Source organism: Balaenoptera musculus, chromosome 15 (genome assembly GCF_009873245.2).
Source record: "Balaenoptera musculus isolate JJ_BM4_2016_0621 chromosome 15, mBalMus1.pri.v3, whole genome shotgun sequence".
NCBI lineage: Eukaryota > Metazoa > Chordata > Mammalia > Artiodactyla > Balaenopteridae > Balaenoptera > Balaenoptera musculus.
This window is the reverse complement of record NC_045799.1, coordinates 25,351,134-25,412,081: the sequence shown is the minus strand read 5'-3', so window position 1 is coordinate 25,412,081 and position 60,948 is coordinate 25,351,134. Positions and strand designations below refer to the sequence as shown.

The 60,948-nt window shown below is 47.2% G+C and overlaps 1 protein-coding gene across 1 annotated transcript; it reads left to right on the top strand.

Annotated features, from left to right (window-relative positions):
* Positions 1 to 1,273: 1,273 nt before the first annotated feature.
* Positions 1,274 to 47,661, top strand: CHMP4B (charged multivesicular body protein 4B). Its single transcript, XM_036825925.1, has 5 exons — positions 1,274 to 1,624; positions 42,388 to 42,565; positions 44,287 to 44,401; positions 45,451 to 45,577; positions 46,808 to 47,661. The coding sequence occupies exons 1-5, from the start codon at positions 1,435 to 1,437 to the stop codon at positions 46,870 to 46,872; spliced, it is 675 nt and encodes a 224-aa protein (XP_036681820.1). The 5' UTR covers positions 1,274 to 1,434; the 3' UTR covers positions 46,873 to 47,661.
* Positions 47,662 to 60,948: the final 13,287 nt, after the last annotated feature.

The following is a 60,948-nucleotide window of genomic DNA, read 5'->3' as shown; positions in this document are numbered from 1 at the left end:
TAGAGGAAAAGTTCCATTAAGCTCTCATTTATTTGAAACTCTGTTCCTAAGCAACAGAGTCCAGGAAGGGATAAAAAAGAAGCCAAGTTTTTCTTCATTGGAGAGCACTTCAGAACTGGTTTACTCAGAACTGCTTTACTCTTTGTTTTCATGCAAGGCTAACAAATGCAAAAGATTGGAAGCAGCAAATTAGATTGGTGGGCTTGGGCGAAGTATTGGCTACTAGACACAGCCTCAGTGCTAATAGATGGAGAAGTGATTCCTTTTTTTTTTTTGGCCACACCGCGCAGCATGTGGGATCTTACTTGCCTGACCAGGGATCTAACCCACGCCCCCTGCATTGGAAGCGCGGAGTCTTAACCATTTGACCACCAAGGAAATCCGGAGAAGTGATTCTTGACAGCAAAAGACAAGGAAAAACAATGAAATGTGATCCCACAACCAGTTGGCCCTTTGTAATGCAGGGGCAAAAAAATCCTCAATTCTGCTACTTTTGAAAGTTTTGAGTCTTCTCCTGGTTTAATTGCTATTGTGCATAATGATGACCCAGAATAAAATATACATTTCTGAGCACTTACTGTGCTAGGCCTATGCTAAGTAAGCATCTTACATTCCCTATCTCACACAAGGTTGGAGGTGGTCCTATTGCTATCTCCAGTTTACAGTTTTGGAAAGGGAAGCTCAGAGTAGAGGAAGTAACTGCCCAAGTAAGTATTCAAAGTGGGTTTTGAACCTTTGCAGTCTAGCTTTGCTGTTAGCCTCTACTAGGTTTCGAAGAACGTGTTAGGTGAATACGGAGTAGACAGGCATTGCAGGTAGAGAAACAGCATATGCGAAGGCTATTAAGTTAAGCTAGCCAGTCACTCAATTTCTCTGAGTCTTGCTTACTCACCTACAAAAATAGTAACAGTATTATCTCTCATAGGCTTGTGAGAATTAAATGTGATAATGCATGTAAAGCATTTTCCACAATGCCTGGATCATAGAATGTGCATAACGTTAATTACTGTTTTATAAAATATTCTTACTTCTCTTCCTGTTCTTCTACCGCTACAGAACTGGTTCCAAGGAGACTACATTTCCCAGCATGCGACCTCGCCCTTTGACCCTAGCTAGACCTAAAAAGCGCGCCGCCGAGAGCTTTAAGCAGGAAGACTATAGCCTCCCGGCATGCAGCGCGCCACCCTCCGTTAGATTTGAGGGACGGACGGCGCGTTGCCCACCGGGAGTTGTAGTCAGTGGCGTGTTTCCTTGACGCCGGCCGGGCCGGGCGTGGGGGCCTGTGGTAGGTGGCGCGGCCGGGCGCAGCTGCGGGGCGGAGGTGGCGGAGAGGCCTGCGGCGGCAGGGAGCGGCGGAGCGGGGAGCGGGGAGAAGGCGCCGGAGCCGAGCCGAGCCGGAGCGGGCGGCGCAGGCCGGCACGGCGAGCAGCAACCATGTCGGTGTTCGGGAAGCTGTTCGGGGCTGGAGGGGGTAAGGCCGGCAAGGGCGGCCCGACTCCCCAGGAGGCCATCCAGAGGCTTCGGGACACGGAGGAGATGCTAAGTAAGAAGCAGGAATTCCTGGAGAAGAAGATCGAGCAGGAGCTGACAGCCGCCAAGAAGCACGGCACCAAAAACAAGCGCGGTGAGTCGGCCCGGCCCCCTCAGACTCCTCTGGCCCGGACTCCACCTTCGTGAGACTTGCCCCAGTGTTTGCTCAGGTTCTGGAACTCTTATCCCGTCAGACTCCCTTCCTTGCCTTTCCCGGTCCGGGACCCCTCCCCGTCTGACTCCCTTCAGTGTCTCCCGGAGCCCTGGACTCCTCCATCGTCAGACTGCTATTTCAGCCGTCTCGTCTCAGGCTCTCCCCATTCTGCCAGGCCCTTTCGACTCTAATTTCACAGCACTTCTTCCTCCGCCCTCACTCTATTCGTTTCTCTTCCGCCTTTTCCTCCTCCTTCTGGCCTGCCCTCACCCACCTTCCCAGATACTGCCGCCGCCTCCTTGGCTCATTTCTGCCCTCCATCCTGACACTTGTGTCCTTCCTGGTCCCACCCCTACCCTCTCCCGACCCCTCTATGGAGTCCATGAGCAGTCCTTGGTCCCTCCCCATCCCCCTGACTCAGAATTCTTCTTAAGAAGCCGCCTGGATGGAGAGAAAAAGGGACTGGGGGAGAGGAGACCCCCTGGTTCGGGCTCTATTCACTTGCTGAGTGAGCTTGAGCAAGTTCCTTTTCTTCTTGAGCCTCATTTTCCCCATCCGTCAGCCGGGCTTTGGCCTCCATGAGGCCTAAGGTGCCTTCCAGCCCTGTGATTCACTTCTTGTTGCCTTATCAGAGTTTCACGTAGCGCAAGCCTTTACCCGGTGACTCACCGCTTCCCAGTCCCTGTGTACCAGAAATAAGGATTCCATTCCTCCTTTGGCCCCGACTCCTCCCCCAGTCCCCACTGTGGTTCAGGGCAGGGATATTGAACTCTGAGGCACTTTACTTCCTGTTGTATGGCTTTCTGGGCAAGTGCTTTGTATTCTTCTTAAGTGAGGTGAATGTGAAAACGCTTTAGTAACTGTAAAGCAATTCAGGAATATTTGATTTTTCTCGTTGTTATGGCAATATGAGAGTGAGCCATAGTGTAACAACCCTCCCCCTGAGAAGGAGGAAAGGTGAGAGGGGTTTAGGAGCTTTACAAACAAGTATTTAACTCAGAAGTCCGCAAGTCACTAGCTGTGTGACCTTGAGCTAGTGAATTTACCTCTGAAAGGAAGACATGGATTTACAGTGCCCAGTATACAGTAGGGGTTAAATAGATGTTTTCTTCATTTTAACAAAAGCACAAAATAACCCATCCTGAGGATGCTCCTTTGCTGATAGTCAGTGGATACTCTGGACATTCTTTTTGGGGGCTTACTGCATGCACTGTATTCACAGGGTGAACAAAACACAGCTTCCACCCTAATGAGGGAGAAGACAGAGAAATAAATGAAGAAAATTTTGTCTAGTGATGAAAAGTGCTAAAAAAAAAATTGGATGGGGAGTGATGGGGTGGGAAGGGGTGTCACTTTAGATAGGGTGGTCAGGGAAGTCCTCTTCAAAAAGGTCAAGTTTGAACTGAACCTTGAGAACTTACCAGCTCTGTAGAAATCTAGGGGAGAAGCCTTCCAGGCAAGCAGACAGCATAGAAAAACGCCCGGAGGTTGGCCTCTTTTAAGAAACAGAAGACCTCTGTTTCTGGAATGTAGTGATTGAAGAGGAGAGTGGTATAAAATAAGTGGGTGTGGGGTGGACTTTGAACTTCCTGGTAAAGAGTTTAGATTTTATTCCAAGTGGATGGAAAGCTGTTGGAGGGTGTTACGCGTGTCCTTATCATTCACATAGTTTTAAAAACACCATCTGGCCTCTCTTTGGAAAGTAGACCTGTGGGGGGTGAGAATGGGAGCTGGGAGACCAGTGAGGACACAGGCAGCCATGCATTTGTGGCCTGGAGTCCAGTTGTAGCTCTGGAGATGGAGAGCAGGGTTAGATTTTGCTGTCTCTGGCATTTTTCTGTGATGACTCTCCCTCAGTCAGGATCCTCTGTTGTTCACAGAGGTAATTTAGAGTCAGTGTTTTGACCAGGCTGCATTTGGGGAATGCTTTGCCCATTGCCGGGTGGAGGAGGGCATCAGTTTACATCATCTCCGAACTGAGAGAGCAATTCTCCTGTGGTCTTTTGGTCTGGAGCAGTTTTGTTTCTACCGTTTTAGAGGTGATTAATTGGCTTTCAAGAGGCTTGGAGAGAGGCTGCCAGCAGACTGTGGAGGACCAATCTCAGCTAGTTGTAATAACTTTTTGGAAAGCAGTCTGTCTTCTTGAGTTTGCTTGAGAGGACAGGAGCTACTGCCCTTCTTTTTAGTGTCCTCTCGGGGAAGGTCTTATTTGCTTATAGGAATAGTGCTCAGAGGTGTTAACACCACAACATACCATTCATTTAGTTACTTACTGACTTGAGCTGTGCTGGGACTTGGAGGATCAGAGATGAAAATACACTGTGCCTGCCCTCCAGGGACTCAGGATTGGAAGTGTGTGTATGGTGGGTTTTTTTGTTTGTTTTGTTTTGTTTGTTTTTTGAGTTTGTGTGAGAGAGAGAGAGAGAAAGAGAGAGGGAGGACAAGGAGGAGAAGGAGGAGGAGGGAGGAGGAAGAGAGGGAAGGAAACATACCAGTCAGTGCTGAAACATGAGTGTGTACATGGGGCTCAGGCTGCAGAGGAGAATATTCTTGTCTGGAGGGGAAAGGGCAAAGGTGGCTTGGCTGAGGAAGGAGATGTGAAGTGGGTCAGCAAGGAGTTTGGGGAGCCCTGAGTGAGAGCATCTCCTGGTGGGAGTCTGTGGGGCAGGACAGCAGATGGTTAACACTGGGGAGTGACCTGTAGCCTTTAGACTTTGACCTGGAGATGGTGAGGAGCATAGGCTGTCTTAAAGCAGAAGAGACAGACCAGCTTGGATTTCTGAAAGAGCACTGCAGCAGTAGCAATAAAGGAAGGAGTGTCAGCTGACCAAGAAGGGACTGGAGGCAGGAATCCAGTAAGGGATATGGGTAGAATCTCATGGACAGTGCACTTGAGCTGTAGCTTTGTCACTAGCTGTGTGTCTTGGGCAGGTTACTCTGTACCTCAGATTCCTCCTCTGGAAATAGGGGTACTAGTATCTACCTTATTAGATTAAATTATGTTATGCATGCAAAGCTCTTAGTAGAATGCCTGCCATATGGTAAGTGTTCAATAAATGGTTGCCATTATCATTATTACAAGGAGACTCTTCAGGTGGGAACAAAGGGCCTAGAGTAGAAGCATGGAAAACTAGATGAGAAGTAATACATATCAGAGACTTTTCTGAAGGAGAATCAGAAGAAGGTTGGTGATTGGTCAGAATTGTGGGCAAGATGAAGGAGAGGGAGGAGTTGAAGACAATTCCCAAGTTTACAGCTTGGACAATGGGTGGATGGTGATGCCATTAACCAACTTCAGAAACTCAGAGGAGGAGCAATTCTTCATAACTGTGAGTCCTTTGAAGTTTGTAAAACTCCTTTTTTCTTAGGAGTCTCATGATATCCACCGAGACTTTGAGCTCCATGAAGCAGGATGTGATAGTCATGTTCATTGCTGTGTCCCCTGTATCTAGCACGGTGCTGGCATGTAGCTAATGCTCAGTAAGTATTTATTAAATGATTGCAAACAGTCTTGGGGGTATGTTCTGTTATTCACATTGTCCGGAGAGGAAAATGAGGCTGGAGAGAGGATGTAACTTGACTCAGAGACCAGTTCTTCTGGTGGCTGTGGGCATCTTGTGTTTTGTTTACTCCCATGATGGCTGAAGGCATCATCATGACCTTTGTCATCACTCAGATCATTAAACACCCACCTGTGCAAGGTGTGGTGCTGAGTCGGGGGGAAAAAGAAGTGAGACGGGACTAGGTCCTGCCCTGTGAAGTGTGTAGCCAAATGTGGATGCTATTTTTGTGACGTAGATGTTGGAAAGATGATAAATTGTCCTTTGAAACAAACCTCTGCTGCTCAAGTAGATTATTTGCATCAGGCAGGTGTGTTCCAGGCAGTGGTTTCAGGTAGGGGCCTAGAGCAAAATTTGGACTGCATATTTTTTCCAAATTTCTTTTTGTTTCCTTTAGCGATGTATTCATTCTTAAGCATGTGGCAGGCTCTTAAACTGTGTCCTAGGTCCCATGCTCAGTGCCTGGAGCTTAGTGCTGGGAATATAGAGAAACCAGACACAGGCCCTGACATCCAAGGCACTTAAATTTTGTCATTTTTCCTTTACTATCAAGTGGAAATAATATTCATCTCACATGACTGTGGTGAGGATTAACTAAGATAATATTCAATATATGAAAGAGTGTGGCACATTGTGGATATTGAGTAAGTATACTTTTTTCCTTTTCTGATAAAGTTATTGTTGATCAAACCTCTTTGGTCAAGTGGAAAAGTTCTTTCACTGAGAAATAGATGGGAACCAGGAATGCAGTATAGGTGAACTGACGAAAATCTCCCCAGCTTAGGTCTTTTTTGGTACCTTTCCAAACAGTGCCCAGTTGGTGTTCTCCTTAAGAAAGGTGATCATATATCAAAGATTATTTTCTTCTTAAGGCATTGTAACTAGTTATGAAATATCTACCCTAGGTGGTTCAGATTTCCCTGTTTTCCCATTTTAATAAAGATGAAACCAGGTTGTAGAAAGGATCATATTTTAGTTTAACAAGAGAATTGTGTGAGATTGGAAAATGGAGATTGGATATCTCACCCTAAACTGGTGTATTTCTGTTGGGTTTATGAATGCAAATCAGTTCATTTACAGGTTAATTTAGGTTCAGTTGAAAATGTCTGATGGATGCAGAGAGGCCAGACGCTCATGGGAAATATATCTTCATTAAGTCCTGCTTATTGCTGGAGCCGGGGTGGCTCTCTCATGTTTAATAAAGTTGCTCTAAAATGTTAACACATGGGAAGACATCTTAATAAGTTAAATTTATAGTGAATGTGGCTTTTTGGTTCTCTGCAATCAAGGTGTCAGGTTGAAAAGCACAGCATCTTAATGGTGCGTGTACCAGCAGTATCTCCTATCCCAGAGGCCTGGGGATGGAAAACCCAAAACCCACCCAGGGAACTGAGCAATGAGGATTTCCCTTGGTGATGCTTAAGTTTCTTGTTTAAAGAGATGGTTGGCCAGATTGGCTTTGGTTTACTTCTGAAGACAGATGGAGTGTCAGAGAAGCCTATGCGTTGGCTGTCCAAACATGCTGGCGCCTCTGATTCAAATTACAAAATCTTTTTTTGCCCCATTTGGCAGGAAGATTAAATATTTTTAAGTGCCTGCCAGTAGGTTTCTAATGTGATTTGAAATTCAGGATAGGTTTTGTTTGCAAGTTTAGCTAAATGTGAGGACCTGTGAGCTAGACTGTTTTGCTCAGGGAAGTTCTGAGTTGCCCTGCGTTGAGTTTGAGTGTGGAGAATGAGGTTCTGGAGAAGAGCCTGTGAAGATGTGTGTGAGCCATATACCTCTGGGGCAGAAAGCCAGGACCTGATTTGTTTACAGTGGTCCAGAGCCCTGAGATGGAGCTAGGGTCTACTGGGAGGAGGGGCTGGAGTTCTTGGGGCCTTGAGGGATTCCTTTGGGTAGGAAAGGTTTGTGAAAACTTGGTCCTCTTGCTCTGTCACTGTCTTTGAAAAAGTAAGAGAGAGGATATCCAAAAACAACAACTTTATATTGGTCACTTTGAGAATGGATGGTTATAATTAGAAGGAAAATTTGAGCATAGCAGCAGAAAACGACAACAGACCTAGCTGGATATAGTACTGGCCTGTTTTTTAAGGTGTTTGGCTTAAGTCAGCAGATGTTTGTTTAGTTCCTTCTAGGAGGAGGGCAGCATGATGGTGTAAGTAGAAGATTCCCAGTTTGAGTGGCAGCTTCACCACTCACCAGCAATACCTTGGCAGTTATCCTCTGAGTTTGTTTCCCCATCTATAAAAAGGCAGTAATAACAATACTTCTTAGGGTTCTTGTGAGGATACGGAATAAGGTGATATGTACAGAATGCATACCAGAGTGCCCGGCACAGAGGAGGCACGTAAATGTTTCCTTGGTTTCCCAGGTATAGTCTTAGGCACAATAAGGGATATAAAGATGGATAAGACACTACAAGGGCTTACAGTTCAGTGAAGATGACACACACGTGTACAAGTAACTGATGAAAGGCAAACTATGTACAAATGAAGTGTTAGAGGAAAATACAGCAGGAAGAGATTAATTCGTCTCTGAGGGGTGGCAGGTTCATCTCACCCAGTCACCCATCCAGTGCCCAAATTCCCTTTGCAGTATTCCTGCCAAGTGATTAACCTCTGATTGAACCTCTATGCTGATAGGATTTGTATTAGGTGCTCTATCCTCCCACGCTACAGCATAGTCTGTCTTTGGACAGCTCTGACTATGAAATCACCTTTCGTATTTGGAACTGAGATCTGTCTTCCTGTAGTGCCCACCTCTGGTACAGGTTGGGGTGGTAGCTCTGTAGGGAAGCAGTTTGGGCTGGAGGAAAGAATGTGGGATCTGGAGTTAGAAGGTTTACGGGCAGATCCCAGCTCTGACACTAGACAGTCGTGAACTGTTTTCTCTTCAACTGGGAAAAACAGGTTGCTAATTCTGCCTCTTGGGGCCACAGAGAAACAGGTCTAATCCCCCTTTGGGAAGACAGATCAAGGAAAATGGGGCTTACGTCTCAACAGGTCTTCTCTGTTCCATTGACGGTTCCTTGCCTGGTGTTTCTGTTCTTTCCTTGTTACCCTCCTCTGGGTGGGCTCCTGTTCATCAGTTTTGCTCTTAAGGTGTGGAGTGGGCAGAGCTGACCATTCTGAATATGCCGGCTGAGGTCTGGGCAGCACAGCCCAGCACACACAGGACTAGCCGTTTGTTAGGAATTAATTTGGTTCTGTGTGCTGTAAGGCCCTGATAATTCCCATATCACTGACACAGTTGTTTTTTTTTTTTGTTTTAAACAATTACACTTCCCTGTGGCCTTTCATTGGTGAAGGAATGAGCATCTAGGAGCGCCTGAAGTTTGTTTGGTCCTTCTTAAGGAGTCTTAGCTGAAGGATTGAATGATTTAAGTTCTTAACAAGAGCATCTGGCTGGCTTGATTCACCCATAGCTTCTATTTCTAGTTGTCCCTCCTCCCTCTTCCTTACATGGCAAAGCTGGCGGGAGGGCTTATTTGAGGGATGCGGGAAAGCTACACATCTTCATGGTCCTGGATGTTTAGCTGAAAAGATTAGTGGAATGGTATGGTAGAAAAGTCTCTGGGTTTGGGATCAGAAGCCCTGAGTTCACATTCCACCTCTGCTTGCTAGTGGAAGTCTCCTCCTGTCTCTGAGCATCAGCTGCTTCAGCTGCAAGAACAGGATGCACTATTTACTATACAACTTTGCTACTCATACAGAGAACAAACAGGTGGTTGCCAGAGGGCAGGGGTATGGGAGGCATGAGTGAAATAGGTGAGGGAGATTAAGAGGTACAAACTTTTAGTTATAAAAATAAATGAGGGCTTCCCTGGTGGCGCAGTGGTTGAGATTCTGCCTGCCAATGCAGAGAATACGGGTTCGAGCCCTGGTCTGGGAGGATCCCACATGCCGCGGAGCAGCTGGGCCCGTGAGCCACAATTACTGAGCCTGCGCGTCTGGAGCCTGTGCTCCGCAACAAGAGAGGCCGCGGTGGTGAGAGGCCCGCGCACCGCGATGAAGAGTGGCCCCCACTTGCCGCAACTGGAGAGAGCCCTCGCACAGGAACAAAGACCCAACACAGCCATAAAAATAAATAAATAAATAAACCCAAAAGTTAAAAAAAAAAAAAATTAAAAAAAAAAAAAAAAATGAGTCAGTCAGAGGAAATGTACCGCATGGGGAATATAGTCAGTAATATTGTAATAACTTTGTGTAGTGACAGATGATAACTAGGCTTATCATGGTGATCATTTCGTAACATATAGAAATATTGAATCACTATATATGCACCTGGAACTAATATAGTGTTGTAGGTCAATTATACTTCAATTAAAAAACCAAAAAGCAGCACAGCATTATAAATTAACTATACTTCAATTTTTAAAAAGGTTAAAAACAACAGCAATAACAACAAAACTTTGCCACTCTAAGTGTGGTCTGTGGGAACATTGTGAAATTGTTAGAAATGCAGACTCTCAAGCCCCACCCAGACTTACTGAAGCAGAACCTGCATTTTTATGAGATCTCCAGGTGGTTTGTATGCACATTAAAGAGACAGCCCTCTATAGTTATTGTAGGGGTTACATGAGAATGTTGGGCATTTTTCATATGTCCATGCCAGTATTCTTTCCTGGACACTCAGGGATGCTGTCTACCTGGCTAATTTGCTCACTCATTTTGTGGCTCAAAGATTGAACTCTTATCCAGCTCAGCCTATTCCCAAATACCTTCAGTAATCTGATGAGGCCACAGAATGGTTGGAGAATTCAGTGGAAGTCTTCCTTCCTTCCCTTGAAAAAGAACTTGAGGGACTTCCCTGGTGGTGCAGTGGTTAAGACTCCACGCTCCCAATGCAGGGGGCCCGGGTTCGATCCCTGGTCAGGGAACTAGATTCCATGTGCATGCTGCAACTAAGAGTTCACATGCCGCAACTAAAGAGCCCACGTGCTGCAACTAAGGAGCCAGCGAGCCGCAACTAAGGAGTCCGCCTGCCACAACTAAGACCTGGTGCAACCAAATAAATAAATAAATATTAAAAAAAAAAAGAAAAAGAAAAAGAACTTGAACACATGTCCTCCTGATGGGGTAGCAGCCTTCTTCATGAAAGAAGCCAGCCATCTAGATAATTGACATGCATTCAGTAAAGCTATTGGTCATGAGGACCCACTGGTTGTCAGGCACCAACAACTCTGGTGATAGGTTAGGGGTAGTTCCCATCCTCAGGGAGCACCACTGCCTGGTGGGGTGGTGAAGAAAGAATTTTCACCCAGTGAGCTTGTGTAGAGTGCCATAAGGACCCCAGGTGAGGAGATAACTCCACCTGGAGTGGGCTAAGAAGTGAATTTTTTAAAGTCATATCTTTTTCCAACAGAAATTATTTTTCAGTGAGTTCTGATTTCTTGGTTCAGTGGCTTTGTGACTGTTTCCTGTTCTGTTTATATGGCATTGATACTGTTATGATCCACCAGTTTTCTGCATCAGGAGGAACAGATGTTCTCTGAGTGCCTGTTCTGTGTTAGGAGCCATCTGAGATGCCATGTGGATTTCCAGGCAGTGAAAAAGACACAGCCTGGCGCAGTGGATCCTACTGTTGGACAGATCTGTGGCTCTCTCAGAGGAAAAAGTTATCCTGACTAAACAGCCCATACATTTTCTGACTGGAGTCTTAGAACCATCCTAGGTAAAGTGTTTCTTTCAGGAGTGTTTCTTTATGGATAAAGTCAAGCTAGAAAATGCAAGGAGTTTCTCAGCTAGGGGAGAGGGAGTGAGGTGGGATGGTGAAACAGGAAATTTCATCATCAAATTTGCCCTATTCTGTAAAATGACATTTTTCTGGATTTTAAGGTGATAGTGAATTTTTGAGCAGGATTCCTAATTGGGTTAAAACCCAGCAAAGAGCTCTGTCATCTCCTTTTCACCCTCAAAACCAACCAAACAAACCCAAAAAACAAACAAAACAAAACAAACACCCCAGGATCAAGCACCAGGTTGCTTAGGATGCTTGCCCTGGAGCTTGAGGGCACAGCACAACCTGCTGAGGAAAGTTTTCTCCTGTTGAACAATCAGGGCGTTGAGTTTGCTCAGAGCCATGAGGCTCTGTGTGTCCACAAAGCAGGAGTTCAGACATTTACCCAGTCAGGGTTTTTCTGCTGAAGTGTGAGGCCCTGCCTTAACACTCCTGCTTCCTGGAGGCCCAACTCCTGGTGGGGGGATAAACCTCGGAGAGCAGTAATTAAAGTCCAAAATTGGCCATTAGTGCCAACCGCAAGAACACCCTAAATGTAGCTTGGTGGAGATTTGAGTTGGGGAGATTTGCCCCAGTTTAGGGTTGGGGATGACAGTGTGACCTTTTGCATTAGGCCTTAAAGGAGTTGGCAGTGACCGGGTGGGGAGAGGTGGGGGTTGGGTGCGAGCACTTCCTGTTTGGTACAGGCACCACCTCAGCTCTAGAGTTACAACTGGAAGTTGCAGAAGAACTTTTGCTCTCTTCTAGCTGTGTTGAGTAAAGAGTAGAGTGTATTTGAGGGAAGGGGTTTTGAAACGAATTTGGATATTGTACACTTTCAGGACTCTGACGTTGAGATCCCAATAGACATTTGCATTTCATTTTGCATTTCAGATGGTCCATTTTAAAAGAGGGTTGCTAGAAATGTTCGCTTCCTTCATGCACCCATTTGATAAATATATATTAACTTGAGGTGTGTGCCAGATACTGTCCTAGTTTACTGGGGACATGCAGGTGGAGACAGGTCATTGCCTCTGAGGTGCTCATAATCTAGCTAGAGTGACAGACAAGTAAACAGATACAATCAAGGTACAGTATGATCTGTTCCAGAAGCATATTCAGACTTCAGAGAATAGGATATGCAGTGGAGGGAGTCAAAATAGCTCTGTGTGTGTGTGTTACTTGAATCTGTGTTTTGTTAAATAGTTATTTTGGAGAGTGGTAGAATGTTAAAGCAGTAGGGAACTCAAAATGTGTGAGTGCTTGAAACTTTGAATTAATAGGAAAAGTTTTGAGAAGGAAAACCAGGAACATGGGGATATATGCAGTACCTTTAAAAAGTACTTTATTTGAATCAGAAGCCCCTTTAGTGGGGACATAAGAATGGATAAATGTTTAACTTAGTCTAGTCATAAAATAATTAGCTTTAGAATATTAAATTTAAAGTGCAGCTTATTCTGATGATTATTACTTTGCTTTACAATTTGCTTTACAGTTGTCTTACTTCCTACAAAAGGAAGTAGGAACTAATAAACCTGAGGAGTGGGTTCTTTACTGTCTGCTAAAGCAGGAAGGAACTGTAAGTTCTTTTGTTTGTAATCTGTGTAAGGCTTTGTAACATGTATAAGACCTGATAGTTGTAAAAGCAAACACACGACTTGCACACCGTGTGTAGCGGCTTGCTGTTCTCTGCAGAGGTTTGAAGAGGAGTTGCTACTCAGATGAGGCCACCTGAAAGGCTCCCCATTTGGGTGAGGAGTTTGATCAGCTCAGTGTCCCCAGAACTCATTAGACTAGTTTCTTAATTTTCCTTCAGCTGGATCAGTTGCTTTCACCTCTCCAGAGCATTTTCTCCTTTTAGAATCTTGCACAAGGGCAGTAATTGGTTGCAGATTGCTTAGAAGATTTGGGTGTTGAGCTGTAGTGGGTGCTGATAGCCCTCTGTGGCCATAGCCAAAGAGGGAGCTGGTATCAGCCTGGCATTCAGCTTGTTGCTCTTAGGAGGCAGGGCCGAAGGGCTGGCGGCTGCTGACTACCCTTCTTTTTTTTTTTTCTGGCCTCATCACGAGGCATTCGGGATCTTAGTTCCCAACCAGAGATCGAACACGTGCCCCTGCAGTGGAAGCGCGGAGTCCTAACCACTGGACCACCAGGGAAGTTCCTGACAACCCTTCTTATGCTTAGATTTTAGAGGTAATTTTGGAGGTGTAAAGGACAAATAGCATTGTAGAAAACACCCTTTCTTAAGTTATTTTCATCATTCTAAAAAAGTATTTTGAAGCAAAAAAATTTTTTTCAGGACAAAAATCTTCAGAAAATGAAAATATTCCCCCCCATATTTGGGAAATGCCATGCACTTTACAAACTTGATCACGTTTGATCTTTTCAACAACCTCATGTGTTAAGTGGTATTATTCCCCCCATCCCCCCATTTTAGAGATGAGAAAGCTGAGGTTCAGATTACTTGAGTCACTGGGCTGACCCGGAGCCTTGGGCATCCTGAGGTGGGCTGCATCACGGTGGGCTCTAGTGTCTTTGGTGTTCCATAGGGCCAGGACTCCGTAACCTGGAGTGCTTATAACTCACCAGTGGACAAAATCTTGTTATTGGAAATTAATTTTTACAACATTCCCTCCGGAGTATGAGCACCTGTTATTCTGCAGGAGAGTACTTCACATTTGTGCTGGGTTCTGTGGCTTCCAAAACACTTTCACATCCATGATCTTATTTTGAAACTCAGAGAAGCTTTAAAAGGCAGATGGGGCAAAGTGATTTTAACCCACTTTGCCGAGGAGGAAACTAAGGCTCAAAGCAATTAAGTGGTTTCCCTAGGGCCTGAGGCAAGGCTAGCCTTCATTAGGCTCCAAATCTAGTGCTTTCCTGCCACATCGTGCACCATTCAGGCTCCCTCTTATTTATGCTCAATCTCGAAAGGCTGTGTGTCAGTAATGGGTATGGGTTGGGTGGAGGAGGATAAGGTTTCAGGTTCTTAGAGTGACTGAATCATCTTATACACAGTGGGACTAGTGCCAGAGAGAAGATGGAGAGGAGGCTGTTCGTACGTGTCTGGAATGGTTTGAGAGCCCTTATTCACTGTGTTCGTTCATTCACAGTCCGCTACAACATGGGCACTGTGCATTCCCCAGCCTTTATTTTACAGCAGTAAGCTTCTTTTCTCAGCAGTCTCTAGAGCAGTGTTTCTCAGCCTCGGCACTATTGACATTTTGGGTTGGATAATTGTTTGTGGTGGGGAGCTGTCCTGTGCATTGCAGGATGGTTAGCAGCACCCTTGGCCTCTACTCACTAGATGTCCATAGCACCCCCTGATCCCCCAGTTGTGACAACCAAAAATGTCTCCAAAAACTGCTAAATGTCCCCTGGGGGCCAAAAGCTCCTAGGATTGAGGACCACTATTCTAGGGTTGGTGAAGCCACACAGGTACAGCTCTAGAGCTTCAGAGGCTGGCCTAAGGGTAAGGGATCTTAAAGAGCAGAGCTGGGAGGACCTGTTAGAGTGCTTTTTTTTATTTTTGTTTTTTAATTTATTTTATTGAAGTATAGTTGATTTACAATGTTGTGCTGATTTCTGCTGTACAGCAAAGTGATTCATACATATATATATATATATATATACATTCTTTTTCATATTCTTTTCCATTATGGTTTATCACAGGATATTGACTGTAGTTCCCTGTGCTATACAGTAGGACCTTGTTGTTTACCCGTTCTCTATATAATAGTTTGCATCTACTAATCCCTGACCTGATAATCTCTAGGTCTATCCATGTAGCTGCAAATGGCATTATTTCATTCTTTTTTATGGCTGAGTAGTATTCCATTTTGTGTGTGTGTGTGTGTGTGTGTGTGTGTGTGTGTGTGTGTGTGTGTCTCACATGTTCTTTATCCATTTATCTGTCGATGGACATTTAGGTTGTTTCCATGTCTTGCCTATTGTAAATAGTGCCTCTGTGAACATAGGGGTGCGTGTATCTTTTTTTTTCTTAATTTTTATTGAAATATAGTTGATTTACAATGTTGTGTTAGTTTCAGGTGTATAGCAAAGTGAATCAGTTATACATATACATATATCCCTCTTTTTTAGATTCTTATCCCATATAGGCCATTACAGAGTATTGAGTAGAGTTCCCTGTGCTATACAGTAGGTCCTTATTAGTTATCTATTTTATATATAGTAGTCTGTATATTGTATCTTTTTGAATTATAGTTTTGTCTGAATATATGCCCAGGAGTGGGATTGCTGAATTATATGGTAACTCTATTTTTAGTCTTTTGAGGAGCCTCCATACTGTTCTCCATAGTGGCTGCACCAATTTACATTCCCACCAACGGTGTAGGAGGGTTCCGTTTTCTCCACACCCTCTCCAGCATTTGTTATTTGTAGATTTTTTAATGATGGTCATTCTGACCAGTGTGAGGTAGTACCTCATTGTAGTTTCATTTGCATTTCCTGTTAGAGTGCTTTTAAGCCTAACTTTTTGTTGTTCTGCTGAGGAAACCAAGGTCTAGAGATAGCTCAGGGCATCCTGGCTCTGCTTTCTGGGAGTGTAACTAGTAATAGTGTCCAGACCTGAATCCTTCCTACCCAAGACTTCTTTCATCATCCCAGAGGCCCTCAGTCTTCTCAGGTTGGAGGACCCTTATCTAGATCCAAAAAATATTTGGTACGATCATGTGATAATAGTTGTGCTTTTAGTACCCATTAATTGAGAGGTACATTATTCCGTTCAACCAGTATTTACTGAATACCCACTATTTTGTGTCTTCGTCCTAGGCCTGTGTCTGACATGAACAGTAGTACGTGGTCAAGTGGCAGTTGTTTTTGTTATTGTGCAATATATTCATCATTTAGTGCAGGCGGTGCTGGGTCGGCGCATTCACAGAGCAGTGGAGTGATAACTGTGAACCCCATGGGCTCACAATCATAGACTGGGAACCAGTTGATGAATTATACCATGAGATTTGAGAGAACAACAGGCCTAAAACTCCAGGCTTTTCTTGAAACCATGAACTGTCGCCACACTTGAGATGGAAGTCTCCACACTCTGTGGAAATAAAAAGCCAACAGGCTACTCAGAGTCCTCACTGTAGCTCTCTCAACAGCTATACACTGGGGCATTTGTGATACAAGAAGAGGCATTTGGCTGGAAACAGCTTTAGGTTCCTAGCATTAGTTGGTAAATGGTGCTTGGGTCTAAGGGGAGTTTAAAATAATGGCCTTGAACTTGAGAATCTGTGTTTCCAAAGCCTCTCATCTCGAGGCACTCAGCTTCTCTGACAAGGACTATTACTCTTATTTCAGAGATAAGAGGCAGAGAGGCCAGGCCACACAAATAGTCCCTGAAAGAGAGCCAGCTACTCTAAGGTTTAGGAGCTGGGACTCTAGTTGGCATCCCAGGATGGAGCTCTTTGTTTCTGTCCGATGATGGTGGAAAAGGACAAGGGTTGTTAGATTAAGTCCCACCCAATGTGGCCAACATTTTGAGTGCCTGCTGTGAAAGACTCCATGTGAAGGGACTGTATAGGACACAGCTGAATGGGGTACAGATGAACGGGATTTGGGACAGAGGAGGGGGTCAAGGTCATTCCAGGCAGAGGGGATTGTGGGAGCCAAGGTACTGAGATTAGTGTACACTGTGTATATATGGGAGGGGTGGGAGCATTATGGGGTGTGGGAGAGGGGCGGTGGTGGCTCAGGTGGAGTAAGAGTTGGAAAGGTAAGCTGTGGCCTCCCTAAGAAGGCACTGGATGCCAAGCTGAGGAATCTGTCTTAGGCTCAATTTAGTGAGGCACATACCAGATAGACACAGTCTGTCTAGAGAGCAGTGTGCTGGGGGGACCAGCAGCCATCTTTCTGCAGCACCCGGTGAGGTTTCCCATTGGTAGGCTTTCTACCCATTATTACTTGAAGGAATGAGGTTCGTATAGGGGCTGTTTCCTTATAAGGGAAGACACATGGCTCACCACCCTTTTTCTCATTACTTCTTCCTGGTTCCCCTTCTGCTTTTTCTGAAGGCCAGCACATCCTGGACAGCTGGGTAGAGGCAGAGTAGCAACTTTTTTCCACTCTGAGAGTATCTCAGATTACATGCCGAAGGTAAGCGGGCAAATAAATATTTCCGACCTAAACCAGCTTGACCCAGCCTCATCAGGTCCTTTGCTGCCTCATATTGGGCATTTCACCCTCAGCTGCCTGGCTGGCTCACTCAATTAGTTGTGATTTTTGTGGTTATTTAATCTTTCCTTTGTTTATCTCTAAGCCAAGAGAGAACTAGTTACTCTCTTTGCTGATGACAAGGACCTCTGTTTCTGAGGCCATACGTTTCAGGTTCAGCCTGGGCTCTCCTATCCTAATCACAAGAATCTGAACTAACTCTTTTTTTCCTCCCTGTTTCCTGAGCTCCCGGCCTCCTGTTATCTTGCCTGTTCCCTGGGCGCTCCCTGCATGCAGGTTGGTTGAACAGAGCCCTAGGACTTAGAGCAGCCTGGTCCTAGTTGTGACTCTGTCCACTGGTATCTTTGGGCAAGTGCCTGCCCAACTCTGAGCATTTGTTTTCTCACAATAAAATGAGAAGGACAGATTAAAAGAATGCTAAGATTCCTTCCTGCTCTAACATTCTCTGAGTCAACAAGTGCCATATTACAGTGATCTGCCAGAGAAGCAGGTGTTGCTCCAAGCAGTTTTGCTGTGTAAAAAGATGGAGTAGCTCAGCATTCATTTTGTCTGTTAACGCTTTGGGTACATCCCTGCTCATTGTAAAAGTCGGGGAAGCCACAGACTATTTTGTGGAAAGTGCTGGACATTTTCCATTTTGATTCCCTGGTTCAGAGGCCAGAGCTGAATAATGGTTTTTAGCTGCTGCCCTGAGCCTCCATCCAGGCGAACAGCACAGATGCTGGAGGGCATCTCCTCGTTTGGATCAGTAGCCTGTCTCTGACTAGACTGCCAGCCTTTTGGCAAATCAGAGACACAGATTTCTGCTGGGGCTGAGCAGGTTCAAACCCCGCTGGACAAAAACTCAGCACTGACCAGTTAAACATACCGGGGGTGCTTCCTTGTGGTAGGACTTGACTTCCTCACCGACCCACCTTTGGGGACACAGGGGATTTGTCTCCTGTGTGAGGGGAGTGGAGAAAGGAACCAGCTACTAAGGGCTGGCCTGACTTGAGTCATTTTAATTAAATCTACTCTTTAGGATGGCAGTTGTAGATGTAGTTGTAGTCTTAGGGAGAGCCATGGCCTTCTCTGCAAAGGCCTCCTGTGCTTAGTGTAAATCTGGCACCACCACGAGTGGCTAAGTCTCTTAGGGATATGTAAGACATTTACCCACCTGGTTCTAAATTAAGGCCTTTAAAACTTCAAGTGTCTACTAGTGCCCATTAAAACAGTTCTGTCCCTTTTATTAACTTTCACATTACATTCCTGTCTCCTAAACAGTTCTGGAAAATCACACAACTTTAGAGCTCATCTGTCCTGTGTACAGAGGGAGATCCCAGGTCCAGAGAGGTTGGTGACCTATTAAAAGTGACACAGCTCATGAAAGCCAACCTGGGACTGGAACCCATAGCTCCTATCGCCTCATTCCAGTGAGTTGTGCCTCACTGCTTCTCAACAAATGCTGCGGTGGCATGTTCCCAGCCCTGCCAGAATGGTTTTGAAAATAAAATTAAAGTTGCCATGAAAGAAAGCCGGCTGACAGGAGAGATGGAGTAGACAGCTACTATTTTAGAGGGTTGTTTTCTTTTGAGTTATAACTGGCTGTTGGTGGTTTTGTGGGCTGCCTGGAGGATCCAGACCTCAGGGTCTTTTTGTTGCTACATTCCTGACACTCTGTGTAACCAGGCTGTCTTTCTCTGCCTCGCAGGATCCTCCTGTGCAAGGGGTCTGAATGATTCCTACTTCTGGCCCATTTTACAGGACTCTGGAGGGCTAGGAAGTCTATAAAGAGATCTAGGAAAAGTTGGCACATAAATAGTAATTTTTGGTGCTTCCTGATTTTTTCTTCTTTTCAAGTTATTGAGGTATAACTTGTTTATGGTAAAGCAGACAAGTCTTAATTAGACAGCTTTGTGAACTTTTACAAACGTAACCACTGCCCAGATCAAGATATTGGACACTTCCAGCTCTCTAGCAGTCTTGATTTTTATAGTATCTCAGGACTTGAGAAGAGAGTGGTATTTGTCTACTCTGGCCTCTTCAAGAATCTCAGAGGCCATTATATTTTCCTTCTGTTACTCACTCAACGTATGTTTCCTAAACACCTAGTAGTGCAGGGTTCTGTGCTGGGAGTACAGAAACGGGTAAGTGTTGGCCTGTCTTGGCTCACAACCTGTCAGGGATTATGGCTAGAATCCAAGGGAGAAAGAGAAGGGCTGTGAGAGGCAGCTTGGAGGAGAGAGGCTGCCTCTTGCTGGGAGAGGAGAGGATGTGTGTATTTATGTAGACACACAATTTTCCCCACTTCCCTCACTAGAAATACAGGAAAGGGGCCGGATTATGGACTTTCAGTCTCTTCTCGGCCAGTTGTTTGCATTCTCAGGCCATGCTGGGAACTTGGAGAGGTGCAGGCCCAGCTGAAAATCCACATCTATGGGGTTTGCTCAGCATTGCCTTCTCTGCTGGGAAGCAGGGGAGAGCTCGGCAGTGTGGAGGAAAGCAAAACCAAGAGGCACTCCCCACTCCACTTCTTTGGCCCCCAGGCTCTTAGGAGCTGACCTCCCTTCTCTCTTGGGTTTTAAGACTCATAAGGCTACAGGTCTTATGTGAGTTAATTTTGGCCTGAATTTCTCTGCCCCCCTTGGTTGAATAGTTAAAACATAGAAATTTTCTGTCTCTTAAGTGAAAACAGACCCAAGACGGACTTGTCTGATTTTTTTCATGTGTGAGAAGCAAGTTTTTGTTTTGTTTTAATTACTAATAAAGGCATATGGCTCTGGTTGGTAGGAGGGGAGAAGGCCATTCCAAAGTAGACACAAGGTGATTCCTTTCTTTAAATTTAGAGTCTCCTGAAGTAGTGAAGCAATACCTGAGGCAAGGTCATCATGAAGAGATAACACGCCAGGACATCTGAACATGACAGAGCTATATCTTGGTCCATGTGTAAATGGTAGCGAGGAAAGAAAGAGGGGCAGATGCCTTAGTCTGGCTGAACCTTGTTCAGAATCTGATGAGTTACTGTATCTTGGAAACATAAGAGACTTAGATCATCTGGGTCTGTTCCCCACCCTCATTTTACAGATGGAGAAACTAAAACTTTGATTTGACCAGAGCTGGAACCAGAACCAGGTCTCATATCTGGTGGACTACAAAGATGTTCTGGAGGAGTGAGTGCTCAGCAGGATTTGGAAGGAAGCTTCACTGGGAGAGAGTGGTGGTGAGGCAGTGAACAGAGTGGCCCGTGCATTGCATGGTTCCCCATATTTGGAGCAGGAGAACCAAAGTGCCAAGGCGGATGGGGAGGTGAGAGTGGAGAGGCAGGGAAGGCGGCCAGTCATCTGAGGGGAGGACCTGGGAGCCCCACAGCAAGGGGGCTTGGGGGCTGCTGTGGCCGTGATTAAGGATATTAATTGGCTGGAGAATCTTTAGTGTTTATCCTCCTTTTTGTTTTCTAATTGACTACTTGGGGACACTTGAGGTACATATTGCTTTCCTTGATAGGAAGCCTGCTTTTTGACATTCCTTTCTTTACATTCTTTAATAAATAAGCAGAATATAGTCTAGTACTGTTGTGTATTGTTTAAGGGAATAGAGGTGATTTTCAGTTTCTGCTAATTCTGTGCACTTTGGAGTTAGTCCTCCACTTTTATTATTCTCACTCACATATATGGTTATAAGCTACAGTGTTCAAGAGGGAAGACCAGATAGCAAGCTCATGAACCCATCTGGGGGTTTTTTTGGTGGTAAATTATATATAACATAAAATTTACCATTTAAACCATTTTTTAAAAATTTATTTATTAATGGCTGTGTTGGGTCTTTGTTGCTGTGCGCGGGCTTTCTCTGGTTGCGGCGAGCGGGGGCTACTCCTCATTGCAGTGCGCGGCTTCTCATTGCGGTGGCTTCTCTCGTTGTGGAGCGCGGGCTCTAGGCATACGGGCTTCAGTATTTGTGGCACGCGGGCTCAGTAGTTGTGGCTCGCGGGCTCTAGAATGCAGGCTCAGTAGTTGTGGTGCACAGGCTTAGTTGCTCCGTGGCATGTGGGATCTTCCCGGACCAGGGATCGAACCCGTGTCTCCTGCATTGGCAGGCAGATTCTTAACCACTGCGCCACCAGGGAAGTCCCCATTTAAACCATTTGTAAGTGTACTATTTTGTGGCATTAAGTACATTCACATTGTTGTGCCTGATCTGTTTTTACTCTTTGAATTTTGGGGGACCCAGATTAACCATTGAGCAGAAAGGTGCTTAAATTTGATGTCTGCCGTTAAGAGAAGCTATTTGTCCTCTCTGAGCCTGTGTCCTCATCTGTAAAATGGGAGGAGTAATAATAAGGGCTCTGGAGTCAGAAAAACTGGGTTTGAATTCAGGCTCCATTACTTTCTAATTGCAATCTTGGGGAAGTTACTTAGCTTTCTGAGTCTCAGTTTCTACTCTGTCCATTTTGAAGGGGAAAGGAATGAAGATTTATTGAGCATCCACTATTATGTATTGTGCTACACAGGTATCTTGCATGTGCTGCCTTATTGCCCCGTGAGATGCAGATGTGATTTTACACATACGGGCTGTGAGTCTCAGAGAGGTTAAGTGACTTGCCCAAGGTCAGCCACTTAATAAGTCTTGGGAAAAGCCTTTTAGGAGTGACTGTTATGGTACTTTCTGAAATGGGATTTTTTTTTTTTCCCTCATATAAATTCTGATTCAGTTAATGTTTGCTGAGCCTCTCTCAGGTGATAGGCATGGTAGTTCATGCCAGGACATTGTCTTATTACCATTTCATTTAATTATTTTAAAAAAATTTTTGGCCGCACCGGGCGGCATGCAGGGTCTTACTTCCCCAACCAGGGATCAAACCCGCGCCCCCTGCAGTGGAACTTCGGAGTCTTAACCACTGGACTGCCCGGGAAGTCCCAACCATTTTATAAATGAGGAAATTAAGGCTCACCCAGATTGTAAACAATAAAGCCAGCATATGGACCCAAGTCTGCCTGACTCCTACATTATGGTACCTCAGGATTACCTGATTGTGGCCCAGTTGTTTGAAGCAGTTGTTGATAAAAATGAATTTCATTCCAGCATTAGAATTTGGCTAGTCCCAAGAAGTTAATTGCAGTGAGATTTGACTTGAATCACAAAATAATAAAAGGCATTGGAGTCGGGGGGGGTGTTATAAGGAAGAGGCCTTCCCAGCCATTATTAGCATATCTGTTCAGAAGCTTTGCAAAGAACAGAAATAGAGAAGCTATCATTCTTTGTATTATATTCTCAGGCGGTCAGAGCCAGGAACAGATTCCTTCTTTCCTCTCGCATTGACCCTGGAGGTAGACCTGTGGAGATCTGGCAAGGATAAAAATCTCATTAGAGCTCTCTCCCAGAGTTGTCAGGATCTCAGGCTGTTGTTGGGGATTTTTAGTCCATTGAGGTAGTTTTCGAACTTTTTTAGCAGCTAGACATGGTTCAAATAAACTCTTGTGGAGAAGCAATGATGGCAGGTCCTTGGGCAGTTTAAACCCTTCTGGCTTGGTAGAAAATGTTTGGTTGTTTGAAGAACCTCTAAAACATTTTCCTTAAGCCCAGGGGTCCTTGAAAACCACTGGCTGAGGCAGAGTGACTGACCAGACTGTAGACATCACTTCCCCCTCATTCATTCAAATGACGCTTGGGCTTGAATACCTCATCTATGTCAGGGACTGTGCCCAGGAAGTTCACTGGGCTGTCTAGGGGGATGTCAGCTACAGCATGGTGTTAGTGTTTTCGGGCACTTCAGTGAGGGCCTGTGCAGGAGCACGCAGGGGAAGGGGCCTAGCCTGGCCTGGGGGAGTGGTGTGATCCAGAAGCTACTGCCTGGGCAGCCCTGCAAGACCAGGGGAAGGTAGCCAGATGAAGCATGAGAAGAGCATTTGGGGAGAACGGGAAGCCTAATGAGGCTGCAGAGAATGAAAGTCGGTATAGTGTCTTCTTGGCAGGGTAGTGAAATGTTAAAGTCTGTGTTTAGAAAGACCACTGGTGGACTACCCTGGTGGTGCAGTGGTTAAGAATCTGCCTGCCAGTGCAGGGGATACGGGTTCGAGCCCTGGTCTGGGAAGATTCCACATGCTGCGGAACAACTAAGCCCGTGCGCCACAACTACTGAGTCTGCGCTCTAGAGCCCACGAGCCACAACTACTGAAGCCCGCGCGCCTAGAGCCTGTGCTCTGCAACAAGAGAAGCCACCGCAATGAGAAGCCCGCGCACTGCAACAAAGAGTAGCCCCCACTCGCTGCAACTAGAGAAAAGCCTGGACACAGCAACGAAGACCCAGTGCAGTGAAAAATAAATGAATAAATAAGTTTAAAAGAAAACAAACAAAAGAAAGACCACTGGTGACAAGTGGAGAAGGGACCGGAGGGGGCAACCCCTAACCCCATCACACACTCCCCTCCCCCTCCTTTCCCCAGCTCACACACCGCAGTCCGCAGCCTAGTGAGCAAGCACCCAACACAGTCCCCTTGCCCCCAAGAACACACACCCAGCTGACCCCACAGGGCCCTACCCTGGACACAGTCCTCTTGCTCTTGGGTCCTCATTGCTCCAGCTGCTGGGAGGGGCCTTCCCTCGGTGTGCTGAGGAGCTAGAAGCTGCGGCTTAGGCCGATGATCTGTGTGTGGGTAGAGAGGCTTTTTGAGCCCTTAAGGAGGGAGAGTCTGAAGTTGCCTTTCATGTTCCAGCCTTGATCCGGGTCTGCCAGAATTGAGAGGTGTGACAAATGGTTACAGGAGAGGAGGTGGGGATTGCTGACCACCTAGCTTCTCAGGGAGAATGAGTGTAGAAATAAGAGGCAGGAAACAGGACTTTAGCCGAACTCCCACCTTATCCCCCTGACCTAGGTGGCTGGCAGGGTGCATGTAGGGGAGGAAATGGCCCTGTCCTCTTGAGATGCACTTCAGCTTCACTTTCCTTTTGTTCTGAGCCTCAGAACCTTCCCTGTATGCATCTCCCCACCATGGGACAGGATCTGTGACTGGGAAGAAAAGGAAACAGAGAGGTTCTCATCCTGGGAGGTAGGGTGACCTTATATCATCCAAATCAGGACACTTATGAGAGGAGAAGCAGATGCCATTAATATTTACTCTGGTACAGCAGATAAAAACTGGGACTGTCCCGCAAAACCAGGATGTATGGTCACACTACTGAGGACTTGGGGTAACCCAGTTCACACACACACACAAAAAGTTGCTGAGGGCAGAGGATAGCTAGAAGAAAATGTCAATTCTGCTGTTATCTTTCTAGAGACAGTAAGATCTGTGCAGAGGCTGTTGCAGTGGTAAAGGCATGGAGGAAATTCAGGGCAGCTGGGTTGGGAGATGGAAATAGTAAGGAAGTTGACCTGCAGAACTTGGTGGACCAATCAAGAACTCCTGATAGGTCCAGGAGGTTCTGGCTTTGGGAATATCTGTCTCCTTTTGCTCTAGCTCCCTCATTCTTAACTCGTTGGGGGTCATGGATCCTTTTGAAAATCCAGTAAGTGCTTCAGAAAACTACACATATAGTACATAGGAAATGTTGCATTGTCGTGTTAGGGATTCTGGAACCCAGGTTGAGAATCCCTGCTCCAGATTCTCTCCCCTGCCATTTTTCTGTTCTACCTCATTTCCTGAAATGGCCAGTTTGGTTTTAGTTGCAGGTGAAGGGGGACTTGTTGACCCATGGCTGTGGGAAAGGGCAGGGTGGAGCTGGTCTCTTTCTGCTGATTAATTGATTTACTGACTGACTTCCCGTGAGTCTGGGCCATGGCCACAGGCTGCTCTGGCTTATAGCCTTGGATCCTGGGGGTAAAAGAATCGCTACCTCCTTCTACCCCCATTTCTCTCCTCTGGAATCTCCTAGCAGATTTTGGAGAAGGAATCTGATTGGCTGCTTGGGTCATGTGCTCATGACTAGACCAATCACTTATGGAGGAGGGGCTGCTCTGCAGCCCAGCTTGCATCACAAGCCTACTCCACCCCTATGGCCAGGGAGGCAGGGTCTGTGTGCAAAGGCTTGGAGTTTGAGGGGGTTGGTCCTTAGGAAAACAATTGCCCCTGCACTTTTCTCCTCGTCCCTGGTAGAGCTCACTGCTCCTGCTCATCCATTCTTTCCCAGCCCCGGTAGGGCCTGTGGAAAAGGACTGGAGACCTGGTTTCTGGTCCTAGGCCCACCCCTCCACCAGGCTTTGGCTCAGCGGGGGTTTACTGAGCACTTACTCTGTGCCTGAACCTCCCTGGGCCTTAGTTTCCTCCTCTGTACAAACAAGGTTGGATTTATTCCCCAAGAGTGTGTTTGTCCAGCCAACCATCCCTCACTGAGCACCTACTGTGTACCAAGGATGCTGAGATAGAGAGACACAGTCCATCCTCCCAGGAGCTCGCATTCTAGTTAAATTACAGGCAGTGTGAAGATGGAGATATGTGATAGGGTTCCAGGACTCTGAGGTTCTGTGCCCAGATTTTTTGTGGACTAAGGCAAGATTGTCTTTTTCCAGAAAGGCGCCAGCTTCCTGTGGCTCCTCTTGCCCTCCATCCCTTGCTGCCATTTGGGTAAGGAAGGTGGTTTGTCTTTACAACCCTCTCATGTGTCTCTGATTCTAAAAGGAGAGGAGGCTGGTTTGGTTTTCTCTCTTACTTTGGAGAAACCCTGAAAAGTATGTTTCTGCTGGCATTCCCCCCCCACCACTTCCCCACTAAAGACCCAGCCCCCAGACCTCTGTTGTCATCTGAGTTGCCAGGGTGCTGTCATGGTTGCTCAGGCAGAAGGGGGCTCTTGTTGGCATGGATTCAGCTGGAAGCAGAGGAAGAAAAGACAGCTGGAAAAGAAACATTTCATTCCAGCCTGGGAAAGGAAACCAAGGGCAGGCTCTGCTTCCCGTCTGTTGCAGCCAAGAACCTGGTCAACCCAAGTAAGCCCTGGACCTAGTGGGTACTGGGAGGAGCTCAGTCAATGCCTTCACTCCACTGCGGTACCAGACCACAGTGGCAGTGCCGGGCATTGTTAAGTTGTTCTTAGTAAATGTTTGCTGTTTTAAATAGAACTGCCTTTTCATATCTGCGGATGGGGAAGAAATTGGCTGTTTTATTTAAGTTACTTTTTTTTGTTTGTTTTGATTAGATAGTCATGTAAAGGGTGCATAATTTTTAAAGTGCCTCCTCTGCCCCAGCCATTCAGTGTCCCTTCATGAGGCAACCGATTAAAAAGCCCAGAGATAGTCTCTGCAAATTACAGACATATACCTATATATATTCCTGACACACATGCAGAAATGGTAGCAATCAGGTTACCTTTGAATCCTGTGCTCTTTACAGTTTTGTAAGAAATTACTTAGATTTGACCCACCCAGAAGTCCTTGAACTTCTTTGTCTTCGTCGTATGGATTTAGAGGACGTTAATTCAAATTTCAGGCACTAATTTGAATTTTGAAGTTCATATCTCCACAGAAAGACCTGCTGAGAATGGTCTTTCCCTTCCTGCCTCATCTTCTCTTCCCTGAGTCACTAGTTTCTCTGAGAAATGGTATCTCAGTCACCTGATTGCCCCTGCTGGGAGCCTGGAAGTCATTCCTGACTCCTCCATTTCCTTCCCCTGTACAGTCAAACAAGTGATATAGGCCCATGGAGTCTTCCCTCCTGGTATCTCTCAAGTTCATCCTCCCCTGGTCAGCCCCTCTGCTGTGGCCTTAGTTTAGGCCCTTAAATCCAGACCCTCTGGGTTATTGTAGTGGGTTGCCAGTCCTTTTTCTCCACAGCAGCCAGGGGGCTTTGTGAAGGGCAGATCTGATCACGCTCCTGGCCTGCTTCAAATTTTTCACTGGCTTCCCTCTAACTCTGGGATATTAACAAGACATAAAGCCTGTTCTTGCCTTTCTCTCTTGGGCTTTTCTACTTCCTCCCTCCCTCATTCTCTCCTGCCCTCTGTTCTTCCTGCCTGGGATAGGTCCCTCTTGGCTATCTCTTATCATTCTTTAAAACGTGTAATAACTCCAAACGTTAGGTTCTCCTCTTTGGGGCACCCACAGTTCCCTGTGCTTACCTCTCATCGTATCGCATTGTCCATCTGTCTGCTGGTTTGTGAGCGCCTTCAGCCTTGGGGCTGTATCATTTTTGTCCCTGCTTTTGTAGCAAAGTGTCATGAGCAAAGTGTAATTCCTCATATAGTAGAAGGAGCATGGATTTGGGTTGTACAAGGTATTTGTCATTGTAAGTTGTCAGAATATTGGCATGAAGTTGTTTGTAATATTCCCTTCTTTTCCTTTTAGTATCTGTGGAATCTGTAGTGATGTTACACCTATCATTCCTGATAGTAGTAATTTTTTTTTTTTCTGATCAGTCTGGCTAGAAGTTCAATTTTATTCATCTTCTCAAAGAGCCAGATTTTTGTTTCATTGACCTCTATTGTTTCTGTTTTCTATTTTATTTATTTAATTTTTATTGAGATATAATTGACATATAACATTGTATTAGTTTTAGGTGTACAGCGTACTGATTAGTGTGTATATATGATCACCACAATAAGTGGTGACCCAATAAATGATCACTATAATAAGTGTAGTTAACATCTATCTATTTTCTATTTTATTGATTTTCACTTTGATCCTCATTCCCTTTCTTCGGGTTTTCATTTGTTCTTCTTTTTCCGGTTTCTTTAGGTGGAAGCTAAAGTCACTGATTTGAAGTCTTTCTTCTTTTCTATTATAGGCATTTAGTGCTATAAAATTTTCCCTTTGTGCTTTAATGGCATCCCACAAATCTTGATATGTTGTGTTTTCATTTTCATTCAGTTCAAAATACTTTGTAATTTCTCGTTTTATTTCTTTTTGGACCCATGGGTTATTTGGCAATATGTTATTTAGTTTCCAAATACTTGGGGATTTTCCAGAGATCTTCTTTTTATGATTTCTCATTTAATTTTATTGTAGTCAGATAACATATTTTGTGTGACTTAAATCCTTTTAAATTTATTGAGACTTGTATTATGGCCCAAAATTTGATCCATCTTGGTAAATGTTTTGTTATACACATGAACAGAATGAGTATTCTGCTGTTTGTAGTGGAGTGTTTTACAAATGTCAGTTAGGTCAAGTTTGTTAATTTTATGTTGTTCAAGCCTTCAATATCCTTACTGATTTCCTGTCTACTCATTCTATCAGTTGTTGAAGAGGGGTATTGAAATCTGACAGAAATGGTGATTGTGGATTTGTCTATTTCTCCTGGCAGTTCTATCCATTTTTGCTTCATGTATTTTAAAACTCTGTTATTAGGTATGTAAACATTTACAGTTGTTATATCCTCCTGATAAATGGATCCTTTATCGTTATAAAATGACCTTTTTTGTCCCTGGAAATATTATTTGCTTGTCTGATATATTAATATAGCCACTTGAACTTTCTTTTTAGTAGTGTAACCAAGGTGTATCTTTTTCCATCCTTTTAGTTTTAGCCTGTTTGTCTTTATAGTTGAAGTATATTCCTTGTAGGCACCATATAGTTGGATCTTTTTACTTTATATTTTATTTTTAAAAATAAATATATTTATTTATGTATTTTTGGCTGTGTTGGGTCTTCGTTGCTGCGCACAGGCTTTCTCTAGATGTGGCGAGCAGGAGCTCCTCTTCTTTGCGGAGCGCAGGCTTCTCATTGTGGTGTCTTCTCTTGTTGTGGAGCACAGGCTCCAGGCGCATGGCTTCAGTAGTTGTGGCACGCGGGTTCAGTAGTTGTGGCACAGGGGCTTAGTTGCTCAGGAAGGAAGGACCAGGAAGTCCCTTGAGCAGTTTTATTATGATGTGCTTTGGTATAGTTTTCTCATGCTCAGGGTTTGTTGAGCTTCTTGGATCTGTGGGTTTTTGGGTTTTATCAAATTGGAAAAATTTTGGCTATTATTTCTTGAAATATTTTTAAATTTACTCTTCTCCTTTGGGGACTCCAGTTACACTTACAGAGGCTGCTTGCAGCCATCCCACAGCTCACTGAGCTCTTTTCATTTTTAAAATTATTTTTTTTCGGGACTTCCCTGGTGGCGCAGAGGTTAAGAATCCACCTGCCAATGCAGGGGACACGGGCTCGATCCCTGGTCTGGGAAGATCGCATGTGCTGCGGAGCAACTAGCCTGTGCACCACAACTACTGAGCCTGCACTCTGGAGCCCCCGAGCCACAACTGCTGAGCCCGCATGCCACAACTACTGAAGCCTGCACGCCTAGATCCCGTGCTTCGCAACAAGAGAAGCCACTGCAATGAGAAGCCCGCACATTGCAGTGAAGAGTAGCCCCCACTCTCCGCAACTAGAGAAAGCCCATGAGCAGCAATGAAGACCCAACACAGCCATAAATAAATAAATAAATAAATAAATAAATAAATAAATAAATAAATAATTTTTTCCTATGTTTCATTTTTGGATAGTTTCTATTGCTATGTCTTCAAGTTTACAAATCTTTTCTTCTGCAGTTCTATTATGCTGTTAATCCCATCCAATAATTTTAATGTCTGGAAGCCAATTTGAATCTTTTTAAAAAATATATCTTCTGTAGGTCTCCTTAACTTTAGTCTTTGCTAACTCTGACATCTGTATTAGTTCTAGGCTACTTGCAATTGATTGATTTTTCTCTGCATTATGGATAGTGTTCATCTGCTTCTTTGCAGGTAACTTTTGATTCAATGTCAAATATTGTAAATTTTACCTTGTTGGGTATTGGATATTTCTGTATTCCTATAAATATTCTCAAGCTTTGTTTGGGCATAGTTTCCTTGGTAACAGTTTGTCCTTTTGGGTCTTGCTTTTAAGATTTGTTAGGTGGGCCCACAGCAATGTTTATCTTGTATAAGGCTAGTTATTTCCTGCTGTTGAGACAAGACCCTTCTGAATACTCTACCCAAAGTCCTGTGAATTATGACTTTTCCAGTATGGCTAAGGAGCAGGCACTATATCTAGCCCCATGTGAACACCTACCTGGTACTGTTTTCTCTAATCCTTTCAAGTGGTTCTTTCCCTGGCCACAGGTAGTTTCTTCATACACACGTACTGATAAGTATTCTACTGAATACTTGATGACCCTCTGCAGATCTCTAGAGTTTGCTCTCTCTCTGCAGCTCTCTCCTCTCTGGTACTCTCTCCTGTGAACTCTAACAGTTTTGGTCTCCCCAGACTTTCAACTCTTATCTCTTCAACTCAGAAGTCTGCCAGGTTCTGCCTGGGTTTTCTCTCCTTGCACTGAAGTCTGGAAACTCAAAGCAATAAACTGGGGCAATTGTAGGGCTCACTTTGTTTATTTCTTTTTTTTCTTTTTTTTAATAAATTTATTTATTTATTTGTTTTTGGCTGCATTGGGTCTTCCCTAAGAAGTTGGCTGCGTGGGCGTTCTCTAGTTGTGGTGAGCGGGGGCTACTCTTCATTGCGGTGTGCGGGCTTCTCATTGCGGTGGCTTCTCTTGTTGTACAGCACAGGTTCTAGGTGCCCGGGCTTCAGGAGTTGTGGCTCGTGGGTTCTAGAACACAGGCTTAATAGTTGTGGCGCACGGACTTAGTTGCTCCGCAGCACGTGGGATCTTCCCGGACCAGGGCTCGAACCCGTGTCCCCTGCACTGGCAGGCGGATTCTTAACCACTGCACCACCAGGGAAGCCCCACCTTGTTTATTTCTCATCTCCCAGAATTGCTGTCCTTTTTTGCCTGATGTCCAGTGTCTTGAAAACCATTGTTTCATTTCTTTTAGGTGGGGAGGTAGATCCATTCCCTACCATTCTTCTTGGCTAGAAGCAGGAGTGTAGATTTGAGTCTGCCAGTTATTCACAAGCTTTGAGAGTTTAGCAAGTTACTTAATCTCTCCAGCCTCCAGTCTCCTCATCCATAAATGGGCTAAAAAGACTAATTCCTTACTGTGAGGATTAAGTGAAGGAATAAAATACAAGGCTCTGAACAGGTGTTAGCTCAGGTTAGTATATGAAAAAAGAATACAGGGCCAAGATTTGAGCTCCATGCAACTATTAGGAATTGAGAAGAGGAGGGAAAGAATCTAGAAAAAAAAAAAAAAAAAAGCCAAGAAGAAATCGTTGTAGAGGCTGGGGAACCTCAGGCTAAGGGTGTCTCCCCAGAGGCTGGCAGAAGAGAGGAATTTCCGAGAGAGGATGTCAGGATGTCAGCAGTCCTAGAACTTATAAAGAGATGGAGGATGAGGGCATTGGGGCCTGCAGTCTAACTGCAGTTACATCTTCTCCCTGAATGACATTTGTGATTGATATTTGTGGCTAATGTTTGATCTGAGTGTTACTTCCTCCACCCAGCTAGAGCAGCAGAGTTCAGAGGCTGGAAGTGATCTCTGATTTTTCTAACTCAGTTTGTGAAAAAGAGATACTACTAATTTCATTGGACAGGAGAAACTTGGTTATGTGAAATACTCGGGAAATGTATTGATGTTAATTACATTTTCGGATCACACAGGGTCAATCAGAAACAACCTTTTGTGTTTGTTTCAACCAATCACTGGAAATCTTAGAACTGTATAGGTTCACATATTGTTAGAGCTGGAGGAATACCTTAGGAGGGAAATGATACACTCTTCTCATATCCTTGATGACGAGTCTGAAGCCCTAAGAAATGAGGGGCCTTGCTAAGTGATGTAATTTGGTCTTGGCAGAGTTAGATCTAGAAGCCGAATCCAGGAGCACAGGACCTGGGTTGCAGGTTCTGTCTAGTCAGAGGTCTCCCTAGAAGTAGTGGAAGGGGCATTGTCCAGGGTCAGGGCACCTGGCTTGGATTCTTCCTTGGCCATTACCTCTAACCATGTGACCTTGAGCAAGTTGTTGAACGTTTGGGGCTTCCATTGCCTGTCTTTAAATTGGGCATGACCTTAACTGCCTGAAGGCAAGGGGTTGTCTTCCAGAACTAAGATGTTGCGGGGTGGTCAGGTGTGAGGTGGTGGGTAGTGGTGGGTGTGGAGGTGAATTGGAGAGTATGTGCCCCTTCAAAAAGCACTGCTGCTACTTAGCTCCACTCGATTGTTGCCAGACAGCAGTGTGGGCTCAGTGTTGCCGGAAAATCTGCATTTTCAAAAGGAAGCCCAAAATCTGGATTTTTGTGTGAAATGTGCATTCAAATCAAATTTATGCATTAAGACATGGGACAACTAAGACAAATCTGTGGACTGTATGGGTGCGCAGTTTTAGTCTCTGATAGCTGTTTAAACAAAATTCTGTGACCTGGTTGCCATACAGGAAAGAACCTTGCCTTAGATCCCAGAACATAGGCTATCTGACTGTGGCCCTCAAAAACCAAGGGCAGATCACTTTCCTTCCTGGGATCCTAGTTCCCCAGCCTGGCCTCGAGTTACCCTTATCACAAGGAGGTACTTCCTGGATGCCTGCTGTTTCCAGGAAGTGGAACACCTCCTCTTCCTGCCCAAATTGAACCCAGCTGCAGCAGAGCTGTGGGAAGCCATCATCTGCCCTTTCGGGGACAAGAAGATGCAGCCACACAGGCCTTTGCAGTATTCCCCTGGGAGAGCCTGACTCCCCTTGGCCATTTTCTTTTCCTCCTTATGGCCCAGGCCACTCCTACTGGCCCACTCTGGAATCATCTGCTGTTTACTCTGGGTCACTGCCACCTCTCTCCAAATGTAGTCACAGCAGAGGTCCCAGCGGAGGTCCCAGACTCTCTGTCCCTTAAACAAGCCCTGGACCCTTTGGTTTTAGAATTCTAGGCATTCCAGTTGGGGTTAACGCAGAAAAAGAGTGGACAAGTGACAGGAGTTTGAGAAACCTTACCAAGTTCTTGTAGCTGTGGTCTCTGGGTCTTCTAGAATACAGTGGGGAGGTCATTTTAGGTCTTGGAAAAGATCTGGAGGCCATTACGGGGAGAGAGGACAGAGGGCCCAGCCCACTGGCCTCAGAAGAAATGACAGGGCAACGCTGGACTTTCTGGAATACACCCCCTTCCCTATCTCAGTGCTGTTCGGCTCTTGAGAACCTTAAGAAGCTTGTGGTCTAGGGAAGAGATAGGGCAAGCACGAGGAAAGAAGACATTTATTCTTTAAAACAAGAACAAAAGCCTCCCTACAAACTCCCTAACTATGTAGAATTGTCATCCCAAATGCAGAGGGGTTGATTAAATGGTTGGATTTTATCACGTGTACGTCTAACCAATTTAAAATCCACTAGAATTTTGTTGTTGTTGTTGTTAGTCAGAGGCTTTTACTGCCTACTCTCATGGATTACCGATTACTTGAGAGTTTCTGGGCAGACTGAGCTGCCCCTTGGATGCCTTTGGTGCTAGACTGCTGGCCTGTAGAATCTGTTGGGTGGGGAAGCACAGAGGCTCTCAGAAGCCCAGACTCAGGCAGAAGCAGGCCAGCTGGTGCAGGGTAGATGTTCCTTCGTGGAGCAAGAACACGCCCTTTACAGGTAGGCAGCCTGGCACTGATCCCATGCTTGCCACTGCTTAACTGTATGACTTGGGCAGGCGATAAACTCTTTGAACCTCAATTTCCCCATCTTGAGATGGGACACTGCAGAACCTACCACGTAGGGTAGGATTTTTTGGGGGGACCAGTGAGCACATAAAGCACAAGCCATGGTGCCTGGCATCCAAGAAGCCCCCCATAGGTGTTAGCTGCTGTTATATATTTCTCTCCACTGTGCCTCAGCTGTATACTCTTTCTTGGAGGGACACGCTGGGCTGGGGGAGGGACAGGAAGATACAGAGCTCCTCAGAGAGAATGTCAGACACGGGCAAGGAAAGAGAGAGGCAGAAAAGGAAAATACTCACGTTTATCGAGTATTTTCAGAGATTATCTTTCTCACCTGTCCTTGGGGTAGCTATATCACTCCCATTTTCCATTTGATGAAGAGGTGAAATAATTTACCCCAGGCCAGTGTGACCCAGGGCCAGGATTCTGACACCAAGCCCTGTGCTCTTTTCTCTGTGCCCCAGTGCTGGTACGAGTCAACCAGGACAGAGGTTGATGGAGCTTGTGTTGGGTACATAATCAAGGTGGTTTTAAATTGTTTTTTCCCAAGCTGTTTTGGGGGTGGTGGTGGCACGGGGAGTCGTAGTGCTATTGGTTCTTTTTCTACTAAAATAGGCTCTGAGAAGTCCTGCAGGTAGTAATACCAGTGACCAACATGAACTGAACACGTATGCATGTCTGGCCCAGTGCCAGGAGCTTCACATACATGTCTCATTTTAATCCTCACAGTAACTATGAGGTGGGTTTTATTATTACCTGAGGATTAGTGAGGTTAAGTAATTTGCTTAGGGTTCACTTGATAGTGCAGCTGAAACTCACAGCTGGACAACTGGACTCCGTAAATGACCATTGTAATTTGATGTGACCCTGCATTTCCTAAGCTTATTTGACTGTGTCTTATCTTGCCTTTACCTTTCTTTACAGAACATACTTTCTGTTTGCTGTTTAAATGATTTTGAAGCAGTTTGTTAGATTGTTAATTGAGTGGGGCTTATTTCTTTCATCTCTGTCCATGTTAAACAGTTAAGGGGCTTTTTTCTTTCTCTCTAGAATTTTCCCTCGCAGGGAGTACTATACTCCCTGTGTGTTTGCTGATGAAGTCAGCCAGGGTTTCAGGCTCTGCTTTCCTGGTCATACACAAGTACTTATTTTATCATTGCTAAATGGAGTGTATTAGCTCCAGGTCATGGAGAGCAAATTAGGGGAACTGGGAGATACAACACAGAGAAGGAGGCTGCTCTGAAAAATGCTGTCTGCACCTCTAGCCTGAACTCTCCAGCTGTGGGGGAATAAACACAGCAGTGTCAGGGACAGCATTCTAAGGCTTTGGCAGAATGAGACCCTCTTTTCCACAGGTGAGCCTGGGACACTGAGTGACGATGAACACAAAATCGACTCTGTCTGGGCATTTTGGTTTTGGAGACCTTTCTGTAGGTTCCTGGCACCTTTATACAAGGTAGAGAAATGAGAGCCCAGTCCTGCCCCCGCCTTCTGAAACTACAGGCAGGACCAGCAGCACCCATTCTGGGGAGAGTCCTTTGGAACCAGGCAGACCAGCAGCTCTTTTCCGTTCGTTTTTCTTTTTCTTCTAAATGGGGACTTAGGAGAGCATATCAGGTAGCTTTCCGGTTCTTTGATGTGTTAGCATGAGCTTTTATTTTATTTTATTTTTATTTTTTATTTATTTTTGGCTGCGTTGGGTCTTCATTGCTGCGCGCGGGCTTTCTCTAGTTGTGGTGAGCGGGGGCTACTCTTTGTTGCGGTCCAGGGGCTTCTCATTGTGGTGGCTTCTCTTTTTTGCGGAGCAGGGGCTCTAGGCGCACGAGCTTCAGTAGTTGTGGTGCCGAGGGCTCAGTAGTTGTGGTGCCGAGGGCTCAGTAGTTGTGGTGCACGGGCTTAGTTGCTCCGCGGCATGTGGGATCTTCCCGGACCAGGGATCGAACCCGTGTCCCCTGCATTGGCAGGTGGATTCTTAACCACTGCACCACCAGGGAAATCCCAGCGGGAGCTTTTAAATGGGGTTTGCAAAAGGCAGAGTTTATGATTGGATGAAAGAGCATTAGGAGACTGTTTTCCTTATGGAGGGGGAACTATTGATTTATTTATAGCGACTTAATTTGTAGGTAACAGAGTTGAGGTGGTAGAAAGAGCCCTGGGCTGCAGACCTGGGTTCTAGTCCTGATTCTTCCTCTAACTCACTGCGGGATCCTTGCAGGCCTTGTCACCTTTTCTGGGCATCATTTTTTCTCAGTTTCTAATGAGATGGGTTGGACTTCGGGATCTCCGAGAGTCCTTCAAGCCCCCTCTGCCTTTGATGCCAAGTATGTAACTCTCATTTGGTCAGGGTTTGGCAGGACATCCAGTGCCATGTGGTGCAGGGATGCTTACTGATAACCGTCCCTGCAGGAGGATGGGCTTCTTTGACATTGGTGATGAACTCTGTAGTTTTGACTTTAGGTCTTTTCCTGCCCATACACAGGGCAGATGACAGGTGACCCCAGCAAAGCGACTAGTGGCTTGAGGGCCAGGTGTGGTTCTCCTGGCTGAGGGCACACTGAACATCTGAGGTTTATTCATGGGCACAGTGAGCAAGGAGCATCTGACTGATTGCTGGAGATGGGCAAAGCAGGGCTCCCTCAGCTTCACCGGCTCCCTGCCCTCCAGTAGCTCTGCCGTGACCAAGCTGCTGAAGGTTCTTCTGAATTCTCACTTAGCGTTGCATTTGTGGGTAGGTGTCCCCTGGAGTGTGTTTGTGTTTTCTATGTAGTTCATGCTGAGAGTGGGAAAGAACCAGCGCTCTCCTCCTCTCCCAACCCTTGGACCTTCTGCTGCATGAATTCAGATGTAGAATCTTGAGTCTTTGAAAGGACTCTAGACATCTTCATTCATTCAGTGAGAGGATATTACTGGACCCTCCTTCTCCCCAATGCCTGAATCTCAATGTATTAGTCGTTAGTGTACAGTTATGAGATCTTCGCATCTGTTGAGATGCCTTGGGCTGATGGCCTCTATTCTGAATGCCCCCAGATCAGGGCAGGCAAACTTGCCCTCCTCAGCAACTCTTCAAAGATAAGTCTTAAGTCTGCCTTTGCCGAGGAAAAAGGAATGTCTTACCTAGTTGTACCGAACTGATGCATTCTTTGAAAATGGTTTCTGTACCAGTCACTAACAGATGCCTTGCAGAAGGAGTTTCTGGTCCTGGGTGAATGTCTTTTCCACTGGTCTCTCTGCTTCTTAGGGTATCTCTTCTGTATTTTTCCTTCAAATAGCTGTTTAGAGTTTCTAATGAAGCAACTGTCTGGAGACCAATGTTTATTTCAACATGGTTGGAGTTGTTTTTGCTTCAGCTTTCAGAGCCAATAAAGCTGGTTATTAGATTCTGTAATTGCTGCTGTAATTACTCTCTTGGAACCAGCAAAGGCGTAATTAAATATGGAGATTCCAAGGACTATTTTTTTCCATCTAAAAGCAACCTTTTAAACTTCTGTTGGCCTGGGTTAGATTTCAGTTGTTAAAGCATTGTGTTTATGAATGATACAGCGCGGGGGTGGGGGGGGGTGGGGGGGGGAGGGGGGGGGTAGGGGGGTGGTGGCGGGTTCTTTGGCAGAAAAGGGATTTCTTTGGACACCTTCTTTGAATATTTGGTTTAGATGAACTCCTTGTTAACCCAGTACTTGTTTTTATTTTTTTTCCATTCCCCCCACCAGTTTTATTGAGATATAATTGACATATAACATTATATTATTTTTAGGTGTACAGCGTAATGATTTAATGTATGTATATATTGTGAAATGATTATCAAAATACATTCAGTTAACATGCATCACCTCACATGATGACATTTTTTTTAAACCTTGTATTGAGAACTCAGTACTTGTTTTTTTAAACCAACCATCAGGAATTTGGAGAAGTGTAAGGCAAGATACTAAGAGCTAGCACATATTTTTGAAAAACATTGGGTCTGGCCCTTTAGGCTTTGGCTATATACAGAAGCAAATTTTTGTGGTCAGCAATAAGATAGGGATGGGGGCTGTTTACTTGAAGTGGAATGGTCTCCAGGAAGAGAGGCATTTTTACGCATTTAGCTTGCCCTAAGTTATACTTCACCAGTGTGCCACATGTTTGTAAGATATGGGGTGGTTCAAGGGCTCTGAATATGTTTACACATATTCTCGCAGCCCAAAGGCTGACCCCATGTCTAATTTCAGGGTTACTCTACTCATGAACCATGTATGGAAAGGGGGAAACGAATCACGTACCCTTTCACTTTGGGGTTCTCAACTAGCTGAGAAATACACACAGGATTTAGATTGGGGTAAACAGATGGACTGTCTCTGCCAGAAGCGGTCCTGGAGAGTTCACTGCAAGGAGGGGAAGAGACCGTGTGAACCCTGCAGGCAGGAAGGGGAGCCCTGGAGGGCCAGGCTGTTCACTCAGAACCTTTTCCTCCCCTCAGACAGGGCACACCTCATGGCGAGCATACAGGGGGAAGGGTGGGCCCTTGCAAAAATTCCTGTTTTATGGACCAGGACGAATGCAGGGAAAGAATGCTGCCCAATGACTGTTTTAGCCAGTGTTTCAATGAGATGTTATCTTTTCTCCATTGAGTAAGAGGTACACAGGAGATAAAATATGGGTGTACCCCACATGAGGAGCCCTGCAGAGTATATGAAAAACTTAAAAAAACAGGTGAAATTGGAGATTCAGTTTAATATATATTAAGCACTTGCTGTGTACCAGTCATTGTGCTGGATGATGGTTTGTAAAGATGAATAATATAAACATTATTTCATTCATGGGGGACTCTTGCTTACCTCCCTGGTATGTTTGGGTGTTTGCTTCCAGATAATTTATTGCTTGGGGGATTTTAGCAGCGGGGTGTAGATCAGAGAAATGCCAGATTGGCATGCAAGGAGTCACTGCCAATTGAAAATGTACTCAAGCAAAAGTTAAAGCTGTTCTAAACCTATGATGTTAACAGGCAAGGAATGGTTTTAAAAATCAGAACATAGCTAACTGTATAAAATCAAGGCTCCCGCTACACTCAGGACACTGAGAAGCAAGGCAAATGTCATCTTGTTGTTCGTTCTTGAGAACTGTCCCAGTGTCACTTGCCATCATCCCGAGCCCATGTGGGAAGAGCAGAGGCCTGGGGGTTTATACAGACTAGTGGTTGAGCCTTCCCCTCCTCTCATAACAGCAGGATGAACCACTCCACCTTTCTTTTTTTTTTTTTAATTTGTTTATTTTATGTATTTACTTTTGACTGCGTTGGGTCTTGATTGCTGCTCGAGGGCTTTCTCTAGTTGCGGCTAGCGGGGGCTACTCTTCGTTGCAGTGCATGGGCTTCTCATTGCAGTGGCTTCTCTTGTTGCGGAGCATGGGCTCTAGGCACGTGGGCTTCAGTAGTTGCGGCGCGTGGGCTCAGTTAGTTGTGGCTCTCGGACTCTAGAGCACAGGCTTAGTAGTTGTGGCACACGGGTTTAGTTGCTCTGCGGCATGTGGGATCCTCCCAGACCAGGGCTCGAACCCGTGTGCCCTGCATTGGCAGGCAGATTCTCAACCACTGCGCCACCGGGGAAGCCCCCCACTCCACCTTTCTGATCCCCAGTCTTGTTGGTGTGGATCTGGGATCTGTGCCCCTGGACCATGCGGGAGGATTGAATGAGGAGGCGGGCAAGACTGCAGCAGCCGCCCTGCTTGCTTATCATGCAGCTGGCGCTCAGAACACCTATTGAATCTTGACTGGTGAACAAGTTGTTATAGGCTGGGCTATGCTGTGGGTGTTAGGGGAGGCTGAGGAGGACCTGGGAAAGGAGTAAGTGTGGGACATTGGCCTCAGAAGGCTTGAGAATCTCTTGTTGATTAGGGTGTGACTAAGTCGGTTTCTGTGGAAAAGCAACACAGTATCAGCGAAGTCAGGAGGAAGCAGCCCCAGGCCCTGAGCATTTGCATACCAGGACTCTCCCCGGATGCCTTCCCTGTGCCATGACGGTCAATGGCAAAGGGATTCGGAACTGGTGCTGGGGCTCCCGGAACCAGACTTGTGGTGAGAATCCCAGTCCCTTGCCTCCCGTGGGGCCTTGCAGACCACATTAAACCACGTGGAGGCTTTGTCCTGTGGGCAGAGGGAGCTGTTGTGGGTTCTTAAGCAAAGGAATGGCATGGTTGAATATGTACTCCCTCTTCTGTGATCCCACAGTTCCCTGGACGCTCCCTGCTGCACTGGATGGTGCCTCCAGGGCAGGGTCCTGTCTTTTTCATTCACTGGGAGGCATAACAGTTAGCATGGCAGCCCATGGACTTTGGAGTTCCATACCTGGCTTAATCCCCTCTCTGCTGCCTACCACCTGGTAACCTGAGTTACAGAACCTCTCTGAACCTGTTTCCTCATCTTCTAAGAAGGATGGTCATTTCTACCTTAAAGGGTCGCTGTTGTGAGGTACTTACCTGGCAGACATGGCTTAATACTAGCAGAAGGTGAAGATGTTCAGTAAAGGGTCTTGGGGACCCCTGGGTGTGTCTGCAGGTTGGATTTTTTGGAGTCATAGGCCATCTGGCCATTCATACCAGAATGAGGGAGATAGCAGGTTGAATGGTTTTTCAGCTTTTAATGAGGCACATTTCATTGTTCTTCAGATTTTTAGCAGTGTTTCTTTAGCCTGCTTTATCCTTTGGCTGGAGGAATTTTCCTGGTGGTTTTTGTCTGCTGCTTTTATTTTTAAATTTATTTATTTATTTATTTCTGCATCAGGTCTTCATTGCTGCACGCGAGCTTTCTCTAGTTATGGTGAGCAGGGGCTACTCTTCATTGTGGTGCACGGGCTTCATGGGCTTCTCATTGCGGTGGCTTCACTTGTTGCGGGGCACGGGCTCTAGGCGCACGGGCTTCAGTAGTTGTGGCTCGTGGGCTCTAGAGTGCAGGCTCAGTAGTTGTGGCACACAGGCTTCGTTGCTCCGTGGCATGTGGGATCTTCCCAGCCCAGGGCTCGAACCCGTGTCCCCTGCATTTAGGGCAGGCGGATTCTTAACCACTGCACCACCAGGGAAGCCCTTGTCTGCTGCTTTTAAAGGAACTATGGACTGCTTACATGCAAGCCAAGGCCCTATTCCCTTGACAAATGATTCTCAGGGTGCTATCCTAGGCTAACAGGGAGTTTTAGTGGAAGGAGTACGTGACCTGTTCAGGTGACATATGGAGAAACCACAGCCCTGTTGGGGAGGTGATTGACTGTTGCCTACAGCCTGCAGGAGGTGGCTTTGGTATGGAGCTGGGGGGCACGAGTGCATGGGTGCATATGTGTCTACATAGGTATGTGAGGCTAGTGCTGTCCAGGCCAAGGCAGGTGCCGGCAGCCCATTCCTTCTGCTTGATTCTGTGCAGAGCCTCCTTCCTGGCTTTGATGCCCAGCTAAGATGTGTGCTAAAGATGCTTTTCAGTGTAAAGAGGGGAACTAAAATAGTAAGGGGAGGGAAGCCTGGGTTTTGACTCGGGAGATGTGGTTTGGCCCTTGCTCTGCTACCAACTCATCTTGATCAAATTGCTTGCCCTGACTGAACCTTAAAACAAGATTATCTCCTATAGCCTTAACACACCAGGAGGCTGAGAGTGATGATGGCATTGATTTGACCAAATGGTCAGACTCTAGATTAGTCCCTGACAGGGAGTTCTGTCTTTATTTCACTTGTGCTGTGCTTTCTATGATAGGGAATGCTATAGTTATCATCTTCAGGCATGGGGCTTTTTGCTTTTGTTGAATACATTTCCAGAAGGAAATTACTGGTTCAGAGGGCAGGAACAATATTATGGCTGTTGCTGTGTGTTGCCATGTTACTTTTCAGAAACATTATAACAATTTACAGTTGTCGGCTGTGTGTGAGATAGCATTTTAACCCCCAATGATCCAGTATTTGCTATAGTCGTTATTTATTATTTTGTAATTTAGTTGACATAAAATGATACTTCAAAGCTGCTTTATAATAATTAGAGCTGCTGGTTTTTTGGGTGTGCACTATGTTTAATGTTGTGCTAAGTGTTTCTGTTATGTTATCTCATTCACAGTGAACCTATCAGGGAGGCTAAGTAGCTCACCAAGTCTGAGAGCTGGGGTTTGAACCTAAGGCAATTTGACTTCCAAGCACATTCTTTTTCTGGGTGCCCTCCATGCTTTGATTTGTGTGTGTGCGGTTACCAAAGAGTGTGAACTTTTGCTTATGTGCCTGGCTGCATTTTGAAGTCTGTGAATTTTGTATAATTTTCTTTTTTTTACAATTTATTTTTCGCTGCGTTGGGTCTTTGTTGCTGCGCACGGGCTTTTTTCAGTTGTGGCGAGAAGGGGCTACTCTTCGTTGCGGTGCACGGGCTTCTCATTGCGGTGGCTTCTCTTGTTGCAGAGCACGGGCTCTAGGCACACGGGCTTCAGTAGTTACAGCATGCGGGCTCAGTAGTTGCGGCACGTGGGCCCTAGAGTACACGGGCTTCAGTAGTTGTGGTGAGTGGGCTTAGTTGCTCTGTGGCATATGGGATCTTCCCGGACCAGGGATCGAACCCGAGTCCCCTGCATTGGCAGGTGGATTCTTAACCACTGTGCCACCAGGGAAGTCCCTTGTATAGTTTCCTTAGAAAACTGAATGTGCTTTTTGTGTAGGAGAGATTATTAGCCCTCTGTTATAGTGGAAGCAGAAACTGAAGTGCATCCATCACAGTTAGGGAGAAGATTCAGTGAACTCTAGGACATTGCCCTGTGTCTGGGCTCTCTGAAACCCTGTTTTCTTCCCCCTGTGCAGCTGCCCTCCAGGCACTGAAGCGCAAGAAGAGGTATGAAAAGCAGCTGGCACAGATCGATGGCACACTGTCAACCATCGAGTTCCAGCGAGAGGCCCTGGAGAATGCTAACACCAACACCGAGGTGCTCAAGAACATGGGCTATGCCGCCAAAGCCATGAAGGCTGCCCACGACAACATGTACGTGGCCACCCACTGGTGGAGGGGGGCACCCATGTGGAAGGGCAGTGCTGGCCCTGGAGTGCCTCAGTCCCGGGCCATGGCCTTGGGCAGACCCCTTGACTTATCCATTCAAGCACCTGAGTTTGTTTTCATTTGCATTCTTTTTTGGAACTCCTTCTAAAATGGATTATGTGCCCTGCTGCCCTCGGAAGCAGATCTCATGGAATGAAACAGTGTTTTCTGAGTAATTCAGGGTTATTGGGATGAATATAGAGTTTCAAGCTGGAAAGGTCCTTAGAAGGTTCTCTCACCCAAGCCTCTGATCATCAAGGTGGGGAAGTTTGTCCCAGGGAGGGGAGGTGACTTGCCCTGGGTTTGTGTAAACTTGGATAGAACTGGGATTAGAATCAATGCCCGTGACTTTCGCCTCATGCTGTCAGGGGTCCTGAAAAATGTGGTACATTTGAGGGCTTTAACTCCCTCTCTTCTTAGGTCTGTTTTTGATGGAATTTTCTGCCTCCCCCCTTGCTCTTGGGCTTTGGCTATCATGTTGACAGTGTTCTTGACCTCAGCATTCCTTCCTTTATGTGGCTACTTCTCATATACAGTGGCCTAAGAAACTAGATAACCGAGCTTGTTATATTTGTAATTAAAGGCCAGGGTAACACTAGGCTCCAAATGAGGACCTCTCCCAAACAGAACAAAATTCTGCATTTGTTTTAGTGCTTGAACTTGGCATCGTATATTTGGGGGTGCTTGGAGCACTTTTTTGCTTCCTTTGGGTACTCAGCCGTGCTGTAGAACAGGGACTGGCCAAATGCAGCCTGTGGGCCTGCTGCCAATTTTTGTGAATAAAATTTTATTGAAACACAGTTGTGTCCATTAATACATATTGTCTGTGGCTGCTTTTGTGGCACATGGCAGGGTTGAATTTTTGTGACAGAGATCGTATGGCCCACAAGTTCTAAAATATTTACTGTTTGGCCCTTTACAGAAAAAGTTTGCTGATCCCTGTTCTAGAAGTGTGGGATTGCAGGAAAAGTAGCCTTCAAATAACTGAGCTTTCGTCTGAGGGGATGTTCACTGGACTGAGCTTCCTGAGTGAGGCCCATGTCTGCTTCATGTCCATGTTCTCCAAGATGCCTGGCGCACAGCACGTCTCAGTGAATACTGTGCATGCCTTGAAGTATACATGTGTATATTACATTGATTAATTGTAAGTTTATATGATTGACAGTGTATAGAAAATAATTCTGCATTGTTTGCTTTTCCTTTGGGGCCTAGTAGAGGAGCCATAAGTGGATCTGTGTAGATGGGAAGGGCCTGTCAAATGGCGTGGCTCTGTTTTATGATTTGTGATTTTACCTCCCCTGGTGCAGAGTTGCCCTTGGGCTTGAAGAGCTACTGGCCCAGGAGTTCAAGTCCCAGGGTCTCATCTAACGTGTTTACCAGCTTGCGTGAGAGACCCTGACAATGGCACCTGACTCCGCCAAGCCTTATTTCCTTAGGGTGTTGGACTAGGCGATGTCTAAGGATGCTTCCATCTTCTTGATTCTGTGATCCTCTATTTTAAAGAGGAGGAGGAAGACAAAGTAAAGACAAAAAAGGAATTCCTCAGAGGGAGTAATTGTGGGGCTGGGGCTGGGCAGCAGATTGCGGGGAGCGGGGCTTCTGCTTCTGCCTCCCAGGCCCTCTTTACACAGACTGTCTGACATGACATCTGTCTGTTTCATTTAAAGGGACATCGATAAAGTTGATGAGTTAATGCAGGACATTGCTGACCAGCAGGAACTTGCAGAAGAGATTTCAACAGCTATTTCAAAACCTGTAGGGTTTGGAGAAGAGTTTGACGAGGTGAGTGGTTTCATGCAGATCACACAGGCTTCACAGATGATTTCTGGGCTGCCTCTGATGTGCTCTTGAAGCCTCTCTGGCAAGGAATATGTGGTTTGGAAATCACCAGTTCTCGTCCCTCCAGAGACTTGAACATAGACATGGTATTAACCCTCCCTAATTCTGGGTTTTGAGGGCTGCTTTCACTGTTTGGGGAGCTTAGGTGGAGTAAAGGAACCTTTGTTGGGACCCCTCAGCAGACTTCAGGTCAGTATTGTTTTCAACAAGTAGTTACCTGCACCTTTCCGTGGTGAGTCCTGGGCTCAGAGCTGGGGCAGCTGAGGTCACCATGCCCTGGAGAAGTTTACAGGATTTGCCCTCAGACCACTCTGATGTGAGATAAAGGTGAAGCCAAAGAAGGAACATTTATACCTGATCCCCCCTGAAGGATCCATCTGGAACTTGGCCACCTACCAATTTCTGCTGTGGCAATTAGAACGTTGGGTCTGTTAGGTTTTTAAAATACAGTTACAGGCCCTGTACCTCATTCTGCCTTAGACTTGAGTCCACTGAAGGTCAGGCTCTCTTCATCAAACCTAATTCTTTGTGCTGATTCCCACTGTATAGCTGAGGAAACAGCCTGTGGCTCTTACCCTTGGCTCCCAGCACCAGGGTTTTCATGTTTTCAGACTGGAGTTTGAGGGACTGGTCAAGTTTATTTCAATTCAGCAGACATTCCTGAACATTCACTCAGTGCGCCCAGTTCTGAGATAAAGAAATGGGAATGATAAAATACAATCCCTTTTCTCAGGATGCTCACCGCCTGGTGCAGGGACCCCAGATGTAGACAGCAATAATAGCTCGTAGTGTGTTACGTTCACCGGTAGAAGTATGTTTAGGATGTTTGAGTCACAGAGTGTGGACCTGGAGTTCATCTCCCCTCTGACCTTCTCAGAGGGGCTGTGGGGCTTTTAAAAAATGAGCCATCCCCTGAGCCATCAGCTAAGAGGTACCCCTGGAGGGGCTGGGATTCCCAGGTTGTCTCTCATTTTTGTGTTTGCTTTTACCAGGATGAGCTCATGGCAGAATTAGAAGAACTAGAACAGGAGGAACTAGACAAGAATTTGCTGGAAATCAGTGGACCGGAAACAGTCCCTCTACCAAATGTTCCCTCTATATCCCTACCATCAAAACCCAGTGAGTACTTCTTAGCCACAGTCATGACATACCCATGACCCACGTGGTGGGTAATCTTGTGGTTGGTTGGCTTCAGTTTGGGTCCTGAGTTGCCCAGAGTTGAGAACCAGATAGGATCTGTTGTGACAGCTCTAAAGACAGTGTCACCTGCTCTTTCCTAGTTTCTCTGTAGAGCAGGGTTTCTTAACCTTGGCACTGTTGACATAGCCAGACCGTTCTTTGGGTGGGGACTGGGAGGGGGCCCTGTCCCGTGCTCTGTGGATGTCTAGCAGCACCCATGGCCTCTACCCACTAGATGCCAGTAGCATCCCCCTCCCCAAGTTTTGACAACCAAAAATGTCACCGGCTTTTGCCAGATGTTGGGGGGTGGGGCGGGTCACAGCCAGTTGAGAACCATTATTGTAGAATGACTTTCCCTGTGTCACCAAACAAGGGGAGAGTTTGACAGCTCTTGCTCCCCATCTAGTACCCTGTGCTGTGCACACCTGTAAAAGCCGGGGCCTCAGAGGTTGCCACGGTAGGAAGGAAACAGCTTTGGCTTTTTTAGAAACCTGGTTCTATAAAACCTTCACTTCCTTCTTCCTTGCCCACACCCCCCGCCGCCCCGCACTGTTTCACCCTTGGGTAGAAGTATTCCACACAGAGCTTCTAGAAAAGGTGAAGCTGCTTGATTTGGCATGGAGGGAGAGGCCAGGGAGCAGGGTGTGACCAGGTGTGTCACCTCACTCTTCCACAGATCAAGGGGAAGTGGCCCCTCTAGTCGAGTCCGCTGCCCGGGATGGGGTGTGGGCAGAGGGGGTCCGGAGGCTGTCCAGCAAGCTGCCGGCAGTGTATAGAGGTGGCTCAAGCCCTTGAGGTGGAAGGGGGTGGTGGGCGGGGATTAGAGCTCTTCCGGGGTCCTTCCCGCTCTCCCCCACCTTGCATGCTCTGGGACTGAGGCCACGCATGGAGCCTGATGGACTCTCAGTGTAGAGTTCTCCCCGCTTTGTCTGGCTCCGGTGTGGGGGGAGGGGAGGTGCTGGGGAAGGTGTGCCTGGTTATCTGGAGTTGCATGTTGCAGCTTTTAGGCGCAGAGAAGCAGTCTGCTGATAGCCTGGAGGTGAGGCTGGCTGCAGGGGCGGGGCTGTTCTGTAGACGCAGTGTAGCGCAGCCCTGGCATCCAGCCAGAGTGTGTGGCGAACACTGCAGCCAGCCTTCCTAAACTAAACAGCTTTTCCTCTCTTCACACAGCCAAGAAGAAGGAAGAGGAAGACGACGACATGAAGGAATTGGAGAGCTGGGCTGGATCCATTTAACTGGTCCAGCGCGGGCTGGGCCCAGACAGACTCTGGTGGCCTGCGAGGCGGGCAGGCACGTGCGTGTGTGGGGCAGGCAGGTTCCATCGCTCTCGAATCTCCCTGCAAAGCAGTAGGGCTGCATCACTGCTCACTCTGCATAGCATGGTCTGCACCCAGCGGTACGGGTTGGGGGGAGGGGGGTGGGGGGCTGGGAGGTGCCTGCTGTTTATAATGTTGAATTTCTGTAAAATAAACTGTATTTGCAAATCCAACATTGAGCTTCTGGACTACGCTAACTCCACTGCTGAGCCTCAATGGAAAGGGTCGACCGTTTGCAGTTGAAATGATCTGAAAATGCAGCCTCTGTCCTTTTATGTCAGCTGACTTGTCGCACATCTCTTTGTAAGACTTGTATGGTACTGACAGAAGAGTCATTTTTTTAAAGCCATAGGCTTTTCCTTGTCCTTGGTTGTAATAATGCATCTGATTTTGGTTTCCTCAAGAGCTGTATTTCTGTCCATCACGTGTGTACGGGCCCCTGTGTTTCCCACTCTGTCCCACTCCTCTCTCCCACTCGCCTGGTCTTTTTGGAGTTTGTGACACTGATTTGAAATGGCTGGTGTTCTTTTGAGAGCGTGTGAGATTGTTAGAGTTAAATTCCAGTTATACATTTTTCTAACATAGCTCTAAGGTCCTTGTTGCTGTTTGTGATAACTGAGAGATAACTCATTGGAAACATGTGCATACATTTATATTCAGATGAAGTTATGGTTTGCACCGTCTATTAAATATCTTGATTAATTTTCATACTTTGCCATTGTGTTTAATCAGTCTGTCGTTTGCTTTGGGGGTTGGCCCTTTCCAGGCCAGCGTGGTATCCAGTGGAGTCTGTAGAAACATGGAAGACTTGAGCATGATGTGTATCAACAATTTGAACCAAGAGCAGAGTGTGTCTTACTAGAAATGTGTTTAGGTTCCAGAAGCCATGGATCTGTGACCTTCACCTTGCTTGGGGACCCTCTGGGCATAGTTCAGGAGTGAGTTGGTTCTTGTGTGGCTCCAGGGTCTTCCCTAGTTCTCCGTCAGCATCCATGGGCAATGCCAGCAGGACAACAGACCCTCCACCTGTTGGAAACATTGGTGTGCCCACTGACTAGGCCCATCTGGTGCCTTTCCTGTGGGGTGGAAGCGTAGGGCAGTGACTGAGAATCTAGCTCACAAGTCCTAGTCTCAGGTCTGCTGTGACTTGCCCTGTGACTTTGACCCGGCCTCTTCCACTGTCTCTAGTTTTCTTTAGTCTTATACTACCTTAAGAATCTGATGAACACTGTGGACCCTCTCCTTCAGAAAAGTGGATCTATGCCTATTCATCCCTAATTCTGCATGCAAATTGGCAGAATTGAGAGGATTGCCCTCCAGTACCCATCCCCAAACCTCTTGAGATTAAAACCAACCTGATAAACAAGGTCCTACTGTATAGCACAGGGAATTATATTCAATATCCTGGGATAAACCATAATGGAAAAGAATATAAAAAAGAATGTATATACGTGTATAACTGAGTCACTTTGCTGTACAGCAGAAATTAACACAACACTGTAAATCAACTATACTTCAATAAAAAAATAAATAAGAAAAAAAGAGAAGTCAAAAAAAAAAAAAAAAAAAAAGAGGCAACCTGAGTTCACAGTTAAACACGCCATTGCTCACTGGGTTCCAAGCTGTCCACCTGCCCTGGATCACATTTTCCCATGTGTGAAACAGCAGGGCGGGACCAGATCATTTCAGATGTCCTGTCTGAGAAGCTGCTCCTGCCCTGCCCCTCACCCCTCACTGGTCCTCCTCCCAGGGCTGCCACACTTAGAATCAGGACTTGACCACAGTAGCTTGAAAATTCATGACTTGTCTGAGTGTTGGGTCTGGACGTTCTCAGAAGTTCTTTCTACCTTAACAAGAATCTAGTGGCAACGTTTGCTGCCAGATTCCATCTTCTCAGCCTGCAGTTGGTGGTCCGAAGGCATCATTTGGTGTGGGAAATGTAGAGTGGACATTACGCTCTTCTTGTCAACTGCCTCAGGGGCTTCTCACCCCAGGAATAGGTGAGGGGAGCTGGCACATCCAAGCATCCAGCTCTGGCAGGCCTGAAGCTAATTCTTGGGCAGTGTCTGGGGCTCCTCTGAGAAGTAGCTGCTTAATCCTACTAGATGTGGGATTCGTGCCGGGCCTGTGGGATGCACTGTTCAGTAATGCCCAGTCCCTTTCCTGCTCTCTGGAGGTTCTCAGGCTGGAGAGAGAAGCGACCGTATCAGGATTCCTTTGCTACAAGCTACAGAAGATTCAACTGATATAAGCAGTAAAGACATTTACTTATCCATTCAAAACTTATTTATTGAGCACCTCCTGTTGCCAGGCACTGTTCAAGGCACTGGGATTATATGCAGCAGACCAAGGCCCTGCCCTCAAGATGTTTATATTCTAATAATCTCAGGACAAGACGTCTTAGGTTTGGGACTTCCCTGGAGGTCCAGTGGTTGACTCTGTGCTTCCCCTGCAGGGGGCATGGGTTCGATCCCTGGTTGGGGAACCAACGTCCCACGTGCCATGCAGTGTGGCCACACACACACACAAAGTCTTAATGTTGGCCGGGGGTTTGGATGGGGGCGGTGGGGGCATGGGGGGAGTCTGGATTTGTAGCAGTGGCTCAACCGTGTCCTCAAGGACCAGGTTCTTTGTATCCTTCTGCTCTGCTCCCCATGAACATTAGCTTTTCCTTATCTGGCTTGCTGCCTCTTGGTCATGAGATGGTCCTTTATCACACACCCGGGGTCTAGAAGCAGGAGGGTCAGCACTAGCCGTATTTTCTTTCACCTCTGCCCAGGTTAGCAGGAGGCAAACCTTTCCCAGAAGACTCTACACAAACTACCCCTGTGTCTCATGGGCCATAACTGTCACATGGCCACTTCTTGCTGCAAAGGTATCTGGGAAAGTGGGGACCAGACAAAGGGGTCCAATCAGGATCCTCCACTTGGGGTGGGGTTGGGGGCCTCCCTTCCCGGAGCCCATTACTGCCCACTTGATATCTGGACTAAACTGGGTTTCTCCAGAAACCCAGGAAGGAAGAAGAGGGGATGGTTGCTGAGTAGGTGGCATCAAGTATCTGCCTTGGAGGCAGATACCAAAAACCAGACAGATGGGAGATTACGTGCTTCAGTTTCTTCTAAAAAGCAGATTGGATCCTGACGTGTTCCTTTCAAACCCCTCAATCTGCCTCCACCCTCTCCTCTTCTGTGGTTGGAAAACTAAAGGTATATTGGAATTACCCAGGGAACTTGTTAAAAATTCAGTCTCCTGGGCCCCATCCCCAGAGGTGGGTGGGGACCCCTTGGGTGATTCTGATGTAAGTGGGCTGGGGCTACACTTTGGAGCACTCAAGTGGACGGGATAAGGCAGAATGGCTTACATGGCCCCTCCAGTGTCCTGCCCCTGTTTCACCTCCCCGCGTGTCTCCCCTTCATGCAGGCTCCAGCCCCCGGGCCTTCCTCTGCACACATCCCACCTTGTCCTGCGCAGGCTTGCTGCTTCCTCTGCTCCCACCTCCCCCCCCCGGCTCTTGTGATTCCCCACTCACTCCCCAGACAGTGAGGTCACTTCATTTCCTGCCTCCTGGATCTCCTTGGCACAGGTCAGGTACTCAAGGGCGTTTGTGTGAATGATGTGTGCGGTCAGAGAGGACTGCCTAGCCAGGACGGGGTGGAATTTGCACTTGGGCTTGTGTGCCTGTGAGGGATGGGGAGTTCTAGACCCAGGGGAGCTTGTGAAGGGAGACGAGGGGGCAGGGAGCTGAGGGGCTGCCTCAGGAGGATTTGACTCCAGGAAGGGCTTGCTTGGGAAGAGGTGGGAGGTAGAAGTGGAGAGGTTGGGGCTGGACAGGGATCTGGAGTGTCTGAGAGTAAGGAGTCTACGCAGTCCTTAAGAATCAGGCAGGGAAGGGAGAAAGGAAGGAGGGGCGGGAGGGCAGGGGGAAAGGAGGAAAGAAAACCAGTTGCTCAGGCAATGATTTGGGGGCCAGAGGAGGGGTAGAGAAGAAGCTTTCTAGGCTGCCTCCCATTTCCCTTAGTGAAGTGAGTGTAGCATTTTTAGAAGCAGCGGTACCGTGGAGTAAAATTCTGGACACTGGGTGGGTGTGTGGACAGACCACCGCAGCAGCAGGCCAAGGTATACAGACGCCAAGAGCACAGGGCTCTGGAGTCCGGCGCACAAGCTTCAGATCCTGCCCCTTGCAGTGCCCAGGGACTGTGTGAGCCTGGGGAGGTGACTTCACGCCTCAACCTCAGTTTTTCTCATCTGTAAAATGCAGGTCATAACACACCTGCCTGTATTAGTTTCCTAGGGCTGGTGTAACAAATGACCACAAGCTAGGTGCTTAAAACAATAGAAATTTATTCTCTTACAGTTCAAGAGGTCAGAAGTACAAAATCGAGGTATCAGCAGGGCCACGCTTCCTCCAGAGGCCTAGGGAGGATCCTTCCTCATCTCTTCAATCTTCAGGTAGCTCCTAGCATTCCTTGGCTTATAGCTGCATCACTCTAATCTCTGCCTCCATCTTCACATGGCCTTCTTCCCTGTCTCTGTGTGTCCTTTTCTGTCACTCACAAGGACACTTGTCATCACGTTAGGGTCCACCCTAATTCAATGTGATCTCATCTTGACCCTTAACTACATCTGCAAAGACCCTATTTCCAAATGAAGTCACATTGTGACGTTCCATGTGGACATTAATTTAGGGGACACTATTCACCCACTGTGCTGCCTCATACAGCTGTGAGATCATGGCCTGTAAAGCACCCAGCAGGGTTTTGGAAGCTCTGTGAGGTATTACAAGCCCCATTTGCTAGATGTGAAAACCAAGGCTTAGAGAAGCTTTGGGTTTCACTGCTAATAAGTGACAGAGAGAAGAAGCTAATGAATTTCTTGTGCTATGAAGGCCATTCATTCAACAACTGTACTTTGGGCACCTTTGTGCCAGCTCTCACAAAGCTCTTGGTGGGAAAATTAGGCCATCGCCATCCTCCTCTTCATCACCATTGCCAGCACAGGCTGGATAATCAATGCAGTGAAACCAGTTGAGAAGGGGGCACCTGACCCAGGAGGGCTTGTGGGAGGAAGCACTCTCTCAGCCAAGAATGAGGGGTGCTAAGGACTCAGCAAAGGAAAAGATGTGAAAGACAGGGAGCCAGGAGGATAGTTTTCAAGAGCATGTGCAAAGGCCCAGAGGCCACCTTGGGCTTGCTCGTGGGTCTGAGCAGGACAATGACACAGAATCAATAGACCTTTGGTAAGTTATTTATGAAATGAATTACAGATGAGGAAACTGAGGTGCCAAGGCATTTCAAGTCCTATAGCAAGTACAGGCAGAGCTAAAAGACATGAACTTGACTTGAGTCCCCGTCTCCCCATCCAGGTCTCTTCCTGTCTGCCCTGGGTACCCACCTTGCAGAAACAGCTTCCTTCCTTCCTGCTAAGCTGCATCCTAGCCTTACCCAATAAACAGAGGAAGCAGATGGAGCTAGGATAGAAGCATAAATCTTTGGATCCCGCAGCCCAGACTCTGCACCCATCCCAGGCTAGATTTCCGTGAGGCTCAGGCTAAACTGGACCCAAATTCCCACTGGGCAACTTGGGCCGCAGTAGGGGAAAGCAGACGTGTGTTCTCCTGCTCACAGTGATGTTACTTGATGTTACTTGCCTGGACTTTTTGGTTTTCAACAACAATAACAGTCTCGAAAGAATGGCAAACATTAAGGGAGCATTTACTAAGACCAGGTGCTTAATCTGCTTCATCTCATTTAATCCACACAAGAACTGTTTCAGGGCTGGACCACTCATTGTCCTATTTTACAGCTGAGAAAATAGGCTCAGAGGGATAAAGTGACTGGCCCAAGGTCACAGAGCTGGCGAGCTGCGGAGCCACAAGAGTCCAGACCCCAAGCCCTTCCCTGCCATGTTGGTGGGAGAGGGGTAGGTTCGCAGGGACTCCCCTGTCTCCTTTAGAAGGTGCCACTCTGAATGTGACCAAGTGCTGAGGTCCAAAGAGGAGGCCAACTCTCTCGGAAATCTTCCTACTGAGAGTAGAAAGGCCATAGGCAACAGGATCTAGAATCATCCAGGTGACCTGGAATGGAGCTGTGGGGTCAGAATCATACAAGTGGAATTGGGCTCCTAGCTCCTTCCACAAGGGGCTTTGAGGATGGGACTCCTTTGGGGCTGGTTTGCCCTTCCCACCCCGAGGCCCCACCTCTTTTCCCCAAAACCGTCTCACCAGTACTACCTCTGTTTCCTTCTCTTCCTCCTCTACTTGGGCAGCTATGGGGGGGACACTTGGTTCCCTTGCAGAAAGTGTGGACAGGGATCCCGTGGTATATTCGATGGCATTTCCGCTTATCTATTGCTTCACAATAAACCACCCTGAAACTTAGTTGTGAAAAGCAACTGTTTCATTATGTTCACGGATTCTGTGGTCAGAAATTCAGAAAGGGCCCAATGGGGATGACTTGCCTCTGTTCCATGGTAACTGGGGCTTCACCTGCAAAGCCCCGGAGGCTGGTGACGTCAACAGCTGGACCGCCTGGAGGCCTCTTCAGTGGCATGGTATGTGTGGCTTCTCCATGTGGCTCGAGCCTCCTCACAGCATGCAGGCCTCAATGTAGTCCGAGCTCAGGGCTCTAAGAGTAGTTGTCCTGTGGAGGTGCCTCACCTTTATGACCTAGTCTTGGAAGTCACGCGGAGTCACATCACTGTGTTTTACTGATTACCAATGAATTGCAGACCCACCCAGGTTCAAGGGGAGGGGAACTCCACCACCCAATGAGGGCAGGCTTAGTTCTAAAAGAGCATGAGGGAGGGTGGGATAAATTGGGAGCTTGGGATTGACATATACACACTATGATATATAAAATAGATAACTAATAAGGACCTACTGTATAGCACAGGGAACTCTGCTCAATACTCTGTTATGGCCTATATGGGAGAAGAACCTAAAAAAGAGCGGATATTGTATATGGATAACTGATTCATACTGAAGGGTTAACTGAACTGAACTGAACTGAAGGGTTAACTCGTCAGCCTTCAGGGCAAATGTGCACGGAGAATCTCCAGGGGGCGTTTTCCAAACTTCTCGATCTGGGTGTAGTTTCCACCGAACACTTTTTGGGAAACTCTGCTACCACTCCATCCAGTAGGCGGTGTGATGCTGTGGCGCAGTGCAGGAGCCCCGGCCCCCAAAGAGAGTGGGGTCCTTCCCGCCCCCTCCTCCCCGGTTTGAGGGACCTACGCTGCCGCGCGCCCGGGTGCCTGCAGGTGGCGCCATCTCCCAGGAAGTGAGGCACCGAGCTCCGCTGGAACCTCTGGGAGGGGATGGGCTCTTCCCGGGTGGTCTGCGCCCTTGGAGGGAAGGGCGAGAGGAGGTGGGGTGGGGGAGGTGGGATGGGCATGGGCTTAGAATCCCCCCCACCCCAGCCATCCCCACCTGCCTGCTTTCTGGGGTCTGATGAGAGAGACGGACGCGGGGATACTGGGGTTGGTGGGTGGGTGGGGGCATTATAACCACAACAATCGTAATAATAATAATTATCTACTGAGCCCCAGGGACCGGGCGGGCAAGGAGGTGCGGCAGGTGTGCGCTGCTCCCTCGTCCTCTAGGAGCTCGCTCTGTAGGTCCCTGCCCTCGCCCAGGAGTCCTGTAAAGGAGGTCAGCCCTGTGAGTGACACCTCCTCCTTGGGCTTGGGCTCCACGTGGGAAGGCGGGTATGGGTCCCAGGCCCGGGACTTCAGTTCTTGACCTGAAGCTGGACCCGCACACTCCCACCTCAGGCGAACTCTGACTTGTAATGTTTGCTGATTTCCATGGTGTAAATACTCCCACCAAGGCCAATTTCAAGCTACCAACAAGACAACAAAATTCCTCAAAATTGAAAAATTGGCTCTCCGAGATGGTACAAGCCCGCTCCAGCACACCAGTGCAAAAATGTTTATGACTCTGAGTGTTTAAGAAAGATTCTTTCTCTGCTTTGGTCAGGACCCTCTATGTAATTTGCCGGGGCCATGCAACATGAAAATATGGGGCCCCTTGTTCAAAAATTATTAACAATTTCAAGACAGTGACAGCAGAGTATTAAACCAAGTGTGGGGCCCTTCTGGGTGAGGGCCGTGTGCGGTTGCACAGGTTGCACACCGACGAAGATGCCCTGGCTCTGGTCCAGGCCACCAGCATCGCGTGCTTCTCGCTGCCTCCTCACTGGCTTCCCTGTCTCCCTGATCCCCTACGAACCATTCTCCACTCAGCTGCCAGGGGTACCTCTTAATATCTATGCCAGGTGTTGTAGCTTCCCTGCCTGCCTCTTATCCTTAAGAGTGGAGAGGCCCTTCTGCCTGGCCTGCTTCTCCCACCCCTGGCTCCCCAGCTCCATATTCTCATAACTCCACACAAGTCCCGCCTCACTCTCATCACCTTGGAGGCATTACATTTACTTGTCTGATGTCTGTCTCTCCCTCCACACCCTAAGTTCCATGAGGGCAGAGGCCACTGTATTCTTGTGCTCAGCACCACTGTATGCCTGCACTTAGTAGGTCTCCATACTTGCTAGCTGAATAAATGAATTAATTGATGAAAAGGATAATTGGACCAGGACAGGGGTTTTCCAATTTTTTTGGTAACAGAATCGTTTAGTCCAATGAGGGTAGCCCATTATATGATAAAAGTGTAGCTGGCTGCTTTGCCTGCTGTGGGGCAGTGGGTGGGACCAGAGCCCTGACCTTGGGTCCCACAAGGTCATGTCTCTGCAGAACAATGAGAGCTCAATGGATCTGGTTTGGTGACAATATTGCCACTTTCCTTTTCTTCCTACATTTAACCTTAGCCAACCCCTAGTGGTTAATGTTAAGATCTGTTCATAACAGCCAGACTCTGAACTCTTAGCTGTCACATTGGTTATAAATCCGGGTGATGTTCCCATGAAGAGAGGAGAGGAAGTCACCGAGGCTGCCTCTTCTGAGCACCTACTGGACCGCCAGGAAAGGTGGGCTGGGTGTCAGTGGGTGGAGCCTGCCTTCTCCCTGTCCCAGGCCATGCAGATCCCTCTTGGCCACCTCTCAGCTCTCAGCACAGCGGCTGGGGTGTCACGAGCAGAGGATTGGGTGTCCTCTGGGGAGGATGCTGATGGTGAGCACAGGGGCAGGGCCACAGCCCCATCTGTCAGGGGACCAGCCTGCCTCGGCCCACTCTGCTGTCATCCTGGCCTCATGTTGGTCATAAAGTGACCTTCCATGGCCAGAGGCTATGTGCTCCCTCTCACTGGTCCCTAAGCTCAATTTAACACCAGCCAGCATTTATTAAGCACTTACTGGGTGCTCAGTGTGCTGCTAAGGGCCTTGTGCATTTTATTTCCATCAGTCCTCACAATAACCCTAGGAGTGGCTGTTATTATGTCCCCCATTTTACAGATGAGAAAATGGAGGCTCAGAGAGGGGGATTGACGTGGCCAAGGTCACACAGTGGGCGAGTCAAACTGTCTACCCACTCTGACCCGGGCCACTGAGCCACAGACTGGCCCTTTATCTCCTTCCCCTCTGTATGTGTCTTCTCCTGTCTCTTATGAGACACTTGTCATTGGATTTAGGGCCCACTTGGGTAATCGAAGGGGGATATCATCTTAAGATCCTTCACTTAATTACAACTGCAAAGACCCTTTTCCCAAAGAGGGTCACATTCATAGGTTCTGGGGGTTTGGATGTGGACATATCTTTTGGGGAACCACCCTTCACCCTACTATGGGGTGTGGTCACAGTCCTTTCACTTTCACAGATGCCCTGCCAGAGACAAGAAAGTGGGAAGCAGAGAATTCCTCTAAGGACAGTGCCGTGTGCAGTAAGCTCAATAAATGTGAACCCAGGGAATTCCCTGGGGGTCTGGTGGTTAGGACTCCATACTTTCACTGCCGAGGGCTTGGGTTCGATCCCTGGTTGGGGAACTAAGATCTCACGTTGGGGAACCAAGATCCCACAAGTGCGGCATGGCCCCCCCCCAAAAAAAATGTGAACCCAACAAAAGAACTTGAGCACAGGGAGGAAAAAGCCACTGGGAGAGCCTGCCCCTTTGGGCCTTATCTCGGAGAGGGTCAAGCTGGCCCTCTGCGGGCCGGGGCAGAGGTGCACCCTCAGCTCCAAGGCCTGTCTCCGGGCCGAGCCCTGGGCAGGTGGGCATCTCTGCAACCCATTCTGGCAGAGCACTACCCAGAAACATATTTTACCCATAAATGGGCCAATTAAGAAGGCAAATGTTTTCAAACAGGAGGATTTATTGGCATAGAATGTGCCATCTCTCCGAGTGGGAGGAGTGGGTGTGCGTGAGGAGCCATCTGGAGGGGAGTTATTTATCATATTTATTTAGTTACGAGTTGCTGGTTTGGAACTGGCAGGGCTTCATTAGGTGTGAGCGTGGATCCCTGGGAGGGTGCACAGATTCGGGAGGCTCTGGGAACACACGTGGGTCTGTGTCTGTGCAGACACATATGTCTTTGTGCCTGAGCACATGTGTCCACGTGCCTGCATGTGTGTGTTCTCATGCACGCTCATGTGTGCACACCCCTTGATCACATTCTTCTTTATCTGTGCACACACATGTCTCTGGGTGTGCAGAGGCAGGTACACCATGAGTGTAAATGGCCTGCGTGCATGCTCTGGTGTACATGTGTGCATGAATGTGCCTGTGTGCTCGTGGGCGTGTGCACTCTTCTTTGAACGTGGATGTGTGTGTGGCCTTGTGTACACAAACCCTTGTCACAGACCTGTCATGCCTGTCTAACTCAACTTCTGTCACCATTAGACGTTGCTGATCACGCTCTCCTTAAAAGTCTCTTCTCTGGCAACGCCCCCTGTCGCTCTCCCTGTCTGATCACTCTCTCCCTGTGTCCCTCTTCTCTTCTCCCTCTAGGCCAGGGATTGCCAGCAGGTCCTGTGAATGAGAGAAGAGGGTCTGGCCTGGGTTAGGCTTTTGATGTAGACTCATTCTGCATACTAAAGGCAAAGGAATTGTCTTGGCGTCTGCAAAGATATATGCTCTCCTCTTTTACTTGAAACACTGAACTCTGACTCTCTGAGACTACCCTTTATGATAAAGGTGTGGGGTGTAGACATCATTGCAAGTGCAATTATAACTGACAACAGAACTACTTAGCCTCAGATTCTATGAGACGATAGGGAAGGGTGGGGTCTGTGGTGAATTCTTAGCTACTTAACTTCTTAGCTACTTCTCAGCAATGGTTGCTCTTAGGGAGTTCTAGCCCATGTTGCCAGATCTTCTGATTTTCCAAGAGAAGACAAAGATTTATATTTCTAACTGAGCATGGCTTGCTTTTTAAACATTGGCTCAAAGATATTTTAAACACTGTGCAGGTCAAACTGAACTTGTGTGTGGGATGGATGAAGCCCACGCCGCTCATTTGTAGCCTCTCACCCACACTCTCCTAGGTGAGCCCTGCTGCCCTGTGGCTTTAGGGATCATTGCCAAGCTGACAACCAACAGCTGTGCCTCTAAGTTGGGCCCAGACCCACACCTAGGCCAGACCCTCTCCTCCCGGGCTCTGGTCTTGTGAGTGCCAAGAGCCCAGTATGTCCACAGTACAATGCAGCATCGTCCCCCTGGCCCGTGTCTCCCTTGGGACAGCCCCACCATCAGCCCTGCAGACTGGAATCTGGACATCATCCTTGGGTCCTCTCCTCCCCTCAGCCTCCTTGGGCATCCAATCCAATCAGTCACCCAGTCCTGCTGACTGTGCCTTCATGACAGTCTCTCCAACTCCATCATATCTCATCCTGATGACTGTGACAGCCACTCAGGCATCTCCCGGCTTCTGGCTCCTGCCTCCCAGTCCCTTCCCCACCCAGCAAGGTCCGTGAAACTCTGTGTCATCTGATCCCTGCCCATAACTCTAGCCTTGTCCTTTTCCTCTCACTGTTGGCACTTTAAGCTTCAGCAATACCAAACTGCTTTTATTTTATTGATTGCCTCTTGCCTTTGTACATACTGTTTTCTCTTTGTGTAATTCCTTCCCAGGGCCCTCCTCTTCCCCTAGCTAACTCCTCTTCATCCTTTGAGACCCCACAGGAGGTGCCCTTTGCAAAAGTGTGATAATAAATCTCACCTCACGGAACTGTTCTCAGTATTCCATGAAATAGTGCCCAGCACAAAACCTGGCACACAGGCGGTGCCTAGTTGATGTGAGTGCCTCCACGGGCTGCTGCTTCCTGTGGGAGGGGACAGTTTGGCCCCTGGACAGGTGAGCTCCCAGTCTTTTCCAGACTTGGACCCTATATAACATCAGTCACAGAACTTCACCAGCACGTGGATTTTTCCAATCAGCCTTCTCCCATTAAATGGGCATTTTAATATTTTCATTGGACATACATTAGTCCCAGAGAATTCTGATTTTTACCACCCGTGTCTTAGAGTGTGGCGTTCTGGGCTGTAAAGATATAATCAGCTCTCATAAGAGACTGTTTCTTGAGTCCTAAGGGGGGGCCAGCATGGCAGCGGCGTGATTGGAACTCTAAGTGTCTCAAGTGACTGTCTCAAGTTCCCAGAGCCACAATTCAATCAACTGCTGCAAATGGGAATTCAACAACGAGGATTAAAAAGACGGGGGATGATGAAAATGAGAAAAAGGAAACATTCAAGAGGGAATGGAATTTTGAAGTCATTTGATGGAAGTTTTTAAAATGAACAATATCAGCTCCCAAAGTACGTCTTTCCCACCCAGCTGAAGGGGAGAAGGGTTTCCTTTCTGGGATCCTGAAAAACCCTTTCAAGGCTTCTTCTTTTTTTCCCCTTACTCCCTCCTTCCCTTCCTCCTTTTTCTCCTTCCTTCTTTTCACAAATGTTTCCTGAGCACCTACTACATGCCAGGCACCACATTATGCACTGAGGGAATAACAACAGATGGGGCAGATGTTGTCCCTGCTCTTGTGGTATTTACAACCCTCCCCTACTGTTAGGCACTGGGGTTGTTTCCAGTTTTTTATAATTGCAGATAACAGCGCAGTGAATAATTTTGCACACGTACCAGTGTGAGGCATGGAACAGAGTTTCCTTCCTGTTGCCCCAACAATGGTGGCTGAGACCAAAGCTATAGGCAAAGGTATCAAGTATCTCACATTCTAAAGAGTGCAGTTAAAATTGAGACCAGACATACCCTTCAGGGCTTATGAAAGACAGTCCAGCAAGTTCAGTTATCCCAACTGCCCCGCCCACCCCACCAGCCCTAACCCCTTGTCCTGTCTCTATAAGCAGAAAATCAGTGAGAGACAGAGAGAAGAGAATTATTGGATTGTAAGTTGTCGGCCCTGGGGGTGGGATGGGGGGTTAGCGGCTTCTCTCGGTGGAGGGGTGAGGGGATCTCCAAAGGGAGCCCTTGCAGAGATGGAGCCCATCAGAAGGGCAAACAGGCATCTCGTGCCACGTTGAGGTGTATGGGGGGTTTCTGCTTAGACGGTCACCTGGCTTCTCTGCCCTGGGCAAGATATAGGCAGCTAGGGAAGGACTGCACAGAGGAGGCTGTGGTCGGGTTGTGGACCCCGAGGGGGTGGCTGGAGCTGTGCGCTGGGACAAGGACTCAGGGGCAGTGGCAGGTCTGGGATGCGCTGCCAGGGGTGGGAGCTGAGGGGTGGAAGGGCCAGAGCCACGTCCCACGTCAGTATCCCTGAGGATTGCAGACCTGCACCCACCCAGGGACCCAGGGCATGGCTGGGGAGCATTTTCACAAACACTCTTCCTCCCCCTGGCCCTCTTCCCCTGGAAGCTGTCTCTGCTTGCTCTCTCGCTCCCCTCATACCCTCCAGGCTGGGACCCCCCCAGGGTCCCACCACCTCAGCACCAGCCCCTCTGGCCTGTCCCTGCCTGGGGTGTGTCTCTCTCTGGCTGACAGCGAGGGCTTTGTCCCCTTGTTTGCCCCTCATTCACTGCTGCACCCCAGCACCTGGCACAGGGCTGGTAAACAGCGACCACTCACTGTGTACTTGAGGGAGGCACCTTGTTGGAGGAGC

Coding starts and splice junctions, on each gene's coding strand:
- CHMP4B (XM_036825925.1), top strand. CDS start 1,435: ATGTCGGTGTTCGGGAAGCTGTTCGGGGCTGGAGGGGGTAAGGCCGGC. Junction 1,625..42,387: donor CGGCACCAAAAACAAGCGCG/GTGAGTCGGCCC, acceptor CCCCCTGTGCAG/CTGCCCTCCAGGCACTGAAG. Junction 44,402..45,450: donor TTGGAGAAGAGTTTGACGAG/GTGAGTGGTTTC, acceptor TGCTTTTACCAG/GATGAGCTCATGGCAGAATT.